General features: G+C 39.5%; 2 protein-coding genes and 1 pseudogene across 5 annotated transcripts; all 3 read left to right on the top strand.

Annotated features, from left to right (window-relative positions):
- The first annotated feature begins 29,036 nt into the window (after nt 1-29,036).
- LOC149833359 (auxin efflux carrier component 5-like) lies at nt 29,037-32,671 on the top strand. The gene is made up of 5 exons (XM_090012812.1): nt 29,037-29,801; nt 30,466-30,551; nt 31,041-31,198; nt 32,090-32,166; nt 32,442-32,671. The coding sequence occupies exons 1-5, from the start codon at nt 29,119-29,121 to the stop codon at nt 32,512-32,514; spliced, it is 1,077 nt and encodes a 358-aa protein (XP_089868938.1). The 5' UTR covers nt 29,037-29,118; the 3' UTR covers nt 32,515-32,671.
- Nucleotides 32,672-49,382: 16,711 nt separating this feature from the next.
- LOC149833358 (auxin efflux carrier component 5 pseudogene) lies at nt 49,383-50,947 on the top strand (annotated as a pseudogene).
- A 5,672-nt stretch (nt 50,948-56,619) lies between these two features.
- Nucleotides 56,620-68,406, top strand: LOC149833357 (uncharacterized). 4 transcript variants are annotated; one of them, XM_090015084.1, is made up of 17 exons: nt 56,620-56,944; nt 57,102-57,280; nt 59,024-59,168; nt 61,340-61,462; nt 62,219-62,278; nt 62,455-62,556; nt 62,925-63,014; nt 63,107-63,225; nt 63,398-63,499; nt 63,988-64,104; nt 64,194-64,259; nt 65,128-65,194; nt 66,745-66,798; nt 66,873-66,962; nt 67,968-68,021; nt 68,109-68,144; nt 68,228-68,406. In XM_090015084.1, the coding sequence occupies exons 3-17, from the start codon at nt 59,112-59,114 to the stop codon at nt 68,348-68,350; spliced, it is 1,260 nt and encodes a 419-aa protein (XP_089871210.1). In that variant the 5' UTR covers nt 56,620-56,944; nt 57,102-57,280; nt 59,024-59,111; the 3' UTR covers nt 68,351-68,406. The 4 variants fall into 4 exon arrangements, with proteins under 4 accessions (XP_089871210.1, XP_089871208.1, XP_089871211.1 ...); XM_090015082.1 differs by having other exon boundaries at nt 67,959-68,021; XM_090015085.1 differs by lacking the exon at nt 63,398-63,499 and having other exon boundaries at nt 67,959-68,021.
- The last annotated feature ends 3,683 nt before the right edge of the window (nt 68,407-72,089 follow it).

The raw sequence follows: 72,089 nt of genomic DNA, 5'->3' as shown, positions 1-72,089 counted from the left end.
GTCCTTTTGTTAATGGATCAGTTGTGTTCTCTTTGGATCCAACATAGTCCACAACAACCACTAACTAAGACACCAGTTTCCTTACAGACTTTATTTTTACTTGGATGTGTCTCATCTGCTTTTGGTTATATTTTGTGCTTTTAATCTTAGCTATTGTGGCCATATTGTCACAATGCACTGATATCACAGGAATTGGTTTGCACATTAAAGAAAGTTCCTCAAGAAGTCCCTTTAACCATTCAGCTTTCAATCCTGTGACATCTAAAGCACAGAGTTTAGCATCAAAAGTAGACCGAGATAAGATGGTCTGCTTTACTGATCTCCAGACGACTGCGCCGCCACCCAAGGTAAATACATACTCTGTCATGCCATAACTCCCAGAGTTCATGGCTATCCAGCTCGCATCACTATATCCCTCAAGAACTGCAGGGAATCTCTTGTAATGCAAACTCAAGAAAATGGTTCCTTTCAGGTACCTAAGTACCATGTCCAATGCCTTCCAATGAGCGTGTTTTGGACAACTTGTGTATTTACTTAATTTTGTCACGGAGAACGAAATATCTGGTCTCATGCAATTTGCAAGATACATCAAACTTTTAATAATCTGGGAATACCTCAATTAAGACACAGGAACACTAGTCGTATTCTTATGAAGATGAATAGAAGGGTCATATGGAGTTGCTACAGATCTCCTTTGGTTATAGCCAAATTTCTCAAGTATTTTTTCAACATAGTGAGATTGAGAAATGACTATTCCCTCAGCCGAACGAGTCAGTTTTAAGCCTAAGATCACATTTGCAACACTCATATCCTTCATATCAAATTTACTACTAAGAAACGACTTTGTCTCATTCACAATTCTCATATTGGAACCAAACAATAGAATATCATCTATATACAGGTATAAAATAATACAACTATCACTTTTAACTTTGCAATAAACACATTTATCAAATTCATTGACAACAAAGCCAAATAATAAAATAATATTATCAAACTTCTCATGCCATTGTTTAGGAGCTTGTTTTAGTCCATATAATGACTTAACAAGTCTACAAACTTTGTTTTCATTACCAAGAGTCATGTAACCCTCAGGTTGATCCATATAAATCTCTTCTTCAAGATCGCCATGCAAGAAAATGGTCTTCACGTCCATTTGATAGACAGAGAGATCATAAATGGAAGCAAGTGCAATAAGCACTCTAATTGTGGTCATCCGGGTAACCGGAGAATAGGTATCAAAATAGTCTATTTCCTCCTTTTATTTGAACTCCTTGGCAACCAGTCTCGCCATGTATTTGTCAATGGATCCATCTGATTTCAACTTCTTCTTAAAGATCCATTTGCACCCAATTGTGGAACTACCACCAGGGAGGTCAACCAGTTTCCAAGTGCCATTAGAGACAATGAAGTCTATTTCACTCTTGATGGCGTCTTTCTAATGCCTTGCTTTAGGTGAAGCCATTGCATCTCAGAAAGTGGGAGGATCATCCTCGATAAGGTAAGTGATAAAATCTCTTCTCAAATCCTTGGTAATCTGTGGTCTCTTGCTTCTTCTAGGTTCAGCCACTTCCTCAGACTTAATGGGTCTAGGATGAGAACAAGATGGTTCTACCCCCACATCTGTCATCATTTCCACATGTTCGGGAATGGAACCAGAAGTTGAAGGTATATCTAAAGAAGAAAGATTCTGAGGTACACCAACTTTCATGGGAAATACATCCTCAAAAAATGTAGCTTCTCGAAGCTCAACAATAGAGTTTACATCTATGCCAGATATCTCAGACTTAATTACTAAGAACTTATTGGCATAGTTGTTCTCTACATAACCCAAAAAGACATCATCTATTGTTTTAGGACCCAACTTCTTCCTATTGTGCTCTGGGACAAGTACCTTTGCAAGGCACCCCCACACTTTAAGGTATTTTAAGCTAGATTTCCTATTTCTCCAGAGTTCAAAAGGGCTACTATTCTTATGCTTATGAGAAACTCTATTCAGAATATGAAAAGTTGTATTCAGAGCATCCCCCCATATATAGGTAGGTAATCCAGAACTCTCAAGTAGAGTATTTATCATGTCAGTTAGGGTTCTATTATTTTTTTCTGCAATCCCATTAGATTGGGGAGAATATGGAGCAACAAACTCATGAACTATGCCAACTGACTTGCAATATTCATCAAGTTTATTAGAGGTATATTCTCTCCATCTATCAGACCTCAATCTTTTAAGTTTTCTACCTGTTTGTGTTTCTGCTTCATTCTTAAAAATAAAAAACTTATCAAAAGCTTCATCTTTTGATTTTAGTAGATACATATAACAATATTTAATGCCATCATCTATAAAAGTGATAAAATACTTTTTATGATTTTTTGTTAACACTCTATTAAACTCATAGATATCTATGTGCACCAGATCCAATATTTCAGAATCTCTAACAATCGTATAAAATGGTTTCCTACATTGTTTTGTTTGCACACAAATTTCACATTTCTTAGTTTTCTCAATGGAATGCTCAGGAATCATTTTTAAGTTCATCATGCATTTCACAGAATTGAAATTCACATGACCTAATCTATTATGCCATAAATCAGATGATTCTATGTTATATGCAACATTAGACAATGAATCAAAAGAAACATCATTTTTTAATTTATCACTGCAAACATGTTCAACACGAAGTTTAAACAAACCATCATCTAAATACCCCTTGCCAATAAAGGTTTCATAATGTAAAATAACAACTTTATTACATTTAAAGTTAAATTCATAACCCTCTCTAACAAGACATGAACCACTTAGAATGTTCCTTCTAATTACAGGCACATGGTGCACTATGTGTAAAGATAGAACTAGTCCTGAAGGAAACTTCAGATCCACTCGTCCAATCTCTAACACATTTGCAGTCGTTGAATTGCCCATGGTCACAGATCTGCCTGCAGCAGCCTGGTATGCGACAAAGACTGACTTATCAGCACAAACATGCACATTAGCCTCAGTGTCGGCCAGCCACTCAGTTGGCTCATAAACGTGATAGATTTGCGGGTTAACAGAAACATACCCAGTACTGGTCCCAACGACCTCAGTCACCATGTTGACTTGAGGCGTTCCATCTATGGTCCCATGAGCTTTGGCCTTCTTGGAAGGACATTCCTTAGCCCAGTGCCCAACCTGCCCACAGTTCCAGCACAGTTTATTCTTTGCCTTTTTCTGGATTTTGGCCTTAGGTTTAAACTGGTTTTTCATTGCAGATTTGGTTTTTGTCCCTTGCCCTTAAAAGATTCGGTCATCATGTTCACTTTAGGCTGTTCAGTTGGCATCACGATCTGTTTCTGGTTTCTATGCTCTTCTTCAATGGCTATGGCTACCATAAGATCATCTAGGAAAATCTTCTCTTTATGATGCTTGAGAGACATACCAAAGTCTACCCAAGACTTAAGAAATTTCTCTACGATGGTCATAACTTGAAACTTCTCAGGAAATTTCATATCAGCCTCAGCCAAAATATGGAGCAACAACAGAAACTCGTGTGTCTGCTCAGTGACCGACTTGCCATCAACCATCTGTTATTTTAGGAACTTGGCAACCGAGTATTTTTCAAGACCTTGGTCTTCGGTATTATACTTTTTGTCAAGTTGATCCCATAGGCCCTTAGCAATGGTAGACGAGGAACAGTACACATCGAACAACGTGTTAGACAGAGCCAACAGTAAGCAACCATGACATATACTGTCTTTTTCTTTCCACTCTACAACCGCAGTGACCGCAGCAGGGTCAGGGTCAGTATCAGAAACCGAAGGGCAATCAAGTTCCAAAACAGACAACAACTCGATCGTAGTGAACCAGATTTTCATGTATTGCTGTCAACGCTTGAAATCCTGACCGACAAACTTTTTCGGCATCCTGGACATGTCCACTTTTGGTATAAAAGCGGAAGAGGTCGACATGCTTAGAATCTTTTCTAAGACTATTGGATCGATTTTCAGATCACACAGTTTCACAATCATAATCATGATATAAAACATGATATAAATCATAATATGCAGCAAAATATAAATCATGATTTTCAGCAGATCGAAACATAAACAGGGAGCGGACATGTCAGGTTTCACCATATACCAAAATCTAGAAAGCAACATATGAACAAGCAGATGCACAGAACACAATAAACACAAGAGAAGCATGTTAATATTGTGTAAAAGGCTAAGGCGTACGAAAGTACTCCCCTTAGAGAAGATTCACCCCCACATACAGTGCAAACAGGGTCCAACGTCCTTCCCCCAGGATACAATAGCCTCGACGATCAGAACGGTGCACTCCGACGGATCGTCCTTCAAAAACAACCTCTATGAACCGATATTGCAGACAAACCCCTTTCCGGATAACTCAGAAAAGAGAGAGAGAGCAACAGGGAAAGAGAAAACCGCAGAGCTCTTCTTCAGAGATTAGTCTGTCTCAGATCTGTTGTAACCCCAGCCCTAACCACGCTTTTATAACCCACGAACGGTTACAAAGCGTGGAAGGAACCCGTTACGGAATCCGAGGAGATGTGACCCGTTAACGGAAATCGAAGAGTCGAGATCCGTTAAAGGAATCCGAAGAACCATAACGGGCACGAACTATGAAGAGTCGTGACCCGTTATCATTTCTCATAACCCGTTAAAGAATCCAAATATATCCACAGAAACTTTGGGCAAAAAGATACTTTGGTCTTGATTGGATATGGCCCTAAAGGGCCAATTACCCGAACCCGAACCCGAACCCGAGCCCGGCTCGGCACGACGGGCGGGCATGCGCATGCGCATATGTGTGGTAGTCATCCCAACCTCTTGTTCTCAGGAACAAATGTAAGAGTTTACATGTGGCTTATAAAGCCCACAACAAACTCAAACACAATCAATATGGGACTATTCCATGTCATCAAAACCATTTTCTCTAAAACAACCCAGTTTCATATTTGAATTCTCTCTTCCCTTCCTTCTTAAACCTAACAGAAACAACAACAACAACAATAATAGAAGAAGACATTTCCTCCAATTTCGGAACTGCATTTCTCCGTGATCATCAGATGGAGTGAGGTTTATCCTCACCCACTGTAAGGAAGAGCACGGTGAGCCTTCTTGCCCCTTCGATACACAAAGAGCGAGAGAAAGTGTGAGAAAGAAGAAAAAAAAACAAGAAGGAAAGATAGTTGCATAGAGGGGGGGGGGGGAGGGGGAGGGCTGGCTTTCGTTGTCGACCTCTTTGAAATAAAAGGAGAAGGGTTGGAAGGGGTTGTGCCCCTTCTGCCTTATACCCGATACCGACTTGGGTCGGTCTGGGTGCACCTAGATCGAACCAAGTAAAAAAAATCAATCGTACCAGTTCAGACCGAACTATTTTCAGATTGAACCTATTTGACTCGATCGTACCAAATCAGATCAACCCAGTCAGACCGAACCGGTCTGGGTGTGGACCAGACCGGATTGGGTTTAACCAAGACCAACTCGGTTTGGTTTAGTCCAGACTGAGTCTTGTCAACTATTTCAGACTCAACTCGACTCGATTAATCGAACTGATTTTTACCGAATCGAACCAAGTCGGCTCTGACAGGGTCTTGATTCCCTCTTTGAATTTGGTCTGATTTGGATTAGACCAAATCTGGGTTCAATTTGATCTAATTGGTTAGAATCGATCCAAATTGAACGGGATCTAAAAAAATTGGGTCTGGATCTTGTTTGACAAATTTAGATCCAAATCAGGACTGGTTCTGGATTAGATCAGTGCTAAATCTAGATCAGAGCTAAATCTGGATTCAACTGGATAGATCAGTTTTAGATCCAGATGAAAACTAGGCATGGATTTAATCTGACAGTTCTGGATTCAGATCAAAGCTGAATCAGGATCTAACTCATAGCTGGATAAATCAATTCTAAATCCAGATCAGAACTGAGTTTAGATCCAGTTTGAAATTTTTTGATCCAGACCAGAACTGGATCTGGACCCAATTTATGATTAATTATGAATTTTGAGAATCCAATTGAGTTTTTAAATTAAACCCAGATGGGTTGAGACTAGGTTCAATAAGCTTAGTACTCTAAACTCAAATCGAACATGTTTTGATATAGGATGAGTCAAGTCAAATCATAAGAGTTGAAATGACAAATTGCCCTTGTGTGTACCCAATATCCGATTAAGTAAAATGAGCATAACTTTGCACTTCGAACTCAGAATTGGGTGAAATTTGGTGTGTTCGACTCGTATCATAGAGGAGAATCTCTGCGTCTTCTAGTTTTGATCGAATCAGGAGTACAAAAATTGAGGTCTGATGAGTCTACTTGGGAGGGGTATTTTGATAATTTTGTCAAAATATAAAAAAGTTATATGTACTAATATGAACATCTTGTGTGATGATCATATCATATTGTTAGAGCTACTTGAGACTCGATTGCGACTAAAGTACAATATTCATATTTGAGGTAATAAATTTTATAAGTAATCTTCGTTGTGAACAAACCATATTGTGTTGTATATTATTATTGATGTTGTATATTAGCATGTTTCAAATTGTAGCACTTGAGTGTGAGAATAATGTGTATAAAATGATCATGCATGAGATTATTACAGTGAGATGATTATATGCATATATTAGTCATGATATGTCATGCATATTAGAATAAGATTATTTTTATGATAACATATCTATGTTATAATCTACAAATAACATATATTATGATGAGATTCTGATTAACTTTGAGTCCCTTAAATTTAGTTATGTCATATGAATTTTATATTGAGATTAACATACTTAACACCTTAAATTTTGAAGGTGACATATAGAAAGGGTTACCTGGTTCATGGCTAGAGTATAGTTACCATGGAGAGTGCATCTCTGGTGATTTAACGATATAGAGACTCTACATTGTTGTATGCATAGTATGATACAAAGTGTGAACCCTAATGTCATTCTAAGATTGAGAGTAAGATCCATCATGATTATTTCACGATAGCATTCGTAGAAGAATGAGTAAAACATAAGTTTGAGAATAAGGTTGTAAACCCTCTCCGGCAAAGTCGTCGGAGGGGATAAGAATAAAAAAAAAGAAATTGTGGTTTCCCAAAAGGGGAAACCGCATAACGGAAGGGGGTAACGATAAACCTCACCCCCCAAAATCCGCGGGAGTGAGGGTTATCCTCACCCTGTGTGAGGGCTATAAAAGCCTTCACGCAGCCTCCCTCCACCGCACCAAACGAGCGGCAGAGTGAGAGACAAAGAGGGAAAGAGAGCGAGCGAGAGAGAGGCTCTTACCTGAGGCGGCGGCGGCGGCGGCGACGGCAGCAAGGTAAGACCACTTTTCCCCATCTTCTTCTTTGTTCTTCTCTTTTGATCCGAGCTCAGGGGGGGCCGGCAGCCATTGCTACCGGCGAGTTGCAGGTAATGAAAAAAAAAAAAACTGACAGAGAAAGAGAGAGGGGTCGGCCGACTCCGACGGCCGGCCCCGGTGACCGGCCGACGCCATTGTCCGGCCCCGGAGGTCGGCCCAGACAGGTGGATGGAGAGAGAGGGTCGGCAGGGGCCGACCCTCTGCACCAGTGATCGGAAGGGGCACAACCCCTTCCGCCCTTTTAATTAGGGGGACCGGGTCGGACCGAACCGGGTCGGTCTGGGTGCGACCCAGACCAAGCCCTCAGGTCTGGGTCGCGCCCATACCGGGTACTTTGAAAAAAAAAAGTCCGGTTCGGCCTGGGTGCGACCCAGACCGAACCGGGTCGGTCTGGGTCTCACCCAGACCGAGCCGAGACGAGTTGAAAAATAAAATAAAATAAAATAAATATTGATTTGGGTGAACCGGTTCAAACCCAAACCAGTTTGGGTGGACTAGTTTGGGTCGAACCGGTTCAGACCCAAACCAGTTTGGGTGGACCGGTTCAACTTGAACCGGTTTAGACCCAAACCAGTTTAGGGTGAACCGATTCAGACCCAAACCAGTTTGGGTGAACCGGTTCAAGTTGAACTAGTTCAGACCCAAACCAGCTTGGGGGAAACCGGTTCAGACCATGTTGGGTTGGATTGAACCGGTTTGATCCAAACCGGGTCTGATTGGATTGGGACGGTCTGGATCCAGCTGAATTGAACCAGAACGGTTCTGGATCCAATTGGATCAGTCTCGGGTCTAGACCCAGACAATCAGAACTGGATCCAGTCAGACTGTCCCGAATCCAGTCAGGCAGGTACGGATCTAGTCTGAATGCTCTGGGTCCAGACAAACAGATTTGGATCCAGTCTGGCAGTCCTAGATCCAGTAAGAGAGCATGGATCCTGTTCTGGATCCAGTTAGAATATTTTGGATCCAGTCAGACTTTTTGGATCCAGTCAAACAGTTTTGGATCCAGTTATGAAATGGATCTGAATCCAAACAGGCAGGGTTTGGATCCAGATCAGAATTGGATCATAAGAGAGTCTCGAATTGGCCTGAAATCCAAAATGTACTAAGAGATCCATTTGGATACGTAAGATCCATTTTAGTAAAATAGACATATCTTCGCACTCCGAACTCAGAATCGAGTGAGGTTTAGTGCATTGGTTTCGTATTAAAGAAGGGAATCCATTGGTCTATAAAATTCAGTCAAACTAATAATGCAGAAACCGTGGTTTCTTGAATAACATTTAGGAAGGGTATTTTGGTAATTTTAGTAAGAGGTTTTGTGAATTAATTCAAATATATTGCTTTAATGACCAGATCCTATTGTTAGAGTATCTTGAGACTCACCTTCGGTGGAAGTATAGTGTTCGCACTTGAGGTAATGGATATTATAAGTAACTTTAAATGTGAATAAACTCTTTTGCACGTTGCTTGTTATCGTAGTGCTATAGATTTGATACGATTAGAATAAGACCATGACATGCATAAATTCATGTTTGACATTATGAGTTAATCTAAATACATTATAATATACATGTTAATTGTAATATGTCATGCATAATAAAAAACTATAGTAATTGCATGTCTAATTGATCATTCATGCATTGTGATGAGATTAAGTTTAGATTAGAGTCGCATTTAGTTCATTCACGTGATATGAATGAATATTCAAAGTTTAGCATGCATTACCCCTTAAATCCCGGAAGTGGCGACCTGTGACAAGGGCTACCTGGTTCGCGGCCAGAGTGCAGCCACCATGGAGAGTGGGCCGTCGGTGATTTAATGATGTAGAGACACTACATCATTGCATGTTGAGTGAGAGCGTGTGAGTTCTAACATCATCATGAGATTAAGAATGAGATTGTTGTGATTATTCATGACACCACTCATGAGAGAACGAGTGAACTTGAAGTTAAGAATTTGTTCAATATGTGAACTTAGTTATGACTTAGGATTTCACTCACACTGGTTTGGGACTTTGGAGGATCATGGATGGTTGATAACCATCATGTTTAATATGTAGCATGAATCATGCCGAGATTGAGAGCTTGACCTCCCTGTTAGCTACCGGTGGGGTTTTCGTGGTTGTTCACTGCAGTGCCTGGTGGTTTGGGGACCACTGAGAGTGTATGGTTCATTGTTTGGCCAACATGTAGAATTGGGGTGTTCTACAGGATTGCTACGCCCATAGATGACTATTATCGGTATAGCCAGCCTAGTGATAGTTGAGAGAGAGAGAGTATTTGAGAATGAAAATGGAGAAAAATAAAATATGCAAACATGTGTGGTGTATCGAGAATTAAAATAAGATTAGGGGCTTAGAGCCCACTATAATTGTAAATTATTGTTTATTTACTTATGATTATTTTTACTGGGTTGTAGACTCACCCCCATTTTTGTTTAATTACAACTGTATGTTCCAGGTATTAGTATCAGTCAGAGTGTGAGCAGTTTCAACAGAGCAGTTGGTATAATTTCTTTTCCTTGTCATTGAATAAATTGTAATTGTTTTTATTCTATTATGAATGATGAACATTGTAAGAAAAAGTTGATGATGGAAAAGAAATAAAAAGTTTTTTTTTCAGCCACGTTTTCTCTGTGTAAGCTTTGCACTTTTTCCTCTGGGAAGTAATACCAACCGAACTCGAACTCTTGAGGTTCCAGATTGGGGTGTTACAAAGTGGTATTAAAGTCAGGTTTACACAAAAAAGATGTTAATCATTCGTAATAAGACTCAATGACAAGATGTAAGTCTCTGCTTGTATAATACACGTTAGTGATTAAATTATTGTGTAATTAGAAATGACTAACGAACAAGGAAACAACGAGGTCCCACGGGCTCAAGACCCTACTGAGCCTCCCTTGGTAGGAAGAGATAAATTCTTTGCCGCAATGACATTGGTTACAGGAGTCATCACGAGCATGACTCAAGTGGTTAGAGAGTTGACGCCACAGCCTCCTCCGATTTACATCATACTCGGAGATCGTGACTCTTACCATCGAAACTCTCCCTACACTACCCAGGGGGGACATCCTCCACCTTACGGAAGGAGGAATCACCAATGCAACTGTCAGAGAGCAAGGTCGGCACGTAGGCGGATGTGAGGAAACTAGATGGCAGCTCGAGGAGGCATCGGGAGAAGAGCAGCTCCGAACACAAACTTTGTGCCTAGGGGAGGGTCTCGTATGGCCAGAGCACGGGGACGACATATGTCCCGAGCTAGTTATGTGGCGGCCATGAGTGGGGGAAACCAGAGGGTTCCACATCCATTCCACGAGCTCATGGCTGAAGAAGCTCGGAGAGCTGCAATTCAGGCAGTCGAAGGAGCTCGGCAGGCAGCGAGAGCCAACCAAGGTGACACAGGGTTTGGACAGGGGCGAGAAATTTTGGGAAATTCAGAAGAGGGAGGCGGGGATGAAGACCCGAGTGATGATCCAGCCTCACCTACTTACACTCCTGCCACACCTACCCACACATCTTCCTCACCATCGTACACTTATGCTTCACCTCAGTACGATTTGAATGCTCCTCCCGAGACTCGGACTCAAGGGAGTTTAAGAAACAAGCCTTGCTTCGGATGGATCGAAGAATGATTAGGATTAGCTAGTTTGCATTCCCAAAGATGATCAACTTAGAAATCTGTTGATGGAAGAGGCACATCATTCTAGATATGCCATCCATCTCGGTAGCACCAAAATGTACCGAGATCTGAAAGATACGTTTTGGTGGAATGGTATGAAGAGAGACATTGCTGAGTTTGTTAGCAAATGTCTAGTATGTCAGCAGGTGAAGATTGAGCACCAAAGACCAGTTGGTCTTTTGCAACCACTTCCCATACCCGAGTGGAAATGGGCGGATATATCAATGGACTTTGTTTCAGGGCTTCCTAAGACGAAGAATGGGATGGATTCAGTATGGGTGATTGTTGACAGACTAACTAAGTCAGCCCACTTTTTAGTTTGTAAGACCACTCACTCGTGTGACCAATTGACTCAATTATTTATTAGAGAGATTGTGAGACTTCATGGAGTACCAGATTCAATTGTTTTGGATAGAGACTCGAAGTTCACATCAAGATTTTGGCAAAGTTTTCAAGAAGCGATGGGGACACAATTAAAAATGAGTACAACTTTTCACTCTCAGTCAGATGGTCAGTCAGAGCGAACCATTCAGACCCTAGAGGACATGCTTCATGCATGTAGTTTGGAGTATAGCGACTCGTGGAATGATATTTTGCCATTAATGGAGTTTGCCTACAACAACAACTTTCAAGCAAGTATAGGCATGGCATCATTTGAGGCATTGTATGATCGACGATGTCGAACTCCCTTGTATTGGGATAAAGTCTGAGAAAGGAGTTTGTTAGGACCAGAGATGGTTCAGCGAATGGCAGACCAAGTGAGATTCATTCGAGAGTGTCTTCTCATAGCACAAAGTCGACAAAAGAGTTATGCGGATAAAAGACATCGTGAGTTGAAATTTGAGCAAGGTGATCACGTGTTTTTAAAGATATCTCTCTTTAAAGGAGTAACGTGTTTTGGTCGAAGAGGAAAGTTGAACCCCAGATATATTGGACCATTTGAGACACTTGCGAGGGTTGGTCAGGCAACATACCGGTTAGCTCTACCACCTTCCTTATCTCGAATTCATAATGTGTTCCATGTTTCCATGTTGCAGAAGTACGTGCCAGATCCCTCCCATATATTGGATACAGTTGAGACTGTATTAGATTTGCAAGATGATTTGAGTATGAGAGAAAAGCTCATCGAAATCCTGGACACGAAAGTGCAAAAGCTGAGAAACAAGGAGTTATCTCTCGTATTGGTTAGATGAAGCCATCACAACAATAAGGAGGCTACTTGGGAGCGTGAATCTGACATCCGCAAGCAATTTCCATATTTGTTTCCAGGTAAGATTCAGGACAAATCTTCTTTTAAGGGGAGTAGAATCGTAAACCCCCTCCGGAAAAGTCGCCGGAGGGGATAAGAATAAAAAAAAAGAAGGAAACTGCGGTTTCCCCAAGGAGGAAACCGCGTAACGGGAGGGGGTGAGGATAAACCTCACCCCCCAAAATCCGCGGGGGTGAGGGTTATCCTCACCCTGCGTGAGGGCTATAAAAGCCCTCACGCAGCCTCCCTCCACCGCACCAAACGAGCGGCAGAGGGAGAGACAGAGAAGGAAAGAGAGAGGCTCTTACCTGAGACGGCGGCGGCGACGACGATGGCAGCAAGGTAAGCCCACCTTCCCCCATCTTCTTCTTTGTTCTTCTCTTTTGATCCGAGCTCAGGGGGGGGGGGGGGCAGCCATTGCTGTCGGCGAGTTGCAGGTAATGAAAAAAAAAAAAAACAGACAGAGAAAGAGAGGGGTCGGCCGGCCCCTATGGCGGCCGACTCCGACGGCCGGCCCCTATGGCGGCCGACTCCGACGGCCGGCCCCGGTGACCGGCCGACGCCATTGGCCGACCCAAACAGGTGGGTGGAGAGAGAGGGTCGGCCCCAGTGATCGGAAGGGGCACATCCCCTTCCGCCCTTTTAATTAGGGGGACCGGTTCGGTCTGGGTCGGACCGAACCGGGTCAGTCTGGTTGTGACCCAGACCGAGCCCTCCGGTCTGGGTTGCGCCTAGACCGGGTACTTTGAAAAAAAAAAGTCTGGTTCGGCCTGGGTGCGACCCAGACCGAACCGAGACGAGTTGAAAATAAAAATAAAAATAAAATAAAATAAATATTGATTTGGGTGAACCGGTTTGGGTCGAACCGGTTCAGACCCAAACCAGTTTGGGTGGACTGGTTTGGGTCGAACCGGTTCAGACCCAAACCAGTTTGGGTGGACCGGTTCGGGTCGAACCGGTTCAGACCCAAACCAATTTGGGTGAACCGGTTCACACTACAACAAAGCAGTTGATTAGCGACGACCACATTCCGTCGCTATGCCTCTTAGCGACAGATTAGCGACGACGAGGTGACGGTATGCTTACGTCGTGAATTTTTTGACGCTAACTGGCGACAGATTTATTCTGTCGCCAGGTCCGTCGCTAATTGCGACGGACTAACGAGCGCTATATTCTGTCGCCAATCCGCCGGTACTAAACGACGACCACGGCTTGGCGACGGATTTACTTCCGTCGCTATGCCATCGCTAGATTTATATGAATAGCGACGGATGGTTTCGTCGCTAATCCATCGCAAACACGAAAAAAAATTAAAAAAAAATTATTTGAAAATTAAATACCGAGAACGGTACAATTTATATTTCCTATACAATTTATATTTCCTGTAAATAAAAAACAAACCACACAAAAAATTCCATATAACAAGAATCTACAACAATTAATTGTTCCACCTTAAAATTAACAAGTTTAATTATTTACAATTCAACAATTACAATTAGGAAACATAAAAAAATAGAACTTCTTCAACACAGTTCTCTAATCATCGCCAAGATTTTGTGCGTCTTCTTGTTCATTGTCTTTATCTGTCCCTTCAGCTCCACTACGCTGATTATCGCTAGCAGCCTAAACAAGAAAAGAACAGTCAGTATTGATAAACAAAATATAATGAAATAAATTACACACTATATGTGATTCTATCATGTGCTCATGTGTGATCTAAGGCAATAAAAAAACTCTATATATGATTCTATCATGCTCATATGTGCTCTAAGGCAGACAAAAAGTTATATATATATGTGATTCTATCATGCTCATATGTGTGCTAAGGCAGTCAAAAAATTGAATATGTGATTATAGCATGTTCATATGTGTTCTAAGGCAGCTAGAAAAACTCTATATGTGATTCTACCATGCTCAGATGTGCTTTAAGGCAGGCAAAAAACTATATATGTGATTCGATCATGCTCGTATGTGTGCTAAGGCAGTCAAAAAAGTGAATATGTGATTATAGCATGCTCATATGTGCTCTAAGGCAGGCAAAGCAAAAAAAATTTATATGTGATTCTATCATAAATGATATATGTTCTAAGGCAGTAAAAAAACTCTACATGTGATTTGTGCATGCTCATATGTGTTTTAAGGTAGTCAAAAAACTGAATATGTGATTATAACATGCTCATATGTGTTTTTAGGCAGTCAAAAAACTGAATATGTGATTATAGCATGCTCATATGTGCTCTAAGGCAGGCAAAAAACCTTTATATGTGATTATGGCATGCTCATATGTGCTCTAAGGCAATAAAAAAACTCTATATGTTATTATAGCATGCTCATATGTGCTCTAAGGCAATAAAAAAACTTTATATGTGATTCTATCATGCTCATATGTGTGCTAAGGCAGTCAAAAAACTGAATATGTGATTATAACATGCTCATATGTGTTCTTAGGCAGTCAAAAAACTGAATATGTGATTATAGCATGCTCATATGTATTCTAATGCAGTCAAAAAAACTTTATATGTGATTCTATCATGCTCATATGTGTTCTTAGGCAGTCAAAAAACTGAATATGCGATTATAACATGCTCATATGTGCTCTAAGGCAGGCAAAAAAAATTATATGTGATTATAGCATGCTCATATGTGGTCTAAGGCAATAAAAAAACTCTATATGTTATTATAGTATGCTCATATGTGCTCTAAGGCAATAAAAAAACTCTATATGTGATTCTATCATGCTCATATATGTGCTAAGGCAGTCAAAAAACTGAATATGTGATTATAACCTGCTCATATGTGTTCTTAGGCAGTCAAAAAACTGAATATATGATTATAGCATGCTCATATGTGTTCTAATGCAGTCAAAAAAACTTTATATGTGATTCTATTATGCTCATATGTGTTCTTAGGCAGTAAAAAAACTGAATATGTGATTATAACATGCTCATATGTGCTCTAAGGCAGGCAAAAAAATTTTATATGTGATTATAGCATGCTCATATGTGGTCTAAGGCAATAAAAAAACTCTATATGTTATTATAGTATGCTCATATGTGCTCTAAGGCAATAAAAAAACTCTATATGTGATTCTATCATGCTCATATATGTGCTAAGGCAGTCAAAAAACTGAATATGTGATTATAACATGCTCATATGTGTTCTTAGGCAGTCAAAAAACTGAATATATGATTATAGCATGCTCATATGTGTTCTAATGCAGTCAAAAAAACTTTATATGTGATTCTATTATGCTCATATGTGTTCTTAGGCAGTAAAAAAACTGAATATGTGATTATAACATGCTCATATGTGCTCTAAGGCAGGCAAAAAAATTTTATATGTGATTATAGCATGCTCATATGTGGTCTAAGGCAATAAAAAAACTCTATATGTTATTATAGCATGCTCATATGTGCTCTAAGGCAATCAAAAAACTGAATATGTGATTATAACATGCTCATATGTGTTCTTAGGTAGGCAAAAAGTTATATATGTGATTCGATTATGCTCGTATGTGTTCTAAGGCAGTCAAAAAAACTTTATATGTGATTCTATCATGCTCATATGTGTTCTTAGGCAGGCAAAAAAACTTTATATGTGATTATAGCATGCTCATATGTGCTCTAAGGCAATAAAAAAACTCTATATGTTATTATAGCATGCTCATATGTGCCCTAAGGCAATCAAAAAACTGAATATGTGATTATAACATGCTCATATGTGTTCTTAGGCAGGCAAAAAGTTATATATGTGATTCGATTATGCTCATATGTGTTCTAAGGCAGACAAAAAACTGAATATGTGATTATACCTAAGAGGGACCTGTAATCGAAGATCCCCTTTCCGGAACAGCGGCCTTAATCTCATTTCGGAGAAAGGGGGCGACGGTGTATTGGAAGTAGTTATTCAGTGATTCATTAACGATCTGACGTACATCATCACCAGAAAGAATAGTCGGCTGCTTGGAGCTTATGTCGGCGCAAGAAGTCGGTGAATCGTAACTGGAAGAACCAATAACTGGTGAAGTGTTCATATTACTCCCAAACCCGAACACACAACCTTTTTTGGGTTCACCTGCTGCAGTCACCCATGTTGTAGGATCAAATGATGGATGCTGAGTAGCGTCATCGCCATATCGCTCTACCATCTGTTGCTCATATGCCTCGTACAAAATAATGTTTAAAGTATTCATTAATAATTAATGATAACATTATGATAACTTGCATATATATTGCAATGATTATTAATAGAATTAATACATACCGTTGTCATTCTCGCCTTCTCTGATACGAAGACTCCCGTGGTCTTTCGTTTATGTGTTTCAACAAACACATCCTTATATGGTACACTGCCTCCTTTTTCTGCTTCCTGCGAAGTTAAATAACAAAAGATTTAGTACACAAGTTTGCAACAATACTTATAAAATTAATATTATATATTAATGAGTTACCATTTTCTTCAGGTGGCTGCCAAATGTCCTAGATTCACCTGTGTGTAGATGGGCTTCGGGCATCTTCAATCGATTTTGTGCAGCCTTCGCAGAGCGATTTCTAAATGCATCTCCCGCCCACTTATCGCACATTTCATTCCAGTAATCTCTCATGATAGTAATAGGACCATGGCCCTTCCAAAGTAATGGATCATCTACTACGCCAGATGCTTTTTTTGCTGCAGTCTTCATAGTGTGCAGCATGTCTGCAAATCGATTGACAGCCAGCTTCTGCCACACCTTCCTTGCATCATTTTCTTTCACCGTAGTTGCGAAGCGATTCGAATCCTACAAATATTTTCAGAAAGTTAGTAAACATTGCTTAAATAAATTAAATATGAAACGCATTAACTATGAGGAACAACTGTATACCATGAATGAGGACCACAATCTGTCTAACACCTCCTTTGGGTACTCTTTTCATTAAGCAACTGGTCCTGGTAGATGTTGAAGAAGTGAATTCCTAATCTCCCGTACTACTTCTTGTGGCTCAAACCTCGTGCTGCACATGAATTGTTACACAGTAAATATCAATATAAAATATTTAAAAGATATGCAATAATTGAAAATAAAATACTTACGGTCGATTATCGATATACACTATTCGAATGAGTCTTCTTGTGCCAGCCTGAGAAGACCCTGTTTCCTGTGTTGGCTCTTGACTTGTGTGATCAACTGGTGTAGGTGGGTCGTGTACAAGCACAACATCATCTGTAAAAAAATACATTAGAAATTCTCAGAATGCGCATTTGAACTAATCAAGCATCCAATTATTTATATGATATGCCTATCACAGGAGCCCGTGAAGATGAAGGCTGAGCCTGGCTACTACTAGATGAGAGACCACTATAACCTCCACGAACCATATTCTAAAAAATAACATATGTCATACAATACATTCAAATGATTCACATCAAGTATTACAATGCATTCAAGTCATTCACATCAAGCATTGCAATGCATTCAAATCATTCGCATCAAGTATTACAATGCATTCAAATAATTCAAATCATTCACATCAAGTATTGCAATAATTCAAATCATTCGTTGCATAAATTATAATACATTCAAATAATTGAAATCATTCACATCAAGTATTGCAATGCATTCGAATCATTCGTATCAAGTATTACAATACATTCAAATAATTCAAATCATTCACATCAAGTATTACAATGCATTCGAATCATTCGTATCAAGTATTTTCAAATAAAATTTTTAATCATTCACACCAAGTATTGCAATACAACTCACATCAAGTACTGCAATGCATTTCAAAAGAGGTTTGTAGTATAAGATTTTGCTCACTAGCTTGAGAATTCTTCTTCGTCACTAGTTTGACTTTCTTCTTCTTCTTCTTCTTCTTCTTCTTCATTGTTTGCCTATCCACTTGGTACATCATTTGGATCACATTCCTTTATGAATGTTTCATCGGCCAATGGAGATATGACATGCATATCATGCGCAACATCGTGACCATAAGCGAAGTCATAGACATCATCTGATTGATAGTAATCGCTGTCTTCAGCTAACTCATCTTCCTGTAACTGATCATACTCGGGGTATAGTTTGGACTTCACCTTGCAAACTGCTCACCATTCCTTTCTATCTGATTTTTTTATACTCGGATATGAAGTATAATAAACTTGTTGAGCTTGCGAGGCTAATATGAATGGTTCATATGTTCCAAACCTGGATTTATGATTCACCTCCACAATGCCTGAAGCTTTGTCGAGTCTTGTTGCAGTTGGATCAAACCAATGACACTTGAATATCGTAACTCTGTTATTCATGCCTAAGTAAGTCAACTCCATTATTTTCTCTATAACACTGTAGTAATCATGTTCATTTTCACCGTAGCTGCTACCCTTGACACACATGCCACTATTTATCGTTGATTTGTTTATACCGTAGTCTTTTGTATGGAATCGATAACCATTTACGATATACCCGTTGTAGCATTGCACAACTTTGGTCGGACCATTTTCTAAATCACATATTCCTTGATCTTTAACATCACCATGGCGAACCTACGCACAGACATAAACAATGATTGTGATCACGATCAATTAAGTAACTTAGTGTTGTTTATAAGTACAAAATTTATGTTAGCTTCTTTACCAACTGTTTCAACCACTCCACAAACTTAGTTTCACGTTCTTTTTGTACTTCTGCATCAGTGAGATGTGAAACTTCGCTTTGCAACTCCAGATCAAATCGTCTGCAAACCACAAATACTTATATTACCGAGCCATGTATCCACATATAGAATATAAAAGGATTTATAATTGAGTTGCATATACATATACTTACTCGATGTATGGGTCGATCGCTGAGCAATTAAAAAGAATATAGATGTGTGCTACATCTTGCTCTCGATCTGTCAATAGCCTTGATCGACAACTACCAAATGCATGCCCAAGTGGTTGAAATATTGACAACTTGTCAGCTACAGTTACTTGTTCTCCATCATCGTTACGGGGCGGGCATGTGTAACGTGTTGGAATATGAGGTTCGAAGTACATAGATGAGAAATTTGAAATCTCTTCTAAAGTGTACGCCTTACAAATAGAGCATTCTACTCTTGCTTTATTACGAACCTTTTTTTTTAGGTCGAACATGCATCTGACAAGAATATACATTTCAAATTTTAAATATTTGTCGTTAAAGAGACAAATATAAAAAAACATATACCTTTCAAATGGGTACATCCATCGATATTGCACAGGGCCACCAACCCTTAGTTCATATGGCATATGTATGATCAAATGTTCCATAACATCGAAAAATGCTGACGGAAATATCTTTTCTAACAGACAAACAGTGGTGATGACAGAGTCCTCGAGATTCTTTACATCTGATACAACGACCTCCGATGCGCACAATATTCTGAAAAATCCGCTCAACTCAAACAATACCCCTCATATAGGTTTGTCTAACATATCATGGAATGCTAGAGGTATCAATCGTTGATAAAGATATGACAATCATGGCTCTTCAACCCATATAACTGTCCATCGCCAATCTTCACAGTCCGAGCAATGTTAGAGACATATCCATCTGAAAATCTTAGTTGTCTCAACCATTGACATACATGTTTTATTTGATCAGGTCCGAGCACGTACTTCGCCTTTGGTTTCAGTACTTTGCCATTATACTATTTGAGTTCCAATTCTGGTCTTTTACATATTAATTTTAAATCTATACGGGCCTTCAAATTATCCTTCATTTTTCCTTTAATATTCATTACTGTATTGAACACATTATCAAACACATTTTTCTCTACATGCATCACATCCAAATTATGTCGTATCAATAGGGTCGGCCAATACGGTAGTTCCCAAAAAATAGATTTTTTCGTCCAATTGTGATCCTTCACAAATCCACGGAAGGGTGTAGGACTGCGGGCATCTATTAATACATCTGGAAAGTATCGCAATCTTCTTAGAATCTCTATGCCGGACAATCTTTAGGATGAACCTTCTGTTTCAGTTGTGCCTGCTTTAAATGCATTCTTTTGACGTCGGAACAGATGATCGCTGGGTAAAAATCGACGATGGCACTTAAACCAGCAAGGCTTCCTTCCATGCCTCAATCTAAAAGCTTTGGAATCCTCCATGCAGTACGGACAAGCCAACCTCCCATGTGTGCTCCAACCAGATAACATACCATATGCAGGGAAGTCACTGATTGTCCATAGAACAACGACCTTCATGTTGAAATTTTGTTTTTTGTGGGCATCATACGTGGTAACACTGTCATCCCACAGTACTTTTAGTTCATCAATCAATGGCCTTAGATATACATCAAGATTTTGGCCAGGTGAGGTCGGACCAGAGATCAACAGAGACAAGAAAAGATTTGGACATTTCATACACAAGCTTGGTGGAAGGTTGTATGGAGTTACAAATACTGGCCAGCATGAGTATGGAGTTGATCTACCCCCAAATTGATTAAATCCATCTGTACATAGACCGAGTCTAACATTTCACACTTCCATTGCGAAGTTCTGATAAGTACGATCAAAGTGCTTCCAAGCTTCAGCGTCAACAGGATGCGTGATCTTGTTTTCATCGTGTCGAACTTTATTTGCATGCCATCTCATGTGTTTAGCTGTCCTTGAAGACATATACAATCGCTGCAATCTAGGAGTGATAGGAAAGTAGCGGAGCGACTTGTATGAAACTTCCTTTGATCTCGTGCTACCATTGCCTCTTGTCTTTGGCTTGAACCGAGGATGCCCACATGACGGACATGATATGTTGTTTTCCTGCTCCTTGAAATACAACATGCAGTGATTTGGACAAGCATCAATCTTTTTGTAACCCATACCTAGAGCGTTGACCATAACTTTCTCACGATAGAAATTTTGTGGCAATTTCTCATCTTTAGGCAACATACTCTTCACAATCATGCACAAACGGTCAAAACATGATTGACTCAAATTATACTCGGACTTCAAATTCATTAGTTGAAGAACTGCAGAAAAGATAGTGTGACTCTCACAACCGTTCCAAAGTGGCTCATCAACATCTCTAAGTAAATCATAAAATCTACTAGCTGCATCATTTGGTGATTCTTCATCTACGACAATTCTTACATCACTAGAAGTCATAGCAGAACCCAGTTCTGTCCTTGCGGCATCAAATATCAAATTCGTATATGAATTATCGTGCACCACATTCACCCGTGCATCAAAATCGTTTCTAAATTCTTCTCCATGAAACGTCCAGTTTTGATAATCACTCACAAGACCCTTCCTGTATAGGTGATGTCTAACGCCATGAGGTTCTACAAATCGATTATTCTTACAAATCTTGCAGGGACACCTAATCCGACCTGTGGGATCTACTGTACTGATACTTGCCGTTGCAAATTCAATAAAACTGTCAACACCATCCATATATTCATGCGATAACTCATTGTCCACTATCCTACGGTACATCCATTCACGGTTTGCAGTCATTTTGTCGTATGATGTTACAAATAGTATCCTAACCAGTTAAAAGAGAACCATCAGAATGCTGTGATGAAGAAAATATCAAATTTATCATGCAATATATGATGTCATACAATCACAAGAATTATGATGCATGCATTGATAACTTAATATTTTCATGTGCAAACTATTCATGACACGATACATTCATTTGAAGCATGCTTTCAGTATACAATTTCACATGGAAGACATAATCAAATTGAAAGTAACTACATGCAAGCATGGATACAATCACATCAAACATTGCAATACATCGAAATAATTCATATCAAACAAATGTCAAACATGTACCTGCAGCAAACACACTTCAATATCCCACTAACTACTACCATGCCTAGCATGGACTCCGTACTCCAAAAATAAGAACACTTCCATATTCATACATTAAAATCATGCTCAGCATGATCTCCAAACTCCAACAAAGCAGTCCTAGATATCAACAACTAAGTGAGTGTGTGAACAATAAAGTGTTACATTCAATAAATTAAATAACATGTGATGCGCTTGCATCACTTACTCACCATGGGTATTTACCCGATTTGCATTGTTTTTGTCACTTACTTACCACGGGTGGCGGGGCACAAGCGAGTTCCGTTGAGAAATCTGCACAAAAAAATGATGTTTTAAAATAAAGTCACCATGAAAAAAAACCCTTTCAAACTTAAGACAATAGGATCCTGCCAACTCATCCTTGGGCGAATATGGATCCACAAATATCATATTTGTAGGAATTGTGACTAAATTTGCTAGAAAAGTTATAAATTGGGGTCTACCCCACCAGTATTCCAGTATATGAAGTATGAGATCTAGACATAACTACACTATTGAATTATCTGCACTAGACCTAATACCTCTAGCCTAGCTAAGCCAACTTAGCCTAGCATAGGAACCAAATCTCCTATCTCATCCACCTCTGGTGCTCACACCTAACTATAGTACTGCTCGAGTTTCACCACGCTGGTTACTTCTAGGTTCTATCTATTAACAACACATCACTGCTCATGACTTGAACTAGTTAGAAGTCATTCGGATGACCTCCCCATTGTGATGGAGAAAAAAACCTTTACAAAGAACCGATGAATACTAGGGATGACAGAAATTGCCATGAGGAAGGTAAGAAGCTTGTTTCAAACAACTTTTTTTATGCTTATAAAACCTTATAATGACACTTCTCAAAAATGAAAAATTTGTTTTTCTAAATGTGAAATCAAACTTTCTTGATGCTGAAAATGCACTTAACATTAGAACTTTACTTTTTTTAATTATATTTTTATTATCAGACCTAATGGGCAGCGCCGTTTGGAAAATGAGGTGTGGAGGGGCCCCGCTGAGCATTCAACGGGGCTCAGCTCTTGTGGAAGATGAGTTGAGGTGGCTCTGGCGATTAGAGGCACATGTAGGTGACTCCGATGAGGCTCTGACGGACATGGGAGAGGCTCAGGAGGCTGCAGATGGAGAGGTGTGAGGGTTAAACTCGAGCGCAACGAAGGAGAGGGTGCAATGGGAAAGGGTTTTTCCTTGCCAGGGTCGACCCCCTGACGGGGTCAAGCGCCTGCCGGGGTCGACCCTCTACCGGGGTCGACCCCCTGCCGGACATGACAAGGGGTTGACCCCCTACCGGGGTCGATCGCCTGGCGGAGTCGACCCCCTGCCGGAAAACGCAGGGGGTCGACCCCCAATCCATTTAACGGTGGGGCCCGGAAATACCTGCGATTGCTCCGGGCAGCGGCGGCGGAAGGTTGACGGAGATCGACTTCCGGCGAACGGTGGGGGACGGCAGAGAGGTCGACGGGATGGATAGGGTGGCCGAAGGAAGAGGGCAGCAGGAGGGAGAGGGAGGTGGGCGGGAGCAGCGAAAGAAGAAAGGAAAAAGAGGGCTGGGATTAGGGGTAATGCGACATTTCGCGATGGCGTAGCGACGGATTAATTTCGTCGCTAAGCCATCATAATTCAAAAAATGAAAAAGGCGACAGAAAATATTCCGTCGCCTAGGCCGTCGCTATTTTACGACGAAATTTTATTCATCACAATTCCGTCGCGAACTGCCGTATTTATTGCGACAAAATATTCTCTCGCAAAATTCGTCGCTACGTAGCGACGGATTTTGCGAGGAAATATAATATGTCGCTAGTTTCGTAAAATTCTCCAATTATAGCGAAAAATTCATTTCTCTCGTTAATCCGTTGCTAAGTAGCGACGATATAATGCCGTCGCTAAATTCCATCGTTAATCAAGTATTTTTTTTGTAGTGTCAGACCCAAACCAGTTTAGGGTGAACCGGTTTAAACTCAAACCAGTTTGGGTGAACCGGTTCAAGTTGAACTGGTTCAGACCCAAACCAGCTTGGGGGAAACCAGTTCAGACCGTGTTGGGTTGGATCGAACCGGTTTGATCCAAACCGGGTCTGATTGGATTGGGACGGTCTGGATCCAGCTGAATTGAACCAGAACGGTTCTGGATCCAATTGGATCAGTCTCGGGTCTAGACCCAGACAATCAGAACTGGATCCAGTCAGATTGTCCCGGATCCAATCAGGCAGGTCTGGATCCAGTCTGAATGCTCTGGGTCCAGACAGACAGATTCGGATCCAGTCTGATAGTCCTAGATCCAGTAAGAGATCATGGATCCTGTTCTGGATCCAGTTAGAATATTCTGGATCCAGTCAGACTTTCTGGATCCAGTCAAACAGTTTTGGATCCAGTTATGAAATGGATCTGAATCCAAATAGACAGGGTTTGGATCCAGATCAGAATTGGATCATAAGAGAGTCTCGAATTGGCCCGAAATCCAAAATGTACCAAGAGATCCATTTGGATACGTGAGATCCATTTTAGTAAAATTGACATATCTTCGCACTCTGAACTCGGAATCGAGTGAGGTTTGGTGCGTTGGATTCGTATTGAAGAAGGAAATCCATTGGTCTATAAAATTCAGTCAAACTAATAATGTAGAAACCGTGGTTTTTTTAATAAGATTTGGGAAGGGTATTTTGGTAATTTTAGTAAGAGGTTTTGTGAATTAATTCAAATATATTGCTTTAATGACCAGATCCTATTGTTAGAGCATCTTGAGACTCACCTTCGGTGGAAGTACAGTGTTCGCACTTGATGTAAGGGATATTATAAGTAACTTTAGATGTGAATAAACTCTTTTGCACGTTGCTTGTTATCGTAGTGCTATAGATTTGATATGATTAGAATAAGACCATGACATGCATAAATTCATGTTTGACATTATGAGTTAATTTAAATACATTATGATATGCATGTTAATTGTAATATGTCATGCATGATAAAAAACTATAGTGATTGCATGTCTAATTGATCACTCATGCATTGTGATGAGATTAAGTTTATATTAGAGTCTCATTTAGTTCATTCACGTGATATGAATGGATATTCAAAGTTTAGCATGCATTACCCCTTAAATCTCGGAAGTGGCAACCTGTGACAAGGGCTACCTGGTTCGCGGCCAGAGTGCAGCCACCATGGAGAGTGGGCCGTCGGTGATTTAATGATGTAGAGACACTACATCATTGCATGCTGAGTGAGAGTGTGTGAGTCCTAACGTCATCATGAGATTAAGAATGAGATTGTTGTGATTATTCATGACACCACTCGTGAGGGAACGAGTGAACTTGAAGTTAAGAATTTGTTCAATATGTGAACTTAGTTATAACTTAGGATTTCACTCACACTGGTTTGGGACTCTGGAGGATCATGGATGATTGATAACCATCATGTTTAGGACGTAGCATGAACCATGCCGAGATTGAGAGCTTGACCTCCCGGCTAGCTACCGGTGGGGTTTCTGTGGTGGTTCACTGCAGTGCCTGGTGGTCTGGGGACCACTGTGAGTGTATGGTTCATTGTTTGGCCAACATGTAGAATTGAGGTGTTCTACAAGGTTGCTACGCCCATAGATGACTATTACCGGTATAGCCAGCCTAGTGATAGTTTAGAGAGAGAGAGTATTTGAGAATGAAAATGGGGAAAATTAAAATATACAAACATGTGTAGTGTATCGAGATTTAAAATAAGATTAGGGGCTTAGAGCCCACTACAATTATAAATTATTGTTTATTTACTTATGATTATTTCTTACTGGGTTGTAGACTCACCCCCATTTTTGTTTAATTACAACTGTAGGTTCCAGGTATTAATATCAGTCATAGTGTAAGCAGTTTCAGCAGAGCAGTTGGTATAATTTCTTTTCCTTGTCATTGAATAAATTGTAATTATTTTTATTCTGTTATGAATGATGAACATTGTAAGAAAAAGTTGAGGATGGAAATGAAATAAAAAGTTTTTTTTTCAGCCACGTTTTCTCTGTGTAAGCTTTGCATTCTTTCCTCTGGGAAGTAATACCAACTAAACTTGAACTCTTGAGGTTCCAGATCGAGGTGTTACAAAGGTTCAATGTAATAAACTTAAAATATGACTTAGGATTATATTCACATAATATGTGAGACACTAGACAACTATAGATTATTGAAAGTCATTATGGTTAGGTTACAACATTAACCATGTTGAGTTTGAATTTGAGACTGACCTCCAGCCTTGCTACCAGTTGGGTCCCTCTTGTTGTTTCACTGCAGTGTTTGGTGATCCGAGAATCACTGAAAGTGTATGGTTCATAGTCTTGCCAACAATACAAAATTAGAGTATTTTATATGAGTTGTTATGCCCATAGACGACTATGACCAGTATAGCTGATCTAGTGTTATAGTTTTGCATGAGTGAGTGTTTGATTGAGAGTTAAAGAGAAAATTTAAAATATAGAAACCTTGTGTGGTATGTCAAAAACTAAACTTAGATTAGGAGTTTAGAGTCCACTGCAGTTATAAGCTAACGTTATTTACCAGCTTATAAATATTCTTTACTGAGTTGTAGACTCACCAACCAACTGTAGGTTTCAGGCACTCTAGTGCAGGCAAGATGTGATCGACTACTCCGATTTTGTAGCAGATTACTTGTTAGTTTATTTTTTGTCATTGAATACTTATGCAATCATTATTTCTGCATGTTATGAATGATAAACTTTGTAAAAGGAATTAAGTTATTAAAAAAAAATTAATCATGCTTTCTCTGTGTGAACTCTATATGTTTTCTCTCTGAAAAGTAATATCAACCAGACTTTGACTCTTAAGGTCCCAGATCGGGTGTTACGTTGCTAATGTCACTCTTAAAGAGGAGGCCGTTGCAACGTGGCTTCCAGTCATTAGGTTGAGTACCATTCAAATATATTTGGTCGAGTGCTAGATTTTCTTTCCATTTGTACCCTTAGCTGGACCCAGCCGTTGAGCACTGTTTAGGGATGCCAATGGATTTAACTTTATCTGATATCTGACTGAATTCGATTACATTTATTTGCATTTGGTAAGCCAAAACCATATCCAATTATAATTGGATATGGATGTGATTTTGATTTTTCATAACTGAATCTGATAAATATCAGAATTTTAACAGATATCCCAATCCATTTACATGTAAAAAATCAGATCTGGTAAGAGCTCTTCACCATCCAAATCTGAAATCGAATTCAAATCCGTTTAGTGAAATATGATATTGGTCACATCCAATCTGAATCTGAATTGTTTACATCCCTAGCATAGGAACTTGAATGCTGTGTCCAACACCTGCATGGCACCGAAGTGGATCCGATATGGCTATAGTCCATCCAAGAATCGAGTGTGGGATACTACTTCCTTTGATCCATCACTTTGTTCGTTTCTTATAATGGAGGACAACTTCCAACATGCCTCATGTCATCTGAAATTCTGAAACCAAGGTGGAACTTTTAGAAGCCAAGTTGCTGGTAATGGAGGGCCCACCACAAGCCATGATATGGAGCATATTAAGATCGAGTCTATGTGCTTTTATGCTCGAACCATAAGCTAGAACTCCCTTGAATAAGGGCCAACAAACAAATTGTATCCTGGATCTGGACCATAAGTCCAGACCCATTTAGAGCCCACTTGTGTTACTGGTATACCGTGGCATTAATTCTTAGATAACGTGTCTCATTTCCATCTGTAAACGTGAATGGAATAAATTGTGCAGATTGCGCACTACTCTTGACAATGGCAAAGACCACAATTAAAACTTGCAAAATTTCCTCTCATGGTGGAGGCATGTATTCCATATTCCACATTCATGGCTAAAATATATGCTTACATGGATTTAGCCAAGGGGTTGGAATAAGATACAACTCTCTCTCTCTCTCTCTCTCTCTCTCTCTCTCTCTCTCTCTCTCTCTCTCTCTCTGAGAGAATAATCCACCGTGCATCATTCTTATTCTCATGAACAAATTAATGATGTATGAAAAAAAGGAGATAAGGTACCTGTGAATTCTAATTAGTTGTCACTGAAAGCACCCTTATCAAAGGTGACTTGGGAAGTTAAGCATAATGACAAAATATTCTGTTTTTTATCTATTTATTCAGCCTTTTTTTCAATATATATTTGACAATTACGGGTTTACTTAAAGTGACAAAATAATGGCAGTCAAATTCCCGTGAGTAATTGGAGATATTCATTTTTCTTACATTTTAATTAGCAAACACAAAAAAACAAAAAACAAAAAAAACGAGAATATATTTGAAAAAAGAAATAAAAATGAAAAAACAGATAAAAAATAAAATGTGTTGCTTTTCCAGTTAAATGGAGATGTAACAGTAAGCAGTTTAATAGAGTGATCAAAGAATATCCTATGTTTGTCACTATGCTTTTGAGTGAGCAAGTGTAAAAAAAAATTATTCAAATTTTATTTTTTCATGGTGCTAAACTTTTTTTTTTAGTATTGATTCTTATATAATGGTTTGTTTTTTCTTTGCTATAATCTTCACTTATGATTGCCTAACAGTTCTTTTTATTAAACGAATTTTTATGTACTGCATGCATTATAAATTCTCAAGACTATTTCTGTCCTACATCTTTAATTTCCTTATTTTCCAAAAGAAGAAAAATGGTTTTAAATTCCTGACATTAAATTGGCTTATATATCTCCATGGTTTCATGTTCTATGCAGCATGATGCACAAGAAGCTACAATATTGAAAGCAACATCAAGTGTTTTCTTCCCATAGGAAAGAAAGCAAGCCATGGAAATGAATGCATCCAGCAATTTCTTGCATGTAATGATTACCCAATTGGCCATGAGAATCATAAAGCAAAAGAATCCCACTAACCAACACCTCATCAGCCACTGCATATAAATAGAAAACAGTGAAAATTTTTATCCAATGCCTTCACCAGTCACCATTTAAAAGGCATAAGCAAAATCAAGAGTGAGAGTCTTCGGGCTTCCATTACAACTACCTTTCTGAAAACAAAGGAAAAATGATTGGAGTTGAGGATGTGTACAATGTGGTGTCTGGTACCTTCCCTTTATATGTCCCTCTCTTCCTAGGCTATGGTTCTGTAAGATGGTGGAAGATCTTTAGTCCTGAGCAATGCATAGCCATCAATAAGCTTGTTGCCTTTTTCACCCTCCCTTTCTTCACCTTCGAGTTTGCATCTCATGTCGATCCTTTCAACATGAATTATCGCTTCCTCGCCGCCGATGCGCTCTCTAAGGTGATGATAGTGGTGATCTTGGCTCTATGGGCTAAGTGCAGCAGTAAAGGGAGCTATTGCTGGTCCATAACAAGTTTCTCTCTGTCTACACTCACAAACTCATTGGTTGTGGGTGTGCCCTTATTGAATGCCATGTATGGAAAGATGGCACAAGACCTAGTGGTGCAGGTCTCTGTGGTGCAGGCCATTGTGTGGCTCACAGTGCTGCTTTTTGTGTTGGAGGTCAGAAAAGCAAGGAGCAGTGTCATATCTGTGATGGCTTCTAGTAAGAATTCTCATGTTGTGTCAATTGACATGACAAAAGAGTTGCAAGGAAATGAGAGTAGTGTAAAGACTGAGAAGCCTTCAGTGAGGACGATAATGAAGGTGGTGTGGCTGAAGCTTGCTCTCAACCCAAATTCTTATGCTAGCATTGTTGGTGTTGTATGGGCTTTTATCTCTAATAGGTAAGCTTCATACTTAATTTTGATAACTTTTACAAACTCTTATAAATTTAGATTTGATGTAGAGGAAATTGTAGTGCAAATAGGAAAAACAAGTACTTAGGTCCAAACTTTCTGAGAAAATGTTGTGAATGTATCATTTTGAAATTTGAAAAAGGTTACAGTGTAGAGGGCAAAATGGAGTGTCCGTGTGACATAGATTTAGATGCATTTCTTCCTAAGTTTTTAGATGCAATATATATTTTCTGTTCAAGTGGGATGATTTTGAACTACTATAAACCCAAATCTAAGATTCATGCATAAGGATGCCATGGTGTTTTTGTTGGTGATAAGTTTGATCTCAGCTGAAAATTTATGTTAGCATCTCTTTTTGAAAAGTCTAGCCAGGGAAAGATTCAAATCTCAGCTGAAAATTTTTGTTAGCATCTCTTTTTTAAAACTGTAGCTTGGGCAAGATTCAAAAAGTGGTGCTAGCAGGTTATACTGACTTAACCAGCCCAGAACATTTTCAAAGATGCATGTTAGTCCCTTTAGACAAGGGACCTTGAAGATGGAAGTATGTCACCAAGTATGGGATATATATATTTACTATTTCTTTAAGGAGATCATAGTTGCACCTTTCCATTAATTGATAACTGAATATCTCTTTGTGCCATAAAATTCACAGGTGGCACTTTGGTATGCCAAGTTTGATGGAAGGATCTGTAACCATATTGTCTAAAGCTGGTGGAGGAATGGCAATGTTTAGCATGGGTGAGTCTGATCATGTTCTCTTGCAAATTGCTTTGCTCTTCATCCTTGTGGTAAAAACTTAGGAAGAAATGCATCTAAATCTATGTCACACGGACACTCCATTTTGCCCTCTACACCCGTGTCGACTACACCATTTTACCTTTCGTACATTCATACTTGTATTCAATTTATAATTTATAAATATATTTTCAGTATATAATATATATTTTAGATATATCATGTATATTTATATTATATTGAATTTATTTTGAATTTAGTTTGTCTTTGTATATATGTATATATATAGCCGTGTCCCATATATACCCACACTTTTTGGAATTGCCTTTTCATACCCTCCATACCTGTACCCACACCCGCACCTGTACACAGGTGACAGATCCAAATGTTTACCTGCATGATGCTTCATCTTCATCAAACCTTGCTCTATCAGCATGAACAATGTTCAGTTAGTGTTTTTTGCGCTTATTTATAGGGTATGTGTTTTTGCAGGAGTTTTCATGGCACAACAAGAGAAGTTTGTAGCATGTGGGCCGAGCTTGGCAGTGTTTGGGTTGGTCTTGAGGTTCGTTGTAGGGCCAGTAGCTATGGCCATCGCATCCATTGTTGTGGGTCTGCGTGGGACTGTTCTACGAGTTGCCATCATTCAGGTTAGCTTTAACAGTTCATGCCAACTATGGAATCGTTAACTGCAGTCGTACTTGCATGTGCACACACACGTGTTTATATATATACATATAAATATAAATAAATAATATATATATATATATATAGAGAGAGAGAGAGTTGCAGATCTTTTATCTCCTAGATCGTCTGAAACTCCTTTAAAAAACATATTTGTATCTGTTTTGTTTAATCTAAACCTGTAGACTGTAGATGTGATCTTCGTACTTTATTTAGTAGAAAACATGTATTAGATTAAAAAATTCTTATGTTTAGATGTATTTTTAGCTCAACAGAAAAAAATCAAAAATTCTTGTTAAATTGGCTCAATCCAAAGCATGATTTTAGTAAATAAGCAATGATAAATGAATCTACAGGTTTGAATTAATTGAAAAACTCTTGCAAGTATGTTTTTTAAAAGGATCATGGAACCTACACATAAAGAGAGAGAGAGAGGGTTTCACAATTCTGGCCTCACAGATGCAGTTGGTTCATTCGCTTCAAAACTTCAAACATTTTGGGAAATCGAACTCTATAAATACCTATCTATATATTAAAATTGGACAATCCAGGAGCTGGTTCCTATCCAATCAAGTATGTAGATCACATCTGTATGGTTAGAATTAAGCAAAAAAAAAAAAGAGAGAAAAAAACCAAAGAACCTTTTTTGCATATTTGTTTACATGTTTTATTTTGTTACAAAACGTAGGATCGAGCCAAAGTGGTTACAAACCCACCCTGAGTGGTCTGAAACCCTGGCAGGTTTCCTCATTATTTAAAAAAAACAGTGGATATATTGCATGGTTATCTGATCCCTACTAGTTCATATACTGAATGAGAAAAACAAGTAACCATGGCTGTCTCAATTCTCGTGACAGGCCGCAGTGCCACAATCAATCACCTCATTCATCTATGCGAGGGAGTATGATCTGCACGCCGAGGTGCTCAGTACAGCGTAAGTCTCTGCTCCTAGGCGAGGGAGGATCAGGTGCAATGTGACTGCATGCTTTTAGTGTACTGCTGCATTTGATCACCTACCATCTTTGGGATACAGCCTGTCAGCTGTGCGGCCCAACAGCAGATGGTGGGTGATGAGGTGCAGCATACTTAAAGTGTGAAATCACATTGCACCTGATCTCAATGAGTCTCGCGCTCTAGCTCTTTCTTTATGCACCAAGACATGCACGCATGTTCTACACTCATGCAATCTCATCTTGGTTTAATTTGCAGGGTCATTTTTGGGATCCTTGTGTGCTTGCCTCTGTTGATCGCTTACTATGTGATTCTTGGGCTCTTGAATTGATGGCAACTCCAAGGGTTGGGCAAATTCACAGATGGCCCTCCAATAATATCTCTAACTACATAGCTTCACTGAAAAGTATTTGATCCTTTGTAACCATCACAATAAGTGCTTTTTGTGTCATAAATGTTCATGAAGTTCCACATTTACACATAATTATAAGCTCATAATTTTGTCTAAGCACAGTCTTTCGGTACCGTTTGGTAAGCTGGACTGGAAGCAGATCAGGTCATGCTGCACATGAGCTTTTTTGCTCATGCCAACATACGGAACAATTATATGCTAGGTGGCATTCATCCAAAATGCAAACAAACGAATGCTGGCATGAGCAAAAAGCTCATGTTCAGCATGACCTGATCTGCTTCCGGCTGGGCTAGGGATGCAAATGGGTCAGACTCAGGCTGGATCTTGTCAGATCCGATATGAATACAAAGTGTAAGCAGTAGATCAAAATCTAGATCCTGATCCGAGGAGATGAGATTGAATTGGAATCCGAAGAAAGTGTCAGTACAGGGTCCAAAAAAAATAGAATAAAAACAAGCTATTTACATCTAAACATTACAATGGGGTCAGATTTTGATTAGATCAACTCTAGATCCGACACAAAACACTGATCCGACCAAAAGTTAGATGATTGAACAGATATGAATCCGATCTGAATTCCCATTTGGAATTTACTTAAAGAATCCATATCTGAATATAGCATGTCGGACTGGGATCAGATATCTGACCATATCCGATCCGTTTGCCACCCTAGGCTGGACACATTGCGAGGCGCCTGTTTCCTGGACAAGCGAGGTAAAACCCTATTGTCCCAAAAATATGGGGATGCAAGTGAGGCGAGGGATGCAACTAGGGGTGGCAAAACCTGACACGACCCGCCAACCCGCCTCTTAGGCAGGTTCGGGTTGGGCAAAAATGAACCCGTTTAATAAACGGGTCGACTCGCCTAACCCGTTTATTAAACGGGTCGGGTTCGTGTTAGGGGTATGCCAACCCGCCAACCTGGCTGACCCGTTTAATAAACGGGCTAGGTGGGTGGGTCAACCCGCCAACCTGACCCGCCAACCCGTTTACCCGACCCAACCAGTTTATTAAGCGGGTTGGCAGGTCGTGTCGGGTTACCCGTTTAATAAACGGGTCGGGTTCGTGATTGCCACAGCCGACCCATTTAATAAACGGGTCGGGTTCAGGTTGAGGTATGCTGACCCACCAACCCGACCCGATTGCCACCCTTAGATGCAACAATCTTTTCCATTTTTGCCTGGTGTTGGTTCCCACTATGGGTCCCACATAAAAGGGAACACAACAGTCCAAACGCCCTCTTCAAGTCACCAAGCTCTAGACCCAGTTTTAACTGGAAGCAGATCAGGTCAATGCTGAAAAATCCCAGAGTTTGCCATAAACCCTATGATACGTGAGAATTTTTTTTCTTTTCTCCTTTTTGCTCATAAGGGCTCCGCTCATCTCGATGGTATAGATGTAACCCAAGGTCTAAAAACTCGTCGGTTCACTCGGTTTGAATTGCTCAGTTACTGGTCAAGCCAACATAAATTTGCCTTGACTTGTTTAAGACTCGATTGACTCGGGTTAGTCACAAGTCGCTCAAAACTCGGACGAGTTTTGTCCTTGACTCGGTCAAGCCAACCAAGTCACTAATGACTCGGCCGAGTCAAGCAATGGTTGGCTTGTAATTATCCAAAAAAACGGTCTAAGGCCCCATCCCACTTAGGGGTGGCAATTTCTGACACGACCCGCCAACCCGACCCACCAACCCGCCTCTTAGGCGGGTTCGGGTTGGGCTTAAGCCAACCCGTTTAATAAACGGGTCGACCCGCGTAACCCGTTTATTAAACAGGTCCGGCTCGGGTTGGGGGTATGCCAACCCGGCTGACACGTTTAATAAACGGGTTAGGCGGGTGGGTCAACCCGCCAACCTGACCCGTCAACCCGACCCGTCAACCTGACCCGCGAACCTGAGAACCCGTTTACCCGACCCAACCCATTTATTAAATGGGTTGGCGGGTCGTGTCGGGTTACCCGTTTATTAAACGGGTCGGGTTCGTGTTTGCCACAGCCGACCCGTTTAATAAACGGGTCGGGTTCGGGTTGAGGTCTGCTGACCCGCCAACCTGTCGGGTCGACCCGCCAACCCGACACGATTGCCACCCCTAATCCCACTATGCCAACTACGAAATTTCACAAACCATACCGGCTCTAAAAATTAATCCAGTCCGGTTTCTAATGAGGCCTCCTCTATTACCAGACTCCGACCCTATAGGGTTTGGCATGAGTCGGGTCCTGGTAAAACCCAACCCATTGACATAAGGTCCAACCCGGATCAGGGTCAAAGTTTAACGATTCTATTCCTTTTTAGTGGATCCGATCCACGTCTCTCCAACTAACTTTTGGTGATCCGCACGCTATATAAACTAACAGTTCCCTCCCTCCCCCCCATTTTTCAAATGTGCTCTCTTTCGCGCGGTTCTGTCTCGAATTGGAGGAAGGCATCGACTCGCCCGCCATTGCGTCCGATCGCAACGGAAGAAGGCAACGAGTCAATGGCAAAATGAATCCTCGTGATAATCCTCAGGCGATGATCGGTACAGATTCTTGCACGATTAATCCTCGAGAGCATCTTAAATCCACGAAGGCGGGAGGCGTCATTTGATGTTCGGTTGGACTACAAATCGAGATCAAGGTTATCTCCTGTTTTTTGCCCTATATCATTTCTGCTGCGTTGAATTTTTTGTTTCTTTTTTCGTTATTGGATGCTTTCTGGCGTGAATCGGTAGATAATTCGTCTGACTCGGATCATCCTCGCCCACCATTATGTCTGATTGCGACGGAGGAAGGCAGAGAGTCGATCGGAAAATGAATCCCAGCGATCATCCTCAGGCGATGATCGGTACCGACTCTAGGACGATGAATTCTCGTGAGGATCTCAAATCCACGAAGCCGAGGGGCGTAATTTGACGTTCGATTGGTCTATTAATCGAGATCAAGGTTTGGATTCTTTTGATCTCGTTTATTTTCCCTATTTCATTTCTAATACGTCGTATTTTTTGTTTCTTTTTCATTCTTTCCTCTCTATCGGATGCTTTCTGGCATGAATCGGTAGATAATTCGTCGGATCTGTGTCTTCCGCTTCCTTCATCTTCAAATCGTCATTTTTTCTCTGTCGCGCTAAACCTCTAGGGTTTTATGTTTATTGTTCGTTGGAAATTGCATAGTATCCAAAGGAAGAGGTCAAGGAATCGATTAGAAGATGAATCCTGGTGATGATTCTTAGAGCTTGATGATCTGAACGAATTTTTAGTCTTAATATGTGTTTCCTTTCCTATTTCTATCACGCTGTATGCATATATAATATATTACTTGATATTGTTGTATTTTTTTAGTGAAAATCGTTGTTTTACTTCTGTCATTCACTATGTCTTTTATCTATCACATACTGTATAATATCATTAGCAGATTAGATGCATTTTCGCATGAATTGAAGTATCTCTTTCCGTTATTCGCCTCATCCTTCAATTTAATGTTTGATTTGCATTGGATTTTTCTTGTCAGCCCTGTGATGGATGGTTAAAGGATCAAAGGTGTGGTGTTATGGAAATTTTCATCACTATTAGGGTTGAGTATTGTTACATAATTATGTCTAGGCACCAAGGGCGTGAAAACAACTCCTGGGGTTAACAGAAAGTCAGTTAGAGTAGAACACAGCGACTTGCAGAAGCAAGAACCATAAGTAGGAATGAAGAGACCGTATATCTGTCCCTCACCTGCCTACCTGGTGCTCCTTTGTTGTAAATATGTTGCAGGCTGGACGAGTTTGAAGATTAACTCCTACAATAGCCTTATCGGAAAATCTGTCAATTAAGTGTCAGTCACTTGATAGAATTGATAAGTTGTCAAGGGCAATGTTATAAGTATCGTATGATATGGTATGATACATATTGTTACTATGGGCAAAATCGATAGAATACAAGTGTGTATCATACAATACAAGATGTATCTTATGGTACACCTCTAGTTTGATGTAGTAATGTGAACATATAGGGTGCTGACATGAAACGGAAAATTTTGGCAGTTATATACATGTATCTAACATTATTTAAAAATTTTAATAATGTAATGGGTGCTAAGAAGAATGTAATCGCAGTATATATATATATATATGTGTGTGTGTGTGTGTGTGTGTGTGTGTGTGTGTGTGTGCGCGCGCGCTGTAATATCATTACTTAGCTGCATTTTTATTAATTTGTTTAGAGACCACATATATCTTCAAGATCATTGAGACTGGCGCGCTTTTTGGAACACCAATAAGTCCTGGAAGAGGAAAGTTGAATGTGATTACTAGGGGGGAGGTGAACCCCAAAAAAAAGAGAGAAGAGGGACACTTAAATGGTTGTATTACGCCCTCCATCAAATCTTGGGTCCTGCACCTGACAGGCCTTGTCCTCAAGATGGAGGGTGATCAGGTGCTTAATGCACAACTGTTTGTGCAATCATATGGAACCTCATCTTTTCACCTCAGCCTCATGTTTGGTGTATCAAGGTGTTTGTGACTGAAGATTAGGTGCAATCATATTGCATACTTTAGTGTGCTGATGCACCCAGTCTGCCCTCTATCTTCTGTTGGGCAGCTACGACAGGCTGTACCCCAGAGATGGAGGGGGGTCAGGTGCAGCGGCACACTCAAAATGTGCAATGTGATTGGACATGATCTGCCCTGGGTGTTACTGCATGGTCCGTATCTTGGGCAGTCTGAGTCACCTGGATGAGCGCGGCCTAGTTGGACAAACCCTCTCTCCCTCTCACAAAAGTTAGCATGTATTTTGTCAAAATGGGTTTCTGGGTTTGAATAGATTTTGAAAATCGGCCGATTTAGAATTGAACCAAAAATTGATTGGAATCATGTCATTAAAAACAAAAACAAATATTAAAAACTTATTTAAAACCCTTTAAAAAATTTAATATTATTAAATCTCAATCGGCCCTTTATAGAAGCAAATTCAGAACAATTCTTCCAAAGAATCAGCCCAATCCTGGTGTCAAGTCAAGGTTCGGGTTACGGGTGCAAATGAACCGGGTATGGTCAGTCCTCGAATCTGATGCAACACATCACTTTTCTGATATGGATCATTAATGTAAGATCTGAAAAGATATAATTCATGTCGGATTTGGATTTACACAATTGGATCATTTTCTGATTCAGAACTATATATCTTGTTATGATTTAATCCAATTTATTTAAACATTTTCCATCTGAAATCCTTGATTTCGGTCTTCTTTTGCCGGATCCAGCATCAGCATGTGTATTTGGAATCAAGATTTAAACTTACATCATCATATCTTAAAGGTAATTCGGTCTCGGATCTAATTTGACTGGACAAAATTCAGATTTGGATAGCATCAATCAGGATTCAGCTCACATACAATCCATTTCCAGCGCCTGGCCCATTGGACCCTAATGGACATCAGGTCATATTGGGTCAGCCTATCCCAACGTTCACCCTTTGGTGCTAGCAAGAAGAAAAAGAACCCAGGAGCATGACTCGACCCATTTAGTACAAGGCCAGCTGGTGCATGCCCAATTTAGTTCATGGGCCAGGTTTGGGCTGAACTAATCCCCATCCAAACAGTCCTCAGGGCACTTTGGATTGAGTGGAGAGCTGCATTCGTGGGTTGCTGTAATCCGTGCTCCATGCACCTGAAGCAAACGTCAGACACATGGAATGCCTGGAACACGGCATCTTGCAGATCTAGCGGGACACCTTTTTTTGGTCTGCCGCCCCTCCTTCTGAAGCAGTGGTGTCCAGAACACTTGCGAGAAAAACAAAAAATAAAAAAATTAAGTAAAAGTGAATGAAACACCTAAACAAAAACTCAACTTGTCCAGGACACCTCTGTGCCTGGCAGAGTGTGGCGGTTATTTTCTTTAAATGTAATATTTAAGGGCTAAGAATAGTACGCAGTGAAATTATGGCAGGTTAACGTATACTGTATTATAGTTTCTGCATTTAATAGCCAAATTATGGCAGGTTAACATGACGTGATGGTAGAGGTTAGGTTTAGGGTTTAGGTTTCTAAATCAGGGTGTGGTTTTTCAGAAGATTCAAAGTTAGGGTTTAGGGTCTGTTGGTGAAAGTGAAATATGGTGCACAATTTAAGGGGGGACCAACTCTCCTTGCCATTCGACTCTTCATGGGAGCTTGTTCAGGTTTAGCTAGAATTTGTGTTCTGGCTTTCAACCCAAATCACCACGCATTCGTTAGGACGATACAATAGTTGGGATTAGTTCTATAATGAAATCCCACAATGCTCAAATTACAGATTTTTAGACTCTAACCCGGACCAAAAATCCCAGAGTTTGCCATAAACCCTATGATACGTGAGAATTTTTTTTCTTTTCTCCTTTTTGCTCATAAGGGCTCCGCTCATCTCGATGGTATAGATGTAACCCAAGGTCTAAAAACTCGTCGGTTCACTCGGTTCGAATTGCTCAGTTACTGGTCAAGCCAACATAAATTTGCCTTGACTTGTTTAAGACTCGATTGACTCGGGTTAGTCACAAGTCGCTCAAAACTCGGACGAGTTTTGTCCTTGACTCGGTCAAGCCAACCAAGTCACTAATGACTCGGCCGAGTCAAGCAATGGTTGGCTTGTAATTATCCAAAAAACGGTCTAAGGCCCCATCCCACTTAGGGGTGGCAATTTCTGACACGACCCGCCAACCCGACCCACCAACCCGCCTCTTAGGCGGGTTCGGGTTGGGCTTAAGCCAACCCGTTTAATAAACGGGTCGACCCGCGTAACCCGTTTATTAAACAGGTCCGGTTCGGGTTGGGGGTATGCCAACCCGGCTGACGCGTTTAATAAACGGGTTAGGCGGGTGGGTCAACCCGCCAACCTGACCCGTCAACCCGACCCGTCAACCTGACCCGCGAACCTGAGAACCCGTTTACCCGACCCAACCCATTTATTAAATGGGTTGGCGGGTCGTGTCGGGTTACCCGTTTATTAAACGGGTCGGGTTCGTGTTTGCCACAGCCGACCCGTTTATTAAACGGGTCGGGTTCGGGTTGAGGTCTGCTGACCCGCCAACCTGTCGGGTCGACCCGCCAACCCGACACGATTGCCACCCCTAATCCCACTATGCCAACTACGAAATTTCACAAACCATACCGGCTCTAAAAATTAATCCAGTCCGGTTTCTAATGAGGCCTCCTCTATTACCAGACTCCGACCCTATAGGGTTTGGCATGAGTCGGGTCCTGGTAAAACCCAACCCATTGACATAAGGTCCAACCCGGATCAGGGTCAAAGTTTAACGATTCTATTCCTTTTTAGTGGATCCGATCCACGTCTCTCCAACTGACTTTTGGTGATCCGCATGCTATATAAACTAACAGTTCCCTCCCTCCCCCCCATTTTTCAAATGTGCTCTCTTTCGCGCGGTTCTGTCTCGAATTGGAGGAAGGCATCGACTCGCCCGCCATTGCGTCCGATCGCAACGGAAGAAGGCAACGAGTCAATGGCAAAATGAATCCTCGTGATAATCCTCAGGCGATGATCGGTACAGATTCTTGCACGATTAATCCTCGAGAGCATCTTAAATCCACGAAGGCGGGAGGCGTCATTTGATGTTCGGTTGGACTACAAATCGAGATCAAGGTTATCTCCTGTTTTTTGCCCTATATCATTTCTGCTGCGTTGAATTTTTGGTTTCTTTTTTCGTTATTGGATGCTTTCTGGCGTGAATCGGTAGATAATTCGTCTGACTCGGATCATCCTCGCCCACCATTATGTCTGATTGCGACGGAGGAAGGCAGAGAGTCGATCGGAAAATGAATCCCAGCGATCATCCTCAGGCGATGATCGGTACCGACTCTAGGACGATGAATTCTCGTGAGGATCTCAAATCCACGAAGCCGAGGGGCGTAATTTGACGTTCGATTGGTCTATTAATCGAGATCAAGGTTTGGATTCTTTTGATCTCGTTTATTTTCCCTATTTCATTTCTAATACGTCGTATTTTTTGTTTCTTTTTCATTCTTTCCTCTCTATCGGATGCTTTCTGGCATGAATCGGTAGATAATTCGTCGGATCTGTGTCTTCCGCTTCCTTCATCTTCAAATCGTCATTTTTTCTCTGTCGCGCTAAACCTCTAGGGTTTTATGTTTATTGTTCGTTGGAAATTGCATAGTATCCAAAGGAAGAGGTCAAGGAATCGATTAGAAGATGAATCCTGGTGATGATTCTTAGAGCTTGATGATCTGAACGAATTTTTAGTCTCAATATGTGTTTCCTTTCCTATTTCTATCACGCTGTATGCATATATAATATATTACTTGATATTGTTGTATTTTTTTAGTGAAAATCGTTGTTTTACTTCTGTCATTCACTATGTCTTTTATCTATCACATACTGTATAATATCATTAGCAGATTAGATGCATTTTCGCATGAATTGAAGTATCTCTTTCCGTTATTCGCCTCATCCTTCAATTTAATGTTTGATTTGCATTGGATTTTTCTTGTCAGCCCTGTGATGGATGGTTAAAGGATCAAAGGTGTGGTGTTATGGAAATTTTCATCACTATTAGGGTTGAGTATTGTTACATAATTATGTCTAGGCACCAAGGGCGTGAAAACAACTCCTGGGGTTAACAGAAAGTCAGTTAGAGTAGAACACAGCGACTTGCAGAAGCAAGAACCATAAGTAGGAATGAAGAGACCGTATATCTGTCCCTCACCTGCCTACCTGGTGCTCCTTTGTTGTAAATATGTTGCAGGCTGGACGAGTTTGAAGATTAACTCCTACAATAGCCTTATCGGAAAATCTGTCAATTAAGTGTCAGTCACTTGATAGAATTGATAAGTTGTCAAGGGCAATGTTATAAGTATCGTATGATATGGTATGATACATATTGTTACTATGGGCAAAATCGATAGAATACAAGTGTGTATCATACAATACAAGATGTATCTTATGGTACACCTCTAGTTTGATGTAGTAATGTGAACATATAGGGTGCTGACATGAAACGGAAAATTTTGGCAGTTATATACATGTATCTAACATTATTTAAAAATTTTAATAATGTAATGGGTGCTAAGAAGAATGTAATCGCAGTATATATATATATATATGTGTGTGTGTGTGTGTGTGTGTGTGTGTGTGTGTGTGTGCGCGCGCGCTGTAATATCATTACTTAGCTGCATTTTTATTAATTTGTTTAGAGACCACATATATCTTCAAGATCATTGAGACTGGCGCGCTTTTTGGAACACCAATAAGTCCTGGAAGAGGAAAGTTGAATGTGATTACTAGGGGGGAGGTGAACCCCAAAAAAAAGAGAGAAGAGGGACACTTAAATGGTTGTATTACGCCCTCCATCAAATCTTGGGTCCTGCACCTGACAGGCCTTGTCCTCAAGATGGAGGGTGATCAGGTGCTTAATGCACAACTGTTTGTGCAATCATATGGAACCTCATCTTTTCACCTCAGCCTCATGTTTGGTGTATCAAGGTGTTTGTGACTGAAGATTAGGTGCAATCATATTGCATACTTTAGTGTGCTGATGCACCCAGTCTGCCCTCTATCTTCTGTTGGGCAGCTACGACAGGCTGTACCCCAGAGATGGAGGGGGGTCAGGTGCAGCGGCACACTCAAAATGTGCAATGTGATTGGACATGATCTGCCCTGGGTGTTACTGCATGGTCCGTATCTTGGGCAGTCTGAGTCACCTGGATGAGCGCGGCCTAGTTGGACAAACCCTCTCTCCCTCTCACAAAAGTTAGCATGTATTTTGTCAAAATGGGTTTCTGGGTTTGAATAGATTTTGAAAATCGGCCGATTTAGAATTGAACCAAAAATTGATTGGAATCATGTCATTAAAAACAAAAACAAATATTAAAAACTTATTTAAAACCCTTTAAAAAATTTAATATTATTAAATCTCAATCGGCCCTTTATAGAAGCAAATTCAGAACAATTCTTCCAAAGAATCAGCCCAATCCTGGTGTCAAGTCAAGGTTCGGGTTACGGGTGCAAATGAACCGGGTATGGTCAGTCCTCGAATCTGATGCAACACATCACTTTTCTGATATGGATCATTAATGTAAGATCTGAAAAGATATAATTCATGTCGGATTTGGATTTACACAATTGGATCATTTTCTGATTCAGAACTATATATCTTGTTATGATTTAATCCAATTTATTTAAACATTTTCCATCTGAAATCCTTGATTTCGGTCTTCTTTTGCCGGATCCAGCATCAGCATGTGTATTTGGAATCAAGATTTAAACTTACATCATCATATCTTAAAGGTAATTCGGTCTCGGATCTAATTTGACTGGACAAAATTCAGATTTGGATAGCATCAATCAGGATTCAGCTCACATACAATCCATTTCCAGCGCCTGGCCCATTGGACCCTAATGGACATCAGGTCATATTGGGTCAGCCTATCCCAACGTTCACCCTTTGGTGCTAGCAAGAAGAAAAAGAACCCAGGAGCATGACTCGACCCATTTAGTACAAGGCCAGCTGGTGCATGCCCAATTTAGTTCATGGGCCAGGTTTGGGCTGAACTAATCCCCATCCAAACAGTCCTCAGGGCACTTTGGATTGAGTGGAGAGCTGCATTCGTGGGTTGCTGTAATCCGTGCTCCATGCACCTGAAGCAAACGTCAGACACATGGAATGCCTGGAACACGGCATCTTGCAGATCTAGCGGGACACCTTTTTTTGGTCTGCCGCCCCTCCTTCTGAAGCAGTGGTGTCCAGAACACTTGCGAGAAAAACAAAAAATAAAAAAATTAAGTAAAAGTGAATGAAACACCTAAACAAAAACTCAACTTGTCCAGGACACCTCTGTGCCTGGCAGAGTGTGGCGGTTATTTTCTTTAAATGTAATATTTAAGGGCTAAGAATAGTACGCAGTGAAATTATGGCAGGTTAACGTATACTGTATTATAGTTTCTGCATTTAATAGCCAAATTATGGCAGGTTAACATGACGTGATGGTAGAGGTTAGGTTTAGGGTTTAGGTTTCTAAATCAGGGTGTGGTTTTTCAGAAGATTCAAAGTTAGGGTTTAGGGTCTGTTGGTGAAAGTGAAATATGGTGCACAATTTAAGGGGGGACCAACTCTCCTTGCCATTCGACTCTTCATGGGAGCTTGTTCAGGTTTAGCTAGAATTTGTGTTCTGGCTTTCAACCCAAATCACCACGCATTCGTTAGGACGATACAATAGTTGGGATTAGTTCTATAATGAAATCCCACAATGCTCAAATTACAGATTTTTAGACTCTAACCCGGACCAAAAATCCCAGAGTTTGCCATAAACCCTATGATACGTGAGAATTTTTTTTCTTTTCTCCTTTTTGCTCATAAGGGCTCCGCTCATCTCGATGGTATAGATGTAACCCAAGGTCTAAAAACTCGTCGGTTCACTCGGTTCGAATTGCTCAGTTACTGGTCAAGCCAACATAAATTTGCCTTGACTTGTTTAAGACTCGATTGACTCGGGTTAGTCACAAGTCGCTCAAAACTCGGACGAGTTTTGTCCTTGACTCGGTCAAGCCAACCAAGTCACTAATGACTCGGCCGAGTCAAGCAATGGTTGGCTTGTAATTATCCAAAAAACGGTCTAAGGCCCCATCCCACTTAGGGGTGGCAATTTCTGACACGACCCGCCAACCCGACCCACCAACCCGCCTCTTAGGCGGGTTCGGGTTGGGCTTAAGCCAACCCGTTTAATAAACGGGTCGACCCGCGTAACCCGTTTATTAAACAGGTCCGGTTCGGGTTGGGGGTATGCCAACCCGGCTGACGCGTTTAATAAACGGGTTAGGCGGGTGGGTCAACCCGCCAACCTGACCCGTCAACCCGACCCGTCAACCTGACCCGCGAACCTGAGAACCCGTTTACCCGACCCAACCCATTTATTAAATGGGTTGGCGGGTCGTGTCGGGTTACCCGTTTATTAAACGGGTCGGGTTCGTGTTTGCCACAGCCGACCCGTTTATTAAACGGGTCGGGTTCGGGTTGAGGTCTGCTGACCCGCCAACCTGTCGGGTCGACCCGCCAACCCGACACGATTGCCACCCCTAATCCCACTATGCCAACTACGAAATTTCACAAACCATACCGGCTCTAAAAATTAATCCAGTCCGGTTTCTAATGAGGCCTCCTCTATTACCAGACTCCGACCCTATAGGGTTTGGCATGAGTCGGGTCCTGGTAAAACCCAACCCATTGACATAAGGTCCAACCCGGATCAGGGTCAAAGTTTAACGATTCTATTCCTTTTTAGTGGATCCGATCCACGTCTCTCCAACTGACTTTTGGTGATCCGCATGCTATATAAACTAACAGTTCCCTCCCTCCCCCCCATTTTTCAAATGTGCTCTCTTTCGCGCGGTTCTGTCTCGAATTGGAGGAAGGCATCGACTCGCCCGCCATTGCGTCCGATCGCAACGGAAGAAGGCAACGAGTCAATGGCAAAATGAATCCTCGTGATAATCCTCAGGCGATGATCGGTACAGATTCTTGCACGATTAATCCTCGAGAGCATCTTAAATCCACGAAGGCGGGAGGCGTCATTTGATGTTCGGTTGGACTACAAATCGAGATCAAGGTTATCTCCTGTTTTTTGCCCTATATCATTTCTGCTGCGTTGAATTTTTGGTTTCTTTTTTCGTTATTGGATGCTTTCTGGCGTGAATCGGTAGATAATTCGTCTGACTCGGATCATCCTCGCCCACCATTATGTCTGATTGCGACGGAGGAAGGCAGAGAGTCGATCGGAAAATGAATCCCAGCGATCATCCTCAGGCGATGATCGGTACCGACTCTAGGACGATGAATTCTCGTGAGGATCTCAAATCCACGAAGCCGAGGGGCGTAATTTGACGTTCGATTGGTCTATTAATCGAGATCAAGGTTTGGATTCTTTTGATCTCGTTTATTTTCCCTATTTCATTTCTAATACGTCGTATTTTTTGTTTCTTTTTCATTCTTTCCTCTCTATCGGATGCTTTCTGGCATGAATCGGTAGATAATTCGTCGGATCTGTGTCTTCCGCTTCCTTCATCTTCAAATCGTCATTTTTTCTCTGTCGCGCTAAACCTCTAGGGTTTTATGTTTATTGTTCGTTGGAAATTGCATAGTATCCAAAGGAAGAGGTCAAGGAATCGATTAGAAGATGAATCCTGGTGATGATTCTTAGAGCTTGATGATCTGAACGAATTTTTAGTCTCAATATGTGTTTCCTTTCCTATTTCTATCACGCTGTATGCATATATAATATATTACTTGATATTGTTGTATTTTTTTAGTGAAAATCGTTGTTTTACTTCTGTCATTCACTATGTCTTTTATCTATCACATACTGTATAATATCATTAGCAGATTAGATGCATTTTCGCATGAATTGAAGTATCTCTTTCCGTTATTCGCCTCATCCTTCAATTTAATGTTTGATTTGCATTGGATTTTTCTTGTCAGCCCTGTGATGGATGGTTAAAGGATCAAAGGTGTGGTGTTATGGAAATTTTCATCACTATTAGGGTTGAGTATTGTTACATAATTATGTCTAGGCACCAAGGGCGTGAAAACAACTCCTGGGGTTAACAGAAAGTCAGTTAGAGTAGAACACAGCGACTTGCAGAAGCAAGAACCATAAGTAGGAATGAAGAGACCGTATATCTGTCCCTCACCTGCCTACCTGGTGCTCCTTTGTTGTAAATATGTTGCAGGCTGGACGAGTTTGAAGATTAACTCCTACAATAGCCTTATCGGAAAATCTGTCAATTAAGTGTCAGTCACTTGATAGAATTGATAAGTTGTCAAGGGCAATGTTATAAGTATCGTATGATATGGTATGATACATATTGTTACTATGGGCAAAATCGATAGAATACAAGTGTGTATCATACAATACAAGATGTATCTTATGGTACACCTCTAGTTTGATGTAGTAATGTGAACATATAGGGTGCTGACATGAAACGGAAAATTTTGGCAGTTATATACATGTATCTAACATTATTTAAAAATTTTAATAATGTAATGGGTGCTAAGAAGAATGTAATCGCAGTATATATATATATATATGTGTGTGTGTGTGTGTGTGTGTGTGCGCGCGCGCTGTAATATCATTACTTAGCTGCATTTTTATTAATTTGTTTAGAGACCACATATATCTTCAAGATCATTGAGACTGGCGCGCTTTTTGGAACACCAATAAGTCCTGGAAGAGGAAAGTTGAATGTGATTACTAGGGGGGAGGTGAACCCCAAAAAAAAGAGAGAAGAGGGACACTTAAATGGTTGTATTACGCCCTCCATCAAATCTTGGGTCCTGCACCTGACAGGCCTTGTCCTCAAGATGGAGGGTGATCAGGTGCTTAATGCACAACTGTTTGTGCAATCATATGGAACCTCATCTTTTCACCTCAGCCTCATGTTTGGTGTATCAAGGTGTTTGTGACTGAAGATTAGGTGCAATCATATTGCATACTTTAGTGTGCTGATGCACCCAGTCTGCCCTCTATCTTCTGTTGGGCAGCTATGACAGGCTGTACCCCAGAGATGGAGGGGGGTCAGGTGCAGCGGCACACTCAAAATGTGCAATGTGATTGGACATGATCTACCCTGGGTGTTACTGCATGGTCCGTATCTTGGGCAGTCTGAGTCACCTGGATGAGCGTGGCCTAGTTGGACAAACCCTCTCTCCCTCTCACAAAAGTTAGCATGTATTTTGTCAAAATGGGTTTCTGGGTTTGAATAGATTTTGAAAATCGGCCGATTTAGAATTGAACCAAAAATTGATTGGAATCATGTCATTAAAAACAAAAACAAATATTAAAAACTTATTTAAAACCCTTTAAAAAATTTAATATTATTAAATCTCAATCGGCCCTTTATAGAAGCAAATTCGGAACAATTCTTCCAAAGAATCAGCCCAATCCTGGTGTCAAGTCAAGGTTCGGGTTACGGGTGCAAATGAACCGGGTATGGTCAGTCCTCGAATCTGATGCAACACATCACTTTTCTGATATGGATCATTAATGTAAGATCTGAAAAGATATAATTCATGTCGGATTTGGATTTACACAATTGGATCATTTTCTGATTCAGAACTATATATCTTGTTATGATTTAATCCAATTTATTTAAACATTTTCCATCTGAAATCCTTGATTTCGGTCTTCTTTTGCCGGATCCAGCATCAGCATGTGTATTTGGAATCAAGATTTAAACTTACATCATCATATCTTAAAGGTAATTCGGTCTCGGATCTAATTTGACTGGACAAAATTCAGATTTGGATAGCATCAATCAGGATTCAGCTCACATACAATCCATTTCCAGCGCCTGGCCCATTGGACCCTAATGGACATCAGGTCATATTGGGTCAGCCTATCCCAACGTTCACCCTTTGGTGCTAGCAAGAAGAAAAAGAACCCAGGAGCATGACTCGACCCATTTAGTACAAGGCCAGCTGGTGCATGCCCAATTTAGTTCATGGGCCAGGTTTGGGCTGAACTAATTCCCATCCAAACAGTCCTCAGGGCACTTTGGATTGAGTGGAGAGCTGCATTCGTGGGTTGCTTTAATCCGTGCTCCATGCACCTGAAGCAAACGTCAGACATGGAATGCCTGGAACACGGCATCTTGCAGATCTAGCGGGACACCTTTTTTTGGTCTGCCGCCCCTCCTTCTGAAGCAGTGGTGTCCAGAACACTTGCGAGAAAAATAAAAAATAAAAAAATTAAGTAAAAGTGAATGAAACACCTAAACAAAAACTCAACTTGTCCAGGACACCTCTGTGCCTGGCAGAGTGTGGCGGTTATTTTCTTTAAATGTAATATTTAAGGGCTAAGAATAGTACGCAGTGAAATTATGGCAGGTTAACGTATACTATATTATAGTTTCTGCATTTAATAGCCAAATTATGGCAGGTTAACATGACGTGATGGTAGAGGTTAGGTTTAGGGTTTAGGTTTCTAAATCAGGGTGTGGTTTTTCAGAAGATTCAAAGTTAGGGTTTAGGGTCTGTTGGTGAAAGTGAAATATGGTGCACAATTTAAGGGGGGACCAACTCTCCTTGCCATTCGACTCTTCATGGGAGCTTGTTCAGGTTTAGCTAGAATTTGTGTTCTGGCTTTCAACCCAAATCACCACGCATTCGTTAGGACGATACAATAGTTGGGATTAGTTCTATAATGAAATCCCACAATGCTCAAATTACAGATTTTTAGACTCTAACCCGGACCAAAAATCCCAGAGTTTGCCATAAACCCTATGATACGTGAGAATTTTTTTTCTTTTCTCCTTTTTGCTCATAAGGGCTCCGCTCATCTCGATGGTATAGATGTAACCCAAGGTCTAAAAACTCGTCGGTTCACTCGGTTCGAATTGCTCAGTTACTGGTCAAGCCAACATAAATTTGCCTTGACTTGTTTAAGACTCGATTGACTCGGGTTAGTCACAAGTCGCTCAAAACTCGGACGAGTTTTGTCCTTGACTCGGTCAAGCCAACCAAGTCACTAATGACTCGGCCGAGTCAAGCAATGGTTGGCTTGTAATTATCCAAAAAAGCCAACCTTTTTCTTTTGTACACGAGTTCTTTAGTTTTTTAAATTTAGGAAACAAGAAACACAGACATTAGTCTTCTTGTTTCTTCCTCCGTTTTCTTCCCAAGGCTGAACCCTCCCACTCCCACCCGTGGTAGCAAGGAGCCGGTGGCAACTAGGAACGATTCATCCAATGCCTTCACCAGTCACCATTTAAAAGTGAGAGTCTTCCGACTTCCATTACAGCAACAATCCCTTTCCGAAAACAAAGGAAAAATGATTAGAGTTGAGGATGTTTACAATGTGGTGTCTGGTACCTTCCCTTTGTATGTCCCTCTCTTCCTAGGCTATGGCTCTGTAAGATGGTGGAAGATTTTTAATCCCCAGCAATGCATAGCCATCAACAAGCTTGTTGTCTTTTTCATCCTCCCTTTCTTCACCTTCGAGTTTGTGTCGCATGTTGATCCTTTCAACATGAATTATCGCTTCCTTGCCGCCGACACGCTCTCTAAGTTGATGATAGTGGTGATCCTGTCTCTATGGGCTAAGTGCAGCAGTAGTGGGAGCTATTGCTGGTCCATAACATGTTTCTCTCTGTCTACACTCACAAACTCATTGGTTGTGGGTGTGCCCTTGTTGAATGCCATGTATGGGAAGATGGCACAAGAGCTAGTGGTGCAGGTATCTGTGGTGCAGGCCATTGTGTGGCTCACAGTGCTGCTTTTTGTGTTAGAGGTCAGAAAAACAAGGAACAGTGTAATGACTTCTAACCAGAACCCTTCAGTGAGGACGATAATGAAGCTGGTGTGGCTGAAGCTTGCTTTCAACCCTAATTCTTATGCTAGCATCGTTGGTGTTGTATGGGCTCTGGTCTCTAATAGGTAAGCTTCATAACTTTTACAAACTCTTAGAAATTTAGATTTGAAGCTCTGTATTAATTAATCCTTGATTTGATGTAACAATATGCTTCTTGATCCTTTCTATTAATTGATAACTGAATATCTCTTTGTGCCATAAAATTCACAGGTGGCACTTTGGTATGCCAAGTTTGATGGAAGGATCAGTAATCATACTGTCTAAAGCTGGTGGAGGAATGGCAATGTTTAGCATGGGTGAGTCTGATCATGTTCTCTTGCAAATTGCTTTGCTCTTCATCCTTGTGGTAAAAACTTAAGAAGAAATGCGTCCAAATCTGTCACACGGACACTCCATTTTGCCCTCCACACCCGTGTTGACCCGGGTCGACCTGGACACACCATTTTACCTTTCGTACATACACACCTGTATTCAATTTATAATTTATAAATATATTTTCAGTATATAATATATATTTTAGATATATCATGTATATTTATATTATATTCAATTTATTTTGATTTTATTTATATTTATGTGATATATATATATATAGCCGTGTCCCGTACCCACATTTTTTAGATTTGCTGTGTCATACCCTCCATACCTACACCCACACCCACACCCACACCCACACCCACACCCAGGTGACAGATCCAAATGTTTGCATGCATGATGCTTCATCTTCATCAAACCTTGCTCCATCAGCATGCATGAACAATGTTCAGTTAGTGTTTTTTGTGCTTATTTGTAGGGTATTTGTTTTTGCAGGAGTTTTCATGGCACAACAAGAGACGTTTGTAGCATGTGGGCCGAAATTGGCAGTGTTTGGGTTGGTCTTGAGGTTCGTTGTAGGGCCAGCAGCTATGGCCATCGCATCCTTTGTTGTGGGTCTGCGTGGGACAGTTCTACGAGTTGCCATCATTCAGGTTAGCTTTAACAGTCCAACTATGGAATCGTTAACTGCAGTCGTACTAGCTCTATAGTGTTGGATCCTGCAATTTATCAAATTGCATGTTTACACACACGTGTTTATATATATATATATATATATATATATATATATATATATATATATATATATATATATATATATATATATATATATATATATATATATATATTGAGAGAGAGAGAGTTTCATATCTTTTATCAACTAGATCGTTTGCGACTCCTTTTAAAACATATTTGTATATGTTTTGTTTAATCTAAACCTGTAGATGTGATCTTCATACTTTATTTAGTAGAAAACATGTATTAGTTTAAAAAGTTTTCATGTTTAGATGTATTTTTAGCTCAACAAAAAAAATAAAAAATCAATGGTACATGTTACACCAAAAACTTGATTAACTAAAACTCAAGAATTCTTGTTAAATTGGCTCGATCCAAAGCATGATTTTTAGTAAATAAACAATGATAAATGAATCTACATGTTTAAATTAATTGAAAAACTCATGCAAGTATGTTTTTTAAAAGGATCATGGACACTCTTGGAGAAGCTGGAACCTACACATAAGAGAAAGAGAGGGTTTCATAGAGCCAGGATCACCACTATCATCACCTTAGAGAGCGCATCGATGGCGAGGAAGCGATAATTCATGTTGAAAGGATCGACATACGACACAAACTGGAAGGTGAAGAAAGTGAGGGTGAAAAAGGCAACAAGCTTGTTGATGGCTATTCATTGCTCGGGACTAAAGATCTTCCACCATCTTACAGAGCCATAGCCTAGGAAGAAAGGGACATATAAAGGGAAGGTACCAGACACCACATTGTACACATCCTCAACTCCAAACATTTTTCCTTTGTTTTCAGAAAGGGATTGTTGCTGTAATGGAAGTCCGAAGACTCTCACTCTGTATTTTGGTTCTGCGTTTTAAATGGTGACTGGTGAAGGCATTGGATGAATTTTTTCACTGTTTTCTATTTATATGCAGTGGCTGATGAGGTGTTGGTTAGTGGGATTCTTTTGTTTTATGGTTCTCATGGCCAATTGGGTAATCATTACATGCAAGAAATTGCTGGATGCATTCATTTCCAATGCGTTGCTTTCTTTCCTATGGGAAAAAAACACTTGATGTTGCTTTCAATATTGTTCTTCTTGTGCATCATGCTGCATAGAACATGAAACCATGGAGATATATAAGCCAATTTAATGTCAGGAATTTAAAAACATTTTGCTTCTTTTGGAAAATAAGGAAATTAAAGGTGTAGGAGAAATAGTATTGAGAATTATGCATGCAGTACATAAAAATTTGTTTAATAAAAAGAACTGTTAGGCAATCCTAAGTGAAGATTATAGCAAAGAAAAAAACAAACCATTATATAAGAATCAATACGAAAAGAAAAAGTTTAGCACCATAAAAAAATAAAATTTGAATATTTTTTTTTACACTTGCTCACTCAAAAGCATAGTGACAAACATAGGATATTCTTTGATCACTCTATTAAACTGCTTACTGTTACATCTGCATTTAACTGGAAAAGCAGCCCATTTTATTTTTTATCTGTTTTTTCATTTTTATTTCTTTTTTCAAGTATATTCTCACTTTTTAATTTTTTTATTTTTGTTAATAAAAATGTAAGAAAAATGAATATCTCCAATTACTCACGGGAATTTGACTGTCATTATTTTGTCACTTTAAGTAAACCCATAATTGTCAAATATATATTGAAAAAAGCCTGAATAAATAGATAAAAAACAGAATATTTTGTAATTATGCTTAACTTCCCAAGTCACCTTTGATAAGGGTGCTTTCAGTGACGACTAATTGGAATTCACAGGTATCTTATCTCCTTTTTTTTCATACATCATCAATTTTGTTCATGAGAATAAGAATGAGGCATGGTGGATTATTCTCTTAGGGAGAGAGAGAGACTTTTGATAGGGAAGTTGGGGTTAGGCCATCGTTTGAAAACCTAGTGACTCACGAATAGGCTCGTCCACTAGTGATTCATGAATCGGGGTCAATTCATTGACTAGTTTGGGTTTTGTTAACTTTTGATTTTGTACAAAAATAATAGACTACTAGTCAACTAAATACAACAAAACTTCAAATACCCCCAAATGTTCTCTCTTTCCATGACACACAAACGCAGCCTTAGCGACACACAAACGCAGCCTTAGAGAGAGATCCCAATGTTCTCTCTTTCCTTTCTCTTCTCCCATCACAATAGAGAGAGAGAGAGAGAGAGAGAGAGAGAGAGAGAGATCCTCCCCACCACTTTCTTATTGGGGGCATATGGCCCCTTGTGGACCAACCAACCCAACATCTTTGATCGCGAAGGTGGTTTTGATATTCTCCATGGAAAAAAAGGCGAGTGCAAATCTAGAGATAAGATATTAATTATGTGGCAGACTAAAATATAAGACCTTAATGCTGAATTACATATTCAATTCGGAAATCATTCAAGGGCCCCTAATTTCAAATATTGGCCACATGTTTCTGAAATTTCAAATATGAGCCAAAATTTTCGTCAAAACTGTCAAAGGACTTCAGGTCGGGTCAAATAGGATGGTGGTTTTCTTTCCTGTCTTAATGCAGCAAATCGTGTAGCTGGCTTATATGAAAAGGTCGTGAATGCACTTAAAGTTCAAATACCCAACTTGTCCAACAAACTTCTTTCTTTAAGGGGTATGAATAGTAGGCATTTTAAAGTGGAATTATGGCAGGCTAACCTATACTATATTATAGTTTCTGCATTTTATAGTGGAATTATGACAGGCTAACTGATACTATACTTACAGGCCTAAAGGTGCAGTTAAAACTTCTATAAGTATGCACCATGCAAGCTAGCAAGGACACATTGGCCAGTTGAGTGCAGGCCATCTGATGGACAATATGCAAATAACCACTATGTTAAGATTGCAGCTGATTAAGAAATGGCATGATGGTAGGTTCAGTTTAGGGTTTAGGGTTTAGGGTTTAGGGTTTAGGGTTTAGGTTTCTAAATTAGGGTGTGGGCCTAAGGGCTTTTTTCCATTGCAGAAGATTCAAAGTCCTAGTGGTGACTTTATTTTCTTGACACTTGTTTGTTGGTGAAAGTGAAATATGGTGCACAATTTAAGAGGGGACTAACTCTCCTTGCCATTCTACTCTTCATGGGAGCTTCTTCAGGTTAGCTAGAATTTGTGTTCTAGCTTTCAACCCAAATCACCACGCATGGGTTGGGACGATACAATAGTTGGAATTAGTTCTATAATGAATTCCCACAATGCTCAAAATTCAGACTTTTAGACTCTAATCCTGACCAAAAATCCCAGAGTTCGCCATAAACCCTATGATACGTGAGATTTTTTTTGCTTTTTTTCTTTTTGCCCATAAGGGCTCCGCTCATCTGATAGGAGCGACTTGTGAAAATCACTAAGTTGACGGACATCACAAGTTCTAAACCCATGGGTGGCATCTCTTACAGCAAAGCAAAGTTGAAGCTGGGTGTACTCCCCGTGGGGAAGGGGGGCCTCAAGGGTTTTACCCAGCAGAGGCCAGCCAATGTGAGGTTGGAAATTTTGGGAGGGTTGTTCTTTGGAGTATCAAAAAAAATAAATTGTTGAAAGATAGAACACGTTCTTTAATGATTAGAAAAAATTGATATGTAAAAATTTATAATAATAAAATCATTAACATTATTTAAAAATAATTAGATATTCTCAATGCGTGTCATAAGTATTTAACATACCGTGTCTGTACCACATAGGGGTTATTTATAGAGGTGTCAACCGTTAGGGTTTGGTTAGGACCTAGGTTGAATCAGACCTGGGCCCAGTTTTCGAGTATGGTATTAGGTCCGGACCTGGTTTTAATCGGATTCATTATAAGAAAAACCATACCCGAATCTGATAAAAACTACATGAACCAGACCCGGACCATACCTAGTAAAATAATATTTTTTATTATTTTTACTTTGAAAATTTGTGGGTCTTAATAGGAACTCGGGTTTTGTATAAAATTTTGCAAACTATATATTAATTAGACATTCAGGTCTGAATCTGGGTCTTAATCGGTTCTTCTTATTTATCACCATAGGTGGATCTTATTGGGTTTGGTTCAGGTAAACCTGGCCTGTTGACGCCCCTAGTTATCTATGTTGAAGAATGCAGCGGGCCCACTTGACCCTACTTTTTGAAAAGCCATTGCTTGTTGCAGTGGTGAAGTACTTGGTGGGCCCTAGTTCATCCACATTATTATCATGACATCGGTGCGCTACAAACAATTTTATATTTTTGGTACATTTCTTACAATTTACACACTCATTATATTTTTATTTTTCAAGCATACTTTTCTTGAGTTTTTGGGAAACGTATATTTTAGATTTTTTTAGTCAATATTTTTTTTGAAAATGATGTTTGTGACATCGGACGGCACTGGGTACACAACTATAAAAATAGCCCCCTTTGACCCGTCCGACTTCAAATAACTCCAAGGGCTCTGTTTCATAGCTCATTGATAGAAAAATGCTGTAGATTTTTTTTTAGATAATTCAGTAAAAAACTTTCCACTATCTTACATTGGCTAGCTTCCAGTTGGTAAAACCCTTAAGGTCCCTCCTACCCACTAGGGAGTACGCCCAGCTTCAATCTTGCGCCAAAGAATGCTACCTGTGAGTTTTGAACTTGTGACATCTCAGCAAGTTGGTGACATTCACAAATTGCCCCTACCAGAGCTAAGCCCTTGTAGTCACATGTCAAAAGAAAAAATTAAGAGATTTACCTGAAAAAAAAGTGGAGAAAAAAAACTAGGGTTCACTTGTACGAGCATGGCACTTATGCACCATGATTTTCTTATATTTTTTTCACTTATACAAGAAAAGAAATTAAAAAAGATACCAACTGAGCAATTTCTCCTGAAAACTAATCTGGAGGGGTTTGGCGTAACAGGATGGGGCCTAGGCTGTTAGGGGATGGTTTAAGTTCAAATCTTATAGGCATCACACTCTTCTAAACCTAAGTTTGGCGACTCCCTGTTAGATAAGCTCACCGAGTTTTACATTGTCAAGACAACAACCATAACTACAGCAGACAGAATCAGCGCCATCAAGACTATGGTCCTGAAGGCGGTTTCTCCTTGTAACAAATCCAAAGAATTTCTCATGAAAACTGTGCGAAACAAAAGAGCCCCAAGTTGGTTCTGGGACGTTGCAAGTTCAAATCCCAATGGCATCGTTGTATAACGTGTAGGGGTCTGCCTAAACCCCCAGCTTGCCTTTAAAAAAAAAAGAAAAAGAAAAAGTCCCATGTGGAAAAAACAAAAAACCAAAAACAGCTGGTAAACTATGTTTGTATAAAAAATTCACTCGATAACCAAGTTTGTAAAATGAATGATAAGGGTGATATGGACATTTCCCGTTCTAATTTTTTAAACGGTCGGAGACATAACTATAATACAAAGAAAATAAAAAGAATGGAAAGAGTGCACTCTCCATCAGTAATAGGTAAACGCAAAAGGTAACCGTTCTACTGTGACTAATGCCGCCAGAGTGAAGTGAGCACGCGAGCGAAGAGGGCGTAGTGCAGCGTATCGTGTGCGATGAGGTGAGGTGGGCAAAATCTAGGCGTGAAGTTTGGGCACGTATCTAGGCAAAAACGGTCTCTCTCTCTCTCTCTCTCTCTCTCTCTCTGTTAGCTTTCCTTTTGGCCTCCTCGTCCCTTTCTTGCACTACCGATAAAGCGTGCTTCCGCTTCCCTTTCTCTTTTCCTCTCTCTCTCTTTTGGCGGCTTCTCGCTCACTCTCCCTCTTTGTGAGACGCAACGAGAAACCCATATATTCGTTAATAAAGTTGGCCAGAAGAAGGAAGGTGTAGCCGGAATTCTGAGGGTCCTCCTCGAAACTTTGACGTTTCTGGCGGTAAATTCCTCAACACATCTCTCTCTCTCGGTGAGGCGACTACGAATTACAGATGCTTATGTCTGGTTGACTGGAAGAAGGAAGGAAGCTCTCGCCGGAGTTCTGAAGACCCGTGCCGGAACTTTGACGATTCTGGAGGTCAAACCCCTCACTGCATCTCTCTCTCTCTCTCTATTCGTTCGGCTTGTTTGTTTATTACTTCGTTGAGTATTTTCTATTGTATTACTTGTTTCCCTGTGAAGAATTCTTCTTTTATTTTACGGCAATAACTTGTTAGTTTATTTGGTTTCTGTAGGGATTTTTGTCTGCAGAACAAGTTAAGTTTGTTTATAAGATTGGTGGTGAGTGGGAACCGGTCAGATAGACCATATAATAGGCGATACTTATTAGAGAAGAAGAAGGAACCGTTGATTTTCACAGAGCGGACGGAGATTTGGTAAAGGTTTCTGAGTGATGATCATCTCTTGAAATAAGGTGCCTGTTTTCTCTGTATCGGTCTTTTGATATGATTTTTTTTATATGAATTGATTGGGGGATTTCCTCTTTTCCGAGTGTTTTTTTGTCTTATAGTTTTTGGTTTGCTTTCTTGTTTTGAGTCTTCTTGTTTCCTGTTGAATTAGAACATTCACTGAAATTCATGCAATCCAGAGCCTTTTTTTTGGGGGGGGGGTCTATGTAGGTGGTTTGTATTGAATGGTGGTTTTGTGACCCAAATAAGCGGGTGGAAGGCTTAGGGAATTGCCATTCACCATATGGATGCGTTCTGATGCACCCTTTTCTCTAGAAGAGTAGGATAATGTGTGAAATTGAATATGAAGTGCACTTCAATTTCCAAAATTATCCTAATTTTCTGTGTAAATGATGCAATTCAAACCATCTTGTGCATGTATGTAGATTGTGATGGGTTGTTTTGGTTGGATTTAATTGACTCCTTTAGATGTCATCTCGGAAGAAAATCAGTCTGTTGTATTTCCTAAAGATGGTGATGCTGTTAATATAGAATCTGATTTGATGTTGGTATTGATAATGTAATCTTGTATACGTGGTCTGGGACTATGTAACAGATATCAGCAATATTCTGATATTTTAGAAGGTATCACGATAAAATCATTGTATTTTGAAAAATATTGCATTTTATTTGTGATGTTAATGCGATGTAGCCACTTTTTATATGTTTTATTTTTATTAATTTATTTACAGTTTTGTATATATTTATTTTTTAAATTTTTTTATATATAAACAATATTTTCCTGAGATTTTCCCAGAAAACAGAAATTTTAAATTTAACATTTGTTGCATCGGTTTGAGACATTGAATGCTATATATCGTAATTTCTTTACAGTTTTTTATATGTTCTTTATATTCTTTAATTTGATCATATATAAACAACATTTGTCTGAGATTTCCCAGGAAAACAAATTTTTAGATTTAGCAAGATTCCTGATATTGGTTTGAGACATTTAATGACATATATATTAGCCATTTTTGACTTGGACTCTTGTCCGTGGAAAGAACGGTATTGTCTTTGCTATTGCTCTCTCTCTCTCTCTCTCTACACTTTGAAAATGTAAGCCTTTAAATTTGTATGAATTTATTGATGACTGATGGATGAGTAGGGGTCTCAGACATGCCCTTGCAAGCATCAGATTCATGCATAACTTCTCGCAGTTTCTTATATTCATGGAATTCGATTTTTTGGTGTCTTTCGCTCACATCTTTTCTCATACAAAAAAACCTTTTAAATAACTGGTAGAAATGGATTTAGCTCATAGAATCTTCTATGGAGGATACATAATGCTTACACACACATACAAACCTTATCAAACTATGTGGGGTCAACTTTACAAGTCTTGCTTCTCTATTCCTTCCTATCTGGAGCTGGCCAATTCCTTCTAATTGCGTATTATCAATATTCCAACTGAGCAAAAGACCCAAGCCATCTTAGATGTTTCTCCTTAATTTCCCCGTGATTGTAGTCTCTCTCTCTCTCTCTCTCTCTCTCTCTCTCTCTCTCTCTCTCTCTCTCTCTCTCTCTATATATATATATATATATATATATATATATATATATATATATATATATATATATATATATATATATATTCTGTCAAGTGCGCTTACTTGTGCATATATGTTGTCCCTTTTTCCTACTAGTATCACATCTAACTTTTTCTGAATTCTCGTCATTTGCCTTGTGTTTCCTTATTCTTATGACAGCATGGAGGTACCATCTGAAGCGAGTTTTTTTTTTCTTGTGAATTTCACAATCAGGAGTTTATATTGATTATTTGGTGTTTCATGGAAGATGACAATAAAGAACTTGGTCTACAATCTGTTTGGGAGATGCAACTGTTTTGCAGTTGTAAGCATTCTCTATATTTCAATTTCATATTTATCTTTCGATGTCATATTGATGCTAAGCTGACATCATTATTTTGCTTCAATATGAGAGCCACTAGTTTCTAAGTTGATTATAGAATGGATATTCATTACTTCGTGTTGGATAAGCTTCACTAATTTGATGTCATGCAGATTATCTTATTGTTATTGTCTTCAATTGTATTACTTTTAGGTTAAGAGTTGGCCTAGTCAGATTGCACCATTTTAGCCAAGGGGTCTTGGGTTCAAATCCCATTGAAGGATATCCCCCAGTTCTTATAGCAAAATAATAATAATAAAAACCACTGGTTTTTAAGGAGACAATCGGAACCCTTATATGTTTTATTTTAGTATATTCGGTAATTGTGTGCCAGTTTCTTTTCAGCGAGCGTAGTTTAAAATAAGGGTATTATGGTTGTATCTAATTTCTTGTGACTGCTTTGTATACCTTATTTTGTGCACTCTAAGGGATGGATTCTGTAATTTTTGAGTTTTGACTCTTTTGAGTCATCATGTCCCTGATATTCTTTCTATTCATCTCTTCATTAAAGCATCTATTGTACACTTTTGTCACATATCTCTCAGGGGCAAGTGCATATTATATTCCTGTTTTGTCAATTTCTATGCAGGTGGATTATTAAGTAGGCGGTTAACCTTGTTTTTCACCAGGGATGGTGCAATTCATCCTCCATCATTGACAATTAGAAAAGTCACCATGCATGCTATACAAGCATATTTTCTATTTTTTTCAAGTTTGTTGAATTACAAGTTGACCTTGGGTTTTGGTCAGATGATAATATCTACACTGATGCTATATTGGATCATTGGCATGTGCCAATGATTAAAAGGATGGACTTTTTATATGGAAGGATTGAACTGGAAATTTCTTTATTTTGTGAAGAGTCTTGAAGTCTTGGTTCGTGCTTTACACGTCTAGGGATGAAAGTTAACATACATTGGTTCCATAAATATCTGATAACAATTAGTGTGCTAGTCATATGGCTGCAGGTTAAATCATATACAGCGCAAGCTATACTCCCTAACTTTACAAAAGTGTTATATTTCCCACTGCGGTCACGTAATCTAATTCTTAATGTTTAATAATCAGTCATGATAACTAGAAAATTGTATGTTATAATTGTTTCCAGTAACTGAGTTTGGTGTCATCAGTCATTGAGTTGGGCATGCCATTAGTTCACAACTATGTGGGTACGTTACATGATTTGCCAAGAAAATGGCAGTGCTTTGCAGGTTGATATATATATATATATATATGTTTGGTACTAATGAAGGGATGGAATTAAATCACCTTTATTTTCATATTTTTTTTATTTTTTTAGATCTGACCCTACAATGATCTGCATGATTTGTTTAGTAGGAAGTGTTTTTTGAATCATGTGATTGTGACATGTAAGTAGGTCTTCCATGGGCTTCAAAAATCAAAGGCCCACAATGTATCAAAATTTGATGGCTCAGAAAAAAACATGTTCTTTTGTTAAAAAACATGATCCTAGGTTTGATCCTTACCAAACAAACCTTGTTGAACACATCTATATGGTCAGATTGAATCAGCCTATGATTTCCACCTCAATAGTTTCATACCTAGTACCAAATATTTTACCCTACACACACACACACACACACAAAACAACCATTAGTTTTTAGAACAGATTCACATCCATGAAAGATGTAATTATTGTTTTAGTTAGGTTAAATTTTGTATTTAACCAGTAGTTTGAACATCAAGTTTGTCAATATTATTTGTGGTTTCATGCTGTTTATATTTGCATGTCTTTAGTAATCAGTGAATTTTTCCATAAGTCCATAAATAGAAGTGCATATGCTTTAAGGACACGTCTCCTTGCCAATGTGGACGTTGTTAAGGCCGAGCAAGTTGGGTTGTGATAGAACCACATACCAGAGCCCTTCCCATCTGTCATTTTGTCTGTTGCTTTCATGAATTATTCCACCATGTACATTAATCTTGCTATTGGTTTGCACCATTTATTTCCTGTTTCCGATGCTAGCACAGCATACTCAACTCTAGCTTGGACAAAATTTTGTGCTAAGATGCATACTGAATGTTTTAATTTGGCAAAATGATTTTTTCGCTGTTGTTGGCCCATTTCTTTATTGGCTGCCATCTTGTACCAGGCTCCGTCACTAGCAGAAGCAACAAATTGGAGATTCTTACGGACCAAACTCGTGCCAGCAGTATCTTTGCTAGTCATTGTTTTTTATGTGGGAAGCACTTTTGTTGTTTCTGATTCTAAGGATGTGAGTTGGTGAAATTTTATCCCATTGCTCATAGTTCAAAGCTGTATTCTTACTTTCTGAAGCCAAACTATCATAATTCTGTTTATTAGTAATCATGTGGTCCTTTTTATATTCTAATTCATTTTTCTAGCTTTTGATGTTGTTAACAGATATTCAGTCTATGCTCCTTTCATTAGACAATATGTTTTTCTCACGTTTATTCTAGTTTAGTAACTTTATTCTATTTTGGCATATATATATATATATATATATATATATATATATATATATATATATATATATAGAGAGAGAGAGAGAGAGACCCTGTGCCTGATGGATTTTTTTTCAAAAATCCGACCTTACGGATGTGTTCTAAGTACTTTTTTCATAGGAATCGACTCTTGGATCATGCATTTTGGATGAAAAAATGGTTTTGGAGCCTCGAAAGTCTTAAAAAATTGTAGACCATTGATTTTGGAACCTTATAGAAACCTATCCACACATCGGAATCAAATGATCCAAGACCCGGTTCCTATGAAAACAAGCACGGAGAACACATCTGTAAGGTTAGAATTTCGAAAAACATCACAAATTTTGAAAAAAACCCATCTGGTACGGGTTGGGCATGGATGGGGTCGGGTATCTTCCCATTTTCCTATATATATATATATATATATATATATATATATATATATATATATATATATATATATATATATATATATATATATATATACTCGAGGAAAGAAGAAAATGATATGCCTTTATGCTTTGCAGAGAGTATCAAGGTGGGGAGTAGTTAGTCCATTGCAAGTTTCAGAGACTAGTCAATGCAAGGTTCCATTCTCTACTATCATTTTGAATTTTTTGATTTGGAAACAAGTATATGTTTACTTTGTGTACACTGTTGTGACTTTCTGATCGGAGTTTGTTGATCATTTCTGTGCTAGCTTTCAAAGAAATCTTTGACAAATACTCTATATAATTCCTGACATTCTTTATCTGGTTGTCAGATTCAGTGTCGAGCTCATGGAACTGAGTCATTGCCTAAAGGCATAGTGAGTGATACTTCTAATTTGGAAATGAGGAGGCTATGGGGTGCCTCGAAAGATCAGGTGTGTTCAGCTAGCAAAACTATGAGCAACAACAGAACCTCAAGAGCACATGCACATCATTTATTTATTTCAAAATACCATGAGATCAACTTTCTGCTTGTGGTAAAAAATAGTGCTGTGGGTATTAAAACATGAATGATGCATTATTCTAATTTCAGAATTACCTAGATGTGCAACAGTAGTTTAATGGAATGTTTCGTTTATAATTCTATTGCGACGGTATAACATATGCACCTTAGCATCATCACATGGTTAAGCTAATTAGTAAGTTTCAAATTGTCATTTGTTAGTTTGCTGTAGTCTCTTTTTTCGTACTTATTTCTACATTTTAGAGCTTTTGTACTGACATTAATATTCACTTCATTCAGATGAAAAGAAAGGAAATATCTAAGAAAAGTTTACTGGCAATTGCAGTTGGTGTAGGACAGAAGGAAAATGTGAATCGTATTGTTAGGAGGGTATAAAAATCAGAAGTTCTGTTCGGAGTTCAATTCTTATTTTTCCTCTACTCAAGGTTTCCTAATAATTGGTTTTACACTTCAAATTTCAGTTTCCTCCAAGTAACTTCACAGTTATGCTCTTCCACTATGATGGTATTGTGGATCAGTGGAGGGATCTGCAGTGGAGTGATAATGTATTGCATGTCTCTGCGATCAACCAAACTAAATGGTGATTTTTTTCTGATCATTGTAGTTTACTCAGTAGCGTAGTTTGACTTACTGTTCTTCCCATATAGGGTGTTATGTGGTACAGCCTTCTTGTATTTGGTTCTGCTTTAAATTTTGTAGAACAATTTTCATGGATCTTTTAGTTTCATGGTAAATATTTTCATGTTGAATAGGTGGTTTGCCAAGCGTTTCTTGCATCCAGATATAGTTGCTGAATACAATTATATTTTCCTTTGGGATGAGGACCTTGGGGTAGAAAATTTTAATCCTGTACGGTATGTTTGCTCCAGCATTCCTAAATTTCATTTGCATTTCTTCTTAATCCTGATCTTTGTATTATGTGTGCTATAAGCTACTGATGATCATAATGTATAGCGGTAAATCTGTTACGTGGACCAAAAACACAAACTTCGGGTACTTCAATGCCTTAAAATGGATCTAAGTAAATGTGGATGGTCTATAAAATGATTATGTTTTTTGGATATTCCAATTATTATTTTGTGTGACACTTTGTGTTCTGTTTGTCTTTATTTGGTGTGTTCATGTTCTATGTCCATGTAGTTTCAAGTATTATTAGTGTGTGACAGTTCTTGTTCTGTTCGTCTTTGTGTGGCTTATTCATGGTCTATACCCATGTAATTTTTTTTCTGTTTCCAGTTCCTAATGAGTTTACAGCTTTATAATGATCAGCAATGTCATACAGATAGAATTTCCTGATTAGTTGTTTCTCAAAAAACTGACATTGGAAGGTTGTTCTTGGTAGTTATTTGTCCATCGTTGAAGATGAAGGTCTGGAGATATCTCAGCCAGCATTGGACCCTACCAAGTCAGAGGTGCATCATCGAATTACTGTGCGCGTGAAAAACTCAAGAGTTCACAGGTTTTCAAATGCATTCTTGGAAATCAAAATTTTAGAAATTACTGTAACCAGTCTAACTTTAAGCACAAGATTGATTTTCTATATTACAGGAGAACATACAAATTACGTGGTAGTGGGAGGTGCTATGAGAACAGCACTGCACCGCCATGCACTGGGTATGGGTGTGTTTTGGTTATTTAAATTTTGTTCCAAAGATGGAGCTTTAGGTCTTTTCTTTTCTATCCTTTAGAAGTACATGTTTTTCTTATTCTTATTCTATATATGATTCTCTTGAATGAGTGCCGGGCATTCCACAGCCTCTGCTGTTGAAAACATTTCAAAAGTACATGATCTAATCACATTCTGAATCTAAATTCTTCACCAGGAATATTTGACATAGTGCTTTAGTTTTCCCCGCGAAATGCTTAAATTTTTAACACAATTTTCTAGGTCCATGCTATAATGGCTTATCCACATTAGTTCCATACAACAACAACTACGCCTTCATCCCAAAACAATTGGGGTCGGCGATATGAACCAACAATGAAAATCATTTTGGGTCTTCCACATGAATCCTTCTCCTCCAATCATTTCTATCCAATGCCATGTCCTCGGTGAGGTTCAAAGCATTCATATCCTTTCCTATCATCCCCATCCAAGTCTTCTTAGGCCTACCCCCAACCTCTTTTAACTAATATATTTTCCCATTTCTCCATCCTTCTAACTGGAGCATCATTAGGCCTTCGCCGAATATGTCCAAACCACCGTAAACGATTCTCTCTCATCTTATTTTCAATGGGTGCAACGCCTACCTTCTTACGTATCTCCTCGTTCCGAATCTTATCTTTTATTGTATTTCCACACATTAGTTCCATACGTGCTAAAAATTTAAAGCATAGAGAATCAGGTAAATTTTCAAAGACCAACAGAGAACGTCTTGATTGAATGTCTAAATGTGCATGAATATTTTACTCTGAGAGTTGTGGATTCATAAATCTGTCATCCAAGAATTGCATAAATGTGGTTCTTTATCTCCTATTTCAGTTGGGTGGAGATGATGGCCCCTGTGTTCTCAAGAGCTGCCTGGCGCTGTGCATGGTACATGATCCAGGTGTGGCAGTAGGTTCTAATGTTTTATTGTTTGTTAGAGATATAACTGATGCATTCTTATCAATTAAATCAGGTTTAAATGGTTTTTTTGATATTTATCAAGGGGAAACCTTGGATCAGGTGGTGGGGCCCAGGAGAGACACTCTGCCATATGGCCCATTCCCAAGCGGTTAAAACCCCTTGTTCGCATCCCCTGCCCACTAGGGAGCCTGTTGCTTTGGCCATAAGTCCAGGGATGCACACCCTGGGGTATCGAACTCATGACATCCTTCAACTTGAATGCCTTAAACCAACCCACCTAGTCAGATGTGTGGAGCCCTTGTGAGCTACTTGAGATGTTTATTCATTATGGTCTCACACTGCTCACTTGACATATGTTTGACATTTATTTATAATCTTTTAGGCATTTTACTTTTTTCTTTGATGAAATAAAATGTAAAATCTTTGGACATTTTAACTTATTTTAATCAACTATTATTATGGTAATATGCACATTTTCATCAAACCCATGAGAACATGAATTATTAACATAGATTATTATTCTTTAGTATTTCTCTTCATTGCTTTACCATAACCTCACCCTGTCCATTTTGCTTCAATGAGGCCCATCTAGAGGCCAGTTTTTTTCTTCTAGTTCTTTCTTTATGCCTCTCTTGCTTGATACATTTTAAATGCTATAAGAACGTCACCTGTGATAATTTGTTTTGAATTTAATTAGACTATTGAAACACAAGCAGATCCAGCTTCTCTAGTTGTGTAGAACCATGTCCTCTTGATAGACATATTATACAGATACCTGATCATCACAACAGGGTGGTCCATTTTTAGGTCGACAATTGCATGGCAGCTAATTTCAACCAGCTAGCAGTTGAAATGATGCAGAAGTGACAATCATAGTTGAGTAACGAGCATATATTAGGCCAAAAAAACCCAGCATATATCATGTGGAAATTTTTTATGGCAAATTATTATCTATTTTTGGTCTTATTTTCTCTTCAGATAAGATGTTTTTGGCTATTCCTGGGTCCCATCAGTTAGTATAGTTGGATTGTTTTTAGCTTTGTCAAATGTGACAATATAGGTGGTGGATTTGTGTGGGCTAAACCTGCATGTAGAGGGTTAGTTGTTGATATACTACATCTGCGTCACTTGCATCTCTGACTGTCAAGTGTAATAGGCAGTGCTATGCAGTTGTCTTGATCACTTTACTGATGAAATCTTACCAAAATGACAGGTGATTCCTTGTTTGTTTCTGTATGTGCTGTCCTTGAATATCTTCTGTTTGAATTTGACATAACGAATACAAGTGAATAAATTTAATTAAGTTTGCAACCCCATTTATATGGTTGTAGACAAGTTTAAATGGGTTTGGTCAGGAAAACTGCTATATGCTTTGGTACTAGTTCTTCATTCATGATGAATTCATTTTACAACAGAAATTGATTTCATATTATGCCTGACTTAAATAGTTTTGAGATAAAGGTATTCATCTTTGCCTAGTTTATGCACATTCTTACATTGTCATTGTCCAACTTTCATCTGATTCTGCAGAACGACTTGATTCATGCATGGGGCCTGGACATGAAGCTTGGTTACTGTGCACAGGTGTGGATTCTTAACCATCTCTTTTTTTAGCTCTCATATTGCAGGGTTGCATTCTAATCACACTTTTCTAATAGGGGGACAGGAGCAAAAATGTTGGGGTGGTTGATAGTGAATATATCGTTCATCTTGGTATACCTACGCTTGGCCATTTGGATGAAAACAAGGTAACAAATTAACTTGCTTTTATTAAAGGTTCATGATGTGGTAGCTCATTTGGATGAAAATAGTTAAAGTAGTTAAAGCTAGGTTTTCATCAGTGACTTCTGACCAAGTTTGCCAAACTTGGAAAAGGGGAAACGATACGGGAAGCGAAAGCGAGAAGCGAGGTATTTTAAAATTTATACGAAGCGGGAAGCGAAGTTTCAATTTAAAAGCGAAATATGAATAAAAAATGAAGTAATATGGAATCAAACAAGAAACAAATAAAACTAAAATAAAATTGAGCATTCTTATATTTCACGATTTTTCTGTAAAAGTGTTAATTTTTTTTTAAAATCTAACAATGATGGTTACCAATTTAAAGAAAGTACATGGAAAGTGAATGAAAGCGTGAGAAAAGCATATAGTATGCATAGACCATGTGTATGAGAAGCATAGAAGAAGCGTGGGGGAATCGAGCTTCCCATGAAGTTTCGGAAGCGAGGAGTATCGCACTTCCGAAGCGAGTTTCCGGGAAGTGAGCTTCCCACCTAACTAAGAAGATTCCGGTAACTCTGCTTCTGACTGTGGAGCTACTAGTGGCTTGAAACCAAAATTAGTAGCTCATTTGCCAACTCTACCTTGCCCATTGTCAGCTTTCAAGCTGAAACTGTCATTTGCTGAGTTTTGCATAACTTGGAAAGAACCATCAGTGGACTCTGATCTGGTGGCTTATTTATCCTTTGTACCATGGCTGTTCCATCATTAATGTTTGAAAGGTTGCTTTGATTTGAATCTCAAGAAAGGTTGCTTGCAACATATTCATTTGTTAACCAATTGAGAGGTTCCAATCATTGAAAAAGATGGGTGACTTACCCATGCATCTGGCTGGTGGTGAGATCCAATCACGAAAAGCTTCATTGAAAAAATTAGTGACTCAATCACTTAATAACTGGTTAGCTTAGGCAGATGGCTTTGTAACTCTTGTGACTGATTTTGACCAAGAAGTTAAAAACATTCAGACATTGCAGGGAAGCCAAGGTCGACCTTCTCGGTCAGAAACAGTCGCACGTTCAGCCAAACGGGTATGTTTTCCATCAGAAACTTCCCATCTACTTGCTTTCCAGGTAATTGGTTGAAAGTTGAAGTTAAATATTATGTCATGTTTGCAGGCTCCAGAGTCCCTTGTGATCAGTGAGAGGGGTGAGGTTGGTATTATGTTTGCACCCTTTTCATAATGTTTATACTTTTCTTGTTCCTGTCTCTCTAAAGGTTGGCTGCTGATCCTCAGGTTAGAAAACAGTCTTATAGTGAGCTAGAGATTTTCCAGGAGAGATGGGACAAGGCAGTGAAGGATGACAGTTTATGGACTGACCCATATCCACAGCCCACAAACAAAAGCAGAGTATTGTAACTATACGAAAGGTTATATAATGTAATGTATGTAAATTGTAATTTATTCTTTTGCATTAATCCAGTCAATTTGTTTGCTGTGAGCGAACTCGTTGTGATATTTTGTTTTATGTCATGGCATGGCTTCCCTCTATTAAAGAGGATCTTGAAATGAAACATTAAGACATGTCAATTTTGATAGCATAATCATCCCATGAGCCAATGATGCTGCCTTTCTCCCGTGCACATTTATTTGTTTTATTTTTATATTTTTTGTACTACATATTGGTACAAAACTCGTTCCCCAAAACCATTGAGAAGTATCAAATGTCTAAGAAACTCGTTCTAATTACTTGAGAAACACACACCATCTTACATGGGGGCCCTCCCCAAAGGGGTTTGGCGCAATGGGATGAGACCTGGGCCACTAGGCAGATGATCTAGGTTCAAATCTCATAGTGGCACTCATTGCCTAAGCCGAAGTGTGATGACTCCCTGGAGGCAAGGGGTAGTAAGCCCACGGAGTTCTACGCTGCCAGGACAAAGCCAGCGTGGCTAGGTCTCTGATACTGGGAGTATGAGATCTTTCAGGTGGCATCTGCTGCTATTAGTTAGGGGTGTCAATGGGTCGGATCTGGCTCAGACCCAGGTGGGACCAAACCTGGATCTGATTTGTGGTGCTGGTACAGGGTAAGATTGGACCCACCATAAGAGAAACCAGGGTCCTATAAGAATTATCTGAACCAGACCCAGTAAAAAAAAATGTTTCTTTTTTATATTGAAAACTTAATCAGGCCTGGGTCTGGTATGAGATTTTACAAACTATACCGGGCTCCATATATTAATCAGACCCTTTGAGTCTGACCCTGATTCTAATTGGACCTCCTTTTTATCACCAAACCCTGACCTTATAGGGTTTGGTACAGGTCAGGTCCACGTCAAACCTGGCCTATTGACACCCCTACTATTTGGGTTGGTAAAATAGCCAATGCAACGAATAAAGGCTGTTCAATCTTAGGCTCATTCTTGTGGTGATCCAAGCTGAGCTCAAGCTCATGGCAAGCCTCAGTTAAATGAACCAAGGACAAGCTCTTTTGTTAACCAAAAAATATATTTAAAAACATGAAATTAATATAAATTAGATTCTAAACCTCTCCAACCAAGCACAAACACCCTCATTTACAAAATAAATACATTGTTTCAAAGCGGTAAGCAACAAAATTTGAACTCTGTAAGTTATGTTTTATTATTAGTTCACAGGTGCATGCGAGCTTACCCGAGCCAAAGACTCGTTCAACAGAATTTGAACTCTTTATGTTTTATTACTAGTTTACAAGCAAATGTGAGCTGAGCATAGCCAAGCACTCACTCACTGTTTGAGTTCAGCTTGCCAAGCCTATTTTACGAGTTCAAACAAACTCTTTACAAGCTGAACACAAGCGAGCCATGCACGCCTCATTTTGTTTTGCAGACCTAGCTGCTATGAAGAGTAAATTTATGGCATGTGGATGGACTGAGAATGTGAACCCAAAAGGATAAAAAGTGGGATGACAAACACTGCTATGTGGTTGATCCCTTCACAATGTTGGGGGTTGAAGAGGTTCCACCATTTGACAAGACCAGAGACATGGTCACATACAGATACCCCCACAGCAAAACCTTTGGGAAGTCGGTCCCCAACAAATGCCATATACAATGAAAATCATTGTAATACACCCATCAACACAAATGACTGCTCTCAAGGTTGATAGACACTATTACAATCAACAAGATCAACGCCGGAACACATGGTCTTGAAAATGTATAACCTCACAAGGAATTCCGCTCTAGATGGTATACCTGGTCTTGGACCATACACTTTCTCACAGGAGTTCACCGTCTTTGCGGCTACCCGTTCGTGGGCAGTGTACATCCTCACAGAGAATCTACCACTTGATCATACATGCCCTCGCAGATAATCCTTTGAAAATCAGGTCCTCAACAGACACCCTACTCAGCGATACATGCATCAATACAGTTGAATGCTCTGAACCATCGACCGCTCTTGGGGTCAGTAACCACCAATATGGGCACAAGCATGTATATCAGCAATATGCATCATATCACTTCACATGGTAAAACAAAACACACGATCACCCATTCCTCCAATAAGGTTCCATAAACCATGAACATATCATCGTATAATCTCAACATTTCTTATCACGTGGCATATCAATCACATCACACAGAAGCATATAGTACTACGCATCAAAATATTGCTACAAGGAACATTGCAATCCTCAAATAGGACCTTAAAGCATGCATAAACGATATGTGAGAACACACACATATGGCAATCCAGCTGATCATATAGGCGAAGAGTAACTAACTTTGTCTGACAGCCAAACAAAACAACTGAATAAGACAAGCACTCATAACAATGCTCGCAATACATACAATTATCATCAAATGGCTCAGTCCATCAACAAGTAATTAAATTAATCGTAAGGCATAAACCATTGCATCGCAAGCAATTCATAATCTATACATGATAAGCAATCATACGACAACAGTTATATCATAATATGTATGCAGCTTATAAGACAAGCGGTCACATCAATCCTAGTTGCCACCAGTTCGTAGATTACGAGCTGTGTGCAATCACATCAATCATAAGAGACGCAAGTCAACAAGTGTTACGTTACAATAAGCACTAAGTAGTTTGACCATGGGGTAAAGCAAGTAATTAACCAGTGTGAACAGACTTTATGTTTCGATATTACTGGCCTGTGGGTACGCGCAGGCAAAATGTAGAAACAACTGAGACTAGTTCGGTCGTCTGTTATTCTATGTATTTCTTTCAAAAATGAAATCTGGGTCCCTTGCCTCAAGGTCGAAGCTATTGTACTCCGTGGTGGGCAGGGGGGACCTCAAGGGTTTTATCATTTTGAGGCCAGCCAATGTGTGGTTGGTGATTGGGGGGAGGTCGGGTGGTGTTTCCCTTGGACTATAAAAAAAATGAAAATATGGGTGTGGCCACCTTGGCAGCATGAGCTTCCTGACGAAGCGTTGAGGGCAATGAGGGGATTGAGTAATTGAAAATTCTCAATGTCCAGAAATAAAAGATCTAGTGTCCTAAATCAGAGGAGATTGCATTTTAACAACTCAATACTTATAATATAGCAATTTTAATATTCAAAAATTGGAAGTTTTGCAAGAAATCATACTTTGATTGAACCTTTTGAATTGCCAAAGTACCTTGATGAAAAAAGAATGAAATGGTTTCCCTGTTGGTGTCTAGTTTTCAACTTTTACTGGAGAGAGAGATTTTCCATAATCTAAAATCATGTTCTCCAGAAGTCCAAAAGCATAAATTTGCCTCATATGCATCAGGGTATGATGATCAACTGCCATTTAGAAAAAATATTGTTGCTTGTACACATTTAGGCAATCATCCAGTTTTAAGGTTATTTTCTACTATGGTCTGGATGTAGAGTTTTTTGCCTTTACTAGATTACCTCATGGACCGGATATTAAAAAAAAACACCCCTCAATTCAAATCAAGAATGTGATTGCAAGATCGCTTACCTAGAATAATAGTAATCCCACTACAAGAAACATGTGGATTAGCGACGACCTAAATCCGCCGCTAATCCGACGCTAATCCGTCGCAAAACAGTTTAGCGACGGATTAACGATGGATTAGCGATGGATAACTTTCATCGCGAATTTTTTGACACTAAGTAGTGACAGAACTTATTTGTCGCTACTTTCGTCGCTAA

The sequence above is a fragment of the Nuphar pumila genome, chromosome 7 (genome assembly GCF_984573655.1).
Source record: "Nuphar pumila chromosome 7, dmNupPumi1.hap1.1, whole genome shotgun sequence".
NCBI lineage: Eukaryota > Viridiplantae > Streptophyta > Magnoliopsida > Nymphaeales > Nymphaeaceae > Nuphar > Nuphar pumila.
This window is presented reverse-complemented; position numbering and strand designations above follow the sequence as displayed.

Coding starts and splice junctions, on each gene's coding strand:
- LOC149833357 (XM_090015082.1), top strand. CDS start 59,112: ATGACAATAAAGAACTTGGTCTACAATCTGTTTGGGAGATGCAACTGT. Junction 59,169..61,339: donor GATGCAACTGTTTTGCAGTT/GTAAGCATTCTC, acceptor ATCTTGTACCAG/GCTCCGTCACTAGCAGAAGC. Junction 64,260..65,127: donor ACTGCACCGCCATGCACTGG/GTATGGGTGTGT, acceptor CTCCTATTTCAG/TTGGGTGGAGATGATGGCCC.
- LOC149833359 (XM_090012812.1), top strand. CDS start 29,119: ATGATTGGAGTTGAGGATGTGTACAATGTGGTGTCTGGTACCTTCCCT. Junction 29,802..30,465: donor TGGGCTTTTATCTCTAATAG/GTAAGCTTCATA, acceptor TAAAATTCACAG/GTGGCACTTTGGTATGCCAA. Junction 30,552..31,040: donor AATGGCAATGTTTAGCATGG/GTGAGTCTGATC, acceptor GTGTTTTTGCAG/GAGTTTTCATGGCACAACAA.